Raw genomic sequence first — 72,089 nt, 5'->3', positions numbered from 1 at the left:
GTCTGCTTTACATCAGCACAATTTTGGAACCATTTTTTTGTTAGGAAGTTATAAGGGTTAACCCCTTCCCGACCTGTGACACAACGTATGCGTCATGGCGGGATTGCGTCCCTGCGGGTCGGGTGACCGGGGTTGCTGAAAGGCCACCCAACCTGCAGGTACAGGAGGACTTGTACTTGACCCTCATGACTACGATCGCTCTGATTTGGCTCTTGAAAGTGAAACAGCCAATCAGAGCAATTGTAATATTTCACCAATGAAACTTGGTGAAATATTACAATCCAGCCATGGCCGACGCTGCAGTATCATCGGACATGGCTGGAGACCACGATCTGCCGCCCCCACCGCCTGACGGCGGCGATCTGCCACCGCCGTCAGTTTTTCCTTTCCTCCGCTCCCCTCCGTCCTGTCCTCCGCTCCCCCGCCGTCCAATCCCACCCCCTCCCCCCCGGGACCTCTCCGTCTCCAGGCCTTTCCCCATGGGCGCTGCCATCTTGTCCTGAATAAAAAAAATTGTGGGCGCACTGCGCCCGCCGAGATCTGCCGGCCAGCACCCGGCAGATTCCATTCATTCGTTCCAGGTACATTTTGATCACTATGATATACTCTATCACAGTGATCAAAATAAAATTGTAAATAAACCCCCCCCCTTTATCACCCCCTTAGATAGGGAAAAATACAATTAAAAAAAGTATTTATTTTCATTTTTCTGTTAGGGTTAGGTTTGGGGTTAGGGTTGGAATTAGGGTTGGGGTTAGGATTAGGGTTGGTGTTAGGATTAGGGTTGGGTTTAGGCTTGTGGTTAGGGTTATGGCTAGGCTTGGGATTAGAGTTAGGGGTGCGTTGGGGTTAGGGTTGTGGTTATGGTTAAGGTTGGGATTAGGGTTAGGGGTGTGTTAGGGTTGGAGTTAGAATTGAGGGGTTTCCACAGTTTAGGCACATCAGGAGCTCTCCAAACGCAACATGGCACCACCATTGATTCCAGCCAATTTTGTGTTCAAAAAGTCAAACGGTGCTCCCTCCCTTCCGAGCCCCGACGTGTGCCTAAACAGTGGTTTACCCCAACATATGGGGCATCAGCGTACTCAGGACAGATTGGACAACAACTTTTGGGGTCCAATTTCTCCTGTTACCCTTGTGAAAATAAAACATTGCGGGTTAAAAATCATTTTTGTGGAAAAAAATTATTTTTTTATTTTCACGCCCGAGTGTTATAAACTTCTATGAAGCACTTAGGGGTTCAAAGTGCTCACCACACATCTAGATAAGCTCCTTGGGGGGTATATTTTCCAAAATGGTGTCGCTTGTCGGGGGTTTCTACTGTTGAGGCACATCAAGGGCCCTGCAAACGCAACATGACGGCCACAGACCATTCCATCACAGTCTGCATTCCAAAACGGCACTACTACCCTTTCGAGCCCCGACGTGTGCCTAAACAATGGTTTCCCCCCACATTTGGGGTACTAAGGTACTCAGGAAAAATTGGACCCCAAAAGTTGTTATTCAATTTGTCTTGTTACCCTTGTGAAAATAAAAAAATTGCGGGCTAAAAAATCATTTTTGTGGAAAAAAAAAGATTTTTTTTATTTTCACGGCTCTGCGCTATAAACTTTGGTGAAACATTTGGGGGTTCAAAGTTCTCACAACACATCTATATATAAGTTCCTTGGGGGGGGTCTAGTTTCCAAAATGGGGTCACTTGTGGGGAAGCTCCAAAGTTTAGGCACACAGGGGCTCTACATACGCGACATGGTGTCCGCTAATGATTGGAGCTAATTTTCCATTCAAAAAGTCAAATGGAGCGCCTTCCCTTCCAATCCCCGCCGTGCGCCCAAACAGTGGTTTATGACCACATATGAGGTATCGATGTACTCAGGAGAAATTGCCCATCAAATTTTAGGATCCATTTTATCCTGTTGCCCATGTGAAAATGAAAAAATGATGCTAAAAGAACATTTTTGTTGGAAAAATTAAAATGTCCATTTTTTCCTTCCACGTTGCTTTAGTTCCTGTGAAGCACCTGAAGGGTTAATCTTCTTGAATGTAGTTTTGAGTAGCTAGTTTTTAGAATGGTGTCACTTTTGGGTATTTTCTGCCATATAGACCCCTCAGTGACTTCAAATGTGAGGTGGTCCCTAAAAAAAATGGTTTTGTAAATTTTGTTGTAGAAATGAGAAATCGCTGGTCAACTTTTAACCCTTATAACTTCCTAACAAAAAAATTGTTTCCAAAATTGTGCTGATGTAAAGTAGACATGTGGGAAATGTTATTTATTAACTATTTTGTGTCACATAACTCTCTGGTTTAACAGAATAAAAACTAAAAATTTGAAAATTGCGAAATTTTCAAAATGTTTGCCAAATTTCTGAATTTTTTCACAAATAATCGACCTAAATTTACCACTAACGTGAAGTCCAATGTGTTACAAAAAAACACTCTCAGAATCGCTAGGATCCGTTGAAGCGTTCCTGAGTTATTACCTCATAAAAAGACACTGGTCAGAATTGCAAAAAATGGCCAGGTCATTAAGGTCAAAATAGGCTGGGTCATGAAGGAGTTAAAGTTGACCAGCAATTTCTCATTTTTCCAACAAAATTTACAAAACCATTTTATTAGGGACCACCTCACTTTTGATGTCACTTTGAGGGGTCTATGATAGATGATCCCCAAAAGTGACACCATTCTAAAAACTGCACTCCTCAAGGAGGTCAAAACCACATTCAAGAAGTTTATTAACCCTTCAGGTGCTTCATTGGAATTTTTTGAAAAAAAAAAATCATTTCCACAAACAATTGACATCAGATCCAATTTATTTTAATTTTGACAAGGGTAACAGGAAAAAAAAGGCCCCCCAAATTTGTTGTGTCTTTTCACCAGAGTATGGCGAGACCCATATGAGGGAGAAAACCACTGTTTGGGATCACGGAAGAGCTCGGAAGATAAGGAGCACCATTTGACTTTTTCAACGCAGAATTTGCTGGAACAATTGGCGGATGCCATGTCGCGTTTGGAGAGCCCCTGATGTGCCTAAACAGTGGAAATCCCCAATAAGTGACACCATTTTGGAAACTAGACCCCTCAGGAACTGATCCAGATCTGTGGTGAGCACATTGAACCCTCAGGTGCTTCACAGAAGTTTATAACGTTGAGCCGTGCAAATAATAAAATCACGTTTTCATCACAAAAATGTTTTAGCTCCAAGTTTTTAATTTTTCTAAGGGCTAATCGGAAAAATGGGACCATTTTTTGCTGGCTGATCGCTTCTACAGCGTAGAGATGCAACAGCATCCTCATGCTGTAGAAACTGTCAGCTCTGCACTGACAGACAAATGTGCTCATCATGCACTGTGCATGATCCGCATGTTTCCTAGCTCTGGTGACCCGGATGTTGTCATGACAACATCCAGTCACCATGGCAACGTGATTTAAAGATAATCTGCAAAGAGGAGTGGACCAAAATTCCTCCTGATGTGCACAAACCTCATCATCAACTACAAAAAACATCTGAATGCTGTGCTTGCCATCAAGGGTTTTGCCATCAAGTATTAAGTCTTGTTTGCCAGAGGGATCAAATACTTATTTCTCACTGCAGAATGCAAATAAATTTATATAATGTGATTTTCTGGATTTTATTTTTGATATTCTATCTCTCAATGTTAAAATTAACCTACCCTTAAAATTATAGACTGTTCATGTCTTTCAAAGTGGGCAAGCTTACAAAATCATCAAGGGATCAAATACTTATTTCCCCCACTGTAATTTGTATGTTGGTGTAGGGCAGGGCCCACCAACAGATCATGTTTTCAATATTTCCTTTGTATTGCACAGGTGATACAATTATCACCTGAGCAATACTAAAGAAATCCTGAAAACATGATCTGTTGGTGGGCCTTGAGGACTAGAGTTGGGGAACCCTGGTGTAGGGTGCTCGTCCAACCCTCCTTATTGAGGAAGAGACATGGGAGTCTTCATGAATCAGGAGCACCTGACCAGAACACAACGCCGGTCATGATGCATCAGGCGCAAGATGTCACGGAAAGAACATTCTAAGAATCACTTGTTTTATGTTGAAGCGCCCCCAGCGTCTGAATTTCTAGAGAACATGATTCTGGTCTTTTGCAAAAAAAAAAGTGATTTTACATTTAATTTCTCTCTCTGATGTGATCGCACATCAGAGGAGAGAGAAATAGGGTCCCCCCGATCACCCTCCCCCCTGCAGGCCCCCCTGAAGTCCCCGGGCTGCCGGCTTCTTCCGGCAGGTACCAATAGGAGATTTTTTTTGGTTGCAATTGAAGGAAACATGAATGCTGCCAAGAACAGATATTCTAGATGAAAACCTCTTCCAGAGTGCTCTGGACCTCAGACTTGGCCGAAGGTTCACCTTCCAACAAGACAATGACCCTAAGAACACAGCTAAAATAACAAAGGAGTGGGTTCAGAACAACTCTGTGACCATTCTTAACTGGCCCAGACAGAGCCGTGACCTAAACCCAATTGAACATTTCTGGATAGACCTGAAAATAGCTGTCCACCAACATTCACTATCCAACCTAACGGAACTGGAGAGGATCCCCAAATCCAGGAGTGAAAAACTTGTTGCATCATTCCTAAGAAGACTCATTGCTGTACTAGCGCAAAAGGGTGCTTGTACTCAATACTGAGCAAAGGGTCTGAATACTTATAACCATGTGATATTTCAGTTTTTCTTTTTTTAATAAATTTGCAAGCATTTCTACATTTGTTTGTTAGTTTTTTTTAGTCAAGATGGGATGCAGAGTGTACATTAATGAGAAAAAAATGAACTTTTTTGAATTTACCAAAGTGAGAGTGAAAAATTTAAAAGGGTCTGAATACTTTTCGTACCCACTGTAGATAAAAAAAAAAAAAAAAAAACGTACTATTTGTGTGCGGAATTTCCCTCATAAAATTACATTACAAATGTATGTGCGTTTTTAGTGCTTTTCCATTGTGAAAGTGCACTAAAAATGCATGTGATCCGCTTATGACTGTATCAAAGTTTTCAGTATGGGAGAGGCATGATATTTGGTTAGGGTCCCATCAAATAAGGGGCGCATTGTCAGGCATGTTGGTCACAAATGAATTGGCTGATTTATAAAAATGAAGATACTTCATGCATAAGTACAGTATATTCCATATAGGAGTAACGCAGTCCAAATGTCATGGTCAACATTATTCATACATCTTAGCACTTAGAGTGCTGCTGTATTTTTTTGTTTGTACATTATGCAGTATTGGCAGCATGCACCTGTTTACACTTGCTTTATTCTGTTCTGAGGTGCTGGTCAGGTTTTAGTGCCAAAGTTTTGTCATTGTCAAATACAAAGAAATATCAAAAACAAAGCAACTGTGTGCCATACCAAAAAGAGACAAAATACGCCAGAAAAAAAGCATAAAAGGCGTGCTCAAACACCATGAAAAACTGCAAGTAACCTAATTTACCTATTACATAAGTAGAGCGGATTGCAAGCAGCAGAGATATCATTTAAATAAAACCACATTTATTGAATATAATTTATACTCCATTCAGTTTTTACATACACATCAAAAGACAGATGAATTAAACCTACACGCATTGGCCGCAACTATGACCATTGACTCGGACCATTACCCTGTCCCTGTTTCTGAAAAACATCCCCACAGCACAATGCTGCCATCGCAAAGGTTTCACTGTGGGCATGGTGCTCTTGGGGTGATGAGCTGTGTTGGTTTGTTGCCAGACATAGCATTTACCTTGGTCAAAAAGCTCAATTTTGGTCTCATCTGATTACAACACCTCCCTTCATACATTTAAGGAGTCTTCCACATCTTTTGGGAAACTCAAAACAAGCCATACAATGTTTATGTACAAGTAAAGGCTTTTTTTTGCCCACTCTTCCATAATGGCCACCTCTATGGAGTGTACGACTTATTGTGGTTGTATGGACAGATACTCCAGTCTCTACTTGGGAACTTTGTAGCACCTTCTGGGTTCCCTTTGGTCTCTGTGCTGCCTCTCTGATTAATACCCTCCTTGCTTGGGGTGAGAGTTTTGGTGGTCGGCCCTCTTGACACGTTTGTTGTGGTACCATGTTCTTTCCATTTGATGATAATGGATTTGATGGTGCTCCAGGGGGTCATCAGGGATTCGGATATGTTTTTTTTTATACTTCAACTCTGACTTTTTGTTCTCAACAATTTTGTCCCGGAGTTGTTTGGAGATCTCCTTGGTCTTCATGGTGGTGTTTGGTTATTGGTGCCTCTTGTTAATGGTGTTCCAGCCTCTGTGACCTTTCAGAATAGGTGTGTATACACTGACAGGCCATGCAACACTTAGGTTGCACACAGGTGGACTTCCTTTCACTGGGTATGTGACTTATGAAGGTATTTGCTTGCATCAGAAATTTTTAGGAGCTTCATAGCAAAGGGGGGTGAATAAATATGCAGTTGCAAATTTTTAGTTATTCGATTCCATAAATTCAATTTATGCCTATATTTTTCTCACTTCAACTTACAGTGAAGAGCAAAAGGGTAACAATGTCTTGAACTTTTGACTTTCTGGCTCCACATCTCACTATCCACTGCTGCTTTGACCATGAGACTGCCATCATTTTACAGACAATCATCTTGGCTATCTCCTGCATAAATTTTACTTGCAACTATTTTGCATATGATTTGCCATGCAGATTCTTGTCATATCACTGCATTCTTGCTGTTTCGCTCCTGGTGGTGGGAAAAATATTTTTCTTCCTGAATACTACAAAACACAACCTGTTTTCATATGCCCTAATAGCTCAGTGTATTACTAGGTTGATTCCAAAGTGAAAGGTAACATGAAAAAATTTCCCAAGACAAGAGAAACCACATCATCCAGCTTATCAATAGTGGTCTCTTGACCAAGAAAATCGCCAAACTGCATCATGTGAGTGCCGTGACAGTTGCAAAATGAAGTCTGTCCATCCATTCTGAAGCCAAGAGGAGGACGTCCAGACAAAATATCGAAGTGAACAAGTCGTTTCATCCCAAGGTATATCAGTTCTGGAGCGACAAACACGGCTGTGGAGGTAGTTTATATGCTTCATAATAGTGAGATCACAGATGTCCATGCAAGCACCATGCGATGCACATTACACAAGTCTGGAATGGTGGACCCAAAAAAGGTGAAGATGTCTTAACTGCAATATTGTCATAATAAGCGTCTGTTTAAGTTAGCAAACAAGTATGAAAAGTGGACATTTAAAGATTTAAAAAGGGTGATATGGAGCTATGAGACGAAAGTCAATTGACTAGGCTATGATAGGTGCAAATGGTTCTGAAAGAAACAATGGAAAAAAGGTTTAACGGATTAAAAAAATTGAAGGAAATGTCAAGTTCAGTGGAGGAAGCCTGATGATATAGTTCTGCTCCGGCCATCTACTAACCTCCCTAAACCTGACGTTTCCCGCTCCATGGGTGGCACCATAAGAGCACCCCGGCAGCAGGCGCGCTGTCTGGGTGTTATGTTTGACACCAATCTCTCCTTCACATCCCATATACAATCTTTTGCCCGCTCTTGCCGCTTACACCTAAAGAACATCTCTATAATCCACCCTTTTCTCACCATGGAAACAACAAAAACCATTACTGTTGCCTTGATCCACTCCAGCCTGGGTCATCCATCTAGCTAATCAGTACGTTGGCTGTCCATTCATTATAGGATCCAATTCAACGTACTTGTTCTCACCCACAAAGTTCTCCACAGTGCGGCACCCTCCTACATCTCCCTCATTTCTATCAATCGGCCTAACTGACCGCTACGCTCTGCAAACGACTTTCGACTAACCTCCACACTAATCCGTACCTCCCGACTCCAAGACTTCTCCTGTGCTACGCCAATCCTCTGGAATGCTCTACCCCATGAAATTAGGACTATCCACAATTTGCAGTTTTAGGCGCTCCCTCAAAACACATTTGTTCAGAGTGGCCTATCATGTTCACTAATCAGTCATTTTATGTGAAAGTGTGCATGTGTAGCCCATTCACTATCACCAACTATCCCCCACTCCCTCAAGATAGCTGGACCATCATTGTAAATACATACCTATACTTTGTATCTCCCCCACCTCATTGTAGATTGTAAGCTCTCACGAGCAGGATTGTCTAATTTTGCTTTAATTATTGTATTGTTAACGTTGTTACTTATGACTTGTGTTTTGACACTGTTAAACTGTAAAGCGCTGCGGAATATGTTGGTGCTATATAAATAAATATTATTATGATATCTGATTGTTTCACAGCCAAAGGCATTGGATACTTGACCAGGATCGATGGTAGTCTCAATGCTGAACTGTATGTACTGTAAGTATCCTAAAAGTTAAGTTACTTTTGTAAACTCATGTACTATAGCTGTAAAAAGGATGACAGTGTTCCAACAGGACAACAACACGAAACATACGTCGAGATTGGCGAAGAAATGGTTCAATGACAATGAAGTAGAGGTGCTGGATTGACCCCCACAGTGTGCACACCTCAACCCAAACACTTGTGGGTAGGTTTGAAGAAAAAGCTGTATACATACCCTAGTGAATCAACCAGTATGCACCAACTTTGGGAACATGGAGAACAGACCTGAGATCAAATTTAGGTCGACACATGTTTGCATCTGATTGAGAGCATGTCCAGAAGAATTCAGGCAGCATTGAAAGCCAGTGGAGGATTTACAAAACACAAAATAATAAAAATTAAAATTTAGATCTTTAGGAGCAAAACAGTAACAATATAGTGACATGGCAAGAATCTGTCCTATGCTAAATAGTCAAATTTAAGTATGTGATAGCCAAGATGATTGTCTATAAAATAATGGCAGTCTCAAGTTCAAAGCAGAAGTGCATAATGAGATACGGAGCCTGAAAGTCAAAAGTTCAAGACATTGTTACCCTTTAGCTCTTCCCTGTAGGTCAGAACATGCTGAACCAAGTCAATACATATATTTGATACAAAAGTATGTGTTCATATATATCAGTAATAGTAGTAATATATATGTGCACACAACGGAATGGCAGACCATTCGGAATAAATACTATAATACCAAGAGAAAAAAAAGAATATAGGTTGAGGAGGAGTCAAAATAAAGGATGAAGAAAATAGATTGAAATAAAACACCGTTAAGACAAGTGGTGGCACAACTATCAGGAGTGCCTACACATACAAACAGCAACAAACCATAAAGGCAAATACAATAAAATTGCATGCAAAATATTACACCAAGGCAGAGGCTAATAGTGTAGGATTAGCAGTAAACACAGGCATAGTAGTGTCCAAGACATGCCAGAGAATGCAGCCAATAGTAAAGTATTAGAGTACATAGAGTAGATAGTCCAAAGTCATTATACTGAGATATATTGTTGGTGTAAAAAAGTGCAATGTGCTAGAGGAATATGAAAGAGGTAAGCACAGGAAAAAGTATATGCCAAAATTGGTAGACGGTACACTGGGAGTTAAATACTGTATATATGCGAAGACATGGATGCAAGTATTGTAGTAGCAGCATATCACATGTAATATAGTATTACACACAGGGCCAAGGTCAGTGAACCTATAATACAAGATGCAATGGTATAATTACCTGATGGTATGCTGTGTAGGTGCGTCGTGTACCCTGACGCATATTTCAAACCACGTCCTTCGTCAGGGGCCCTTCACTGTAGGCTATTTAATTCTGATGCATCACACACAAAGTGGATTACAAAAATATTTAAACACAGGTTGTAATGTAACAAAATAGGTAAAAAGCCAAGGGGGTGAACACTTTTTGCGACAGGTGCGGTGGTGGTGCGGCGGGGCTCCACCGGAATTATGCGACAGGTGCGGTGGTAATGATCTGTGGTGCGGCGGGGTTCCGCCGGCATTAGGTGAAAGCCCGCAGGCCCCCGCAGATTCATTTCTGCGATTCGGTGGCCGCAGGGTGCGGCGCATGCTCAGATTGAGATCTCGGCAATCAGATCTTGTCCCGCCGCAAAAGCCTGGGAAGGGAGGCTGCATCGCCCTGCAGCATCGGACCGGGACCGCCGCCACAGTATTTTGTAAGTATATTCTGATTAATAGATGCACCCCCATTTTCCCCAAAAATTTAGGAGGAAAAAATGTCTTATAGTCCGAAAAATACGGTAATACGTGACAATTTTTGACATCTCCCTTGACCATCAAATGTAATGGAGATGGATTGGTTGTAGTTCAGTCTTCGCACATTTGTGGTGGTGCCATTTTTCCTTAGCAGTACACCCACCATTTCATGTGGTAAGACCAGCATACAACTAATCCATCTTCAGTTTGATGTTTGGAGGTTAGATGAGTTGTCCGAATCATTACGGTATATCCTTCCGTTGTGTTACGCTAAACTGTAATTCACAAGTGATAATTGAGGGACAAGTTTTTTCTATTGAACAGTTGGGACCTGGTCGTGGTCGGCCTTTTAGTTTTACATCTACTGCCACAAGGTAAGGTGAACTACAAGAGCTAAGGAGAGTCCCCATTGGGTATACCTTCTCACGGTGAGATGGCTTTTTTGTTTTTTTAATCTAAACAGTGTTTATTAAGCAACCTGTTATTTATGTGCACTACTGTTTACTTAATAAAGGTTATTTGCTCATTTTGCTTTTATCTTAGGTACTATTGTATTGGAGGGATTGCACATTCCAAAATGTGCTCTATTTTCTAATGTATAAAATTAGAAGCTTTAGATGGTAGAGTCATAGGGGTTATGTCATGAACAAAGTACATTTTAATTTATAGATCTTGGAATAAAAATGTTTCACAATTGGATGTATTAAGAAAAAAAAATTCCTGCGCTGAGATAATCTTATAAATGGGCCCCCTGCTGTATACTGTGTAATGGCTGTCTGACCGAATCAGCTGTGATCCCATATTGTCCTGTCTATATACTCTTTTGCGTCCTCCCCTGCCCAGATGTGGTATGATCAGAACAGGTCACTCTATGGTGAGAAACAGCCATTACACAGTACATAAGTGCCCCTGCTAAGATTATTTCTGGACAAGAACATTTTTTTCTTAAAGAGGTTGTCCACAACTAGGACAACCCCTTCTTAAACTAAATGTTCTGCCCTGATAAAATAATAAAGCTTATAGGCACGTTCCCGGGACTGTGATGGAGTGGAATGATACGTAATGCCCAGCGCCCACTCAACGCTGGCTTCCCTGTCTACGGCTTTGGACAAATTGAACATGAAGGAAGTCTGGGATGAGCTGCAGCTGCTGTTCAGTTTGTCCGAAGGTGGAGACAGTGACGCCAATGCTGATTTGGCACTGGCGTGTCACAACACCACATCACAGCCCTGGGGAACGGCGCTGGCACGGGTGAGCATAGGCTTTATTATTTGATTGGGGCCGAACATTTAGTTTAAGAAGAGGTTGTCCAAATAGTGGACAACCCCTTTAACACATCCAATTGTGAAACTTATTTTTATTCCAAGATATGTTGATTAAAATATATATTGGTTGTGGGAAAATCCCTTTTAAGTGACTCAGTGTCTCTTACTTAGGTCTGGATCACACATGCTAGAAACTCGCACCTCAATACCCGGCACGGCCGCTGGCACTCGGTACCGGACTGTGCGGCTGCATAGAAATACATGCAGCTGCACACTCCGCTCCTGAGTGCCGGCGGCCGTGCCAGGTATTGAGATGAGACTTGTGAGAGTTTCTCGCATGTGTGACCCCGGCCTTAACCTGCAGGACTGAAGGATTAGGTTACCACACCAACCAAGCATTAATTGCTGATAGACTGTAACCAGTCAAAAGAGGGTTATTATGTTTCTTCTGGATCAAATGAAATGTGGCTATGTAATGTCACAACTACTATGAGACTGTTAAGCAGAATTTTCCCTTTTACAAGTGAGCATCACCTATAGCACCAGAGGGACAATTCTGATTATCAGCTTATAATGATGAATGGGTGTGAGTGCAGTTCATGTATTAGTATTGATTTTTAATTTAACAAAAAAAAAAACAACAAAAAAACAGATCAAAATTGAGAATCACCCTAAATTTATGACCAAAAATGTGAGATTTTATTTTCAGGCTGTATTCCCCAGCCTCAAGTTGGGTTTGCTCACATGGTGGATATTTTTTTTTTTTTTTTTTTTTTTTTTAGTTCACACAAATTAACAGAGAGTAGAGATGAGCAAACTTGTTGAGAAAACATTCACCTATCTCAAATTCGGCACGATTTGTAGCACATTTGGATTCGTGTTCAGATTCCAGAGCGTTTTTCCTCAAAGTCTGCAAAATTTGGGCACAGTTCGGTAAATGATTGCATTTCCACTAATGCTTTAATAAGACTTTGGCTAGGATAGTGGTGCTGTATGATGAGCGGGTGGGATGTGTTTCAGGGGAGGGGAGTAGTGGCGGACTGTGATTTATTTTTTTTTAACTTAATGGGTGGAGATTCCACCAGCCAATCAGGGTGCAGAAACCATCCACAACATCCAGACACAAGGGCTTCTGTCATTGGCTGCCAAAGTCACATGTCCCTCTCTCTATAAAAAGCAGACATGTTGTTTTGGCACCATTTTGTCAGTGTAACAGCACAGAGTAAAAAGAGAAAAAAAAGCCAGCTCACCTGAAGGCATGTGTAGTGGATAGCCCGGACCACGTGCAGTCTTCACGCAGTAACCAAGGAAAAAGAAAAAAGGTCCAGCTTTGCAAATTCAAGTCCAATTTATTGTTAAAAACAAGTCCAAAACAGAGCAAAAAATGGTGTGTTCACATGAGTAACAAGTAGTAGATTACGCGTTTCGAACAATAGCTTGTTCTTTCTCAAAACTACTTCCCTTGGGTGTTACTGCAATATATACTCTTTACACCCAGTAAATTACAAACACATGGTGTGAAGGGAGAAAAAAAAAAAAAAAAGGGGGAGAGGGAAACGTGTGAGATATAAAAAATAACATTACAAAGAAAAACACATTTTTTGTGAAAAGGGGGGGAGCCAAAAAAGAAAACAAAAAAGAAAAATGAAAAAAACAAACAATTTTTTTTTAAAGTTTTTTTGTGCATATATATATAAATACAATTATAATAACATCAATAATGAAACATAATTTCTCTTCTGGCATTCAATCCATTTGGAAAGCATGTATTTAGATAGAAAATCCAATATGCTTCGCGTGTTAGAAGACGTTTTTTCAGATCTCCACCTCTTATATGTGGTGTTATTCTCTCAATGCCCATGACACGAAAAAATTCAGTACTTCTTTGATGTTCATTAATGAAGTGTCTGGATGCAGATGAGATGGAGCGATTAATACTGGAAGGAGATAAGATGTCAGTTATATGTTCAGATATGCGAGTCTTGAGCATGCGAGATGTGCAGCCCACATATCTCAAGTTGCATTTGGAGCAGGCAATCACATATACTACATTTTTACTATTGCAATTGATATATTGTTTTATTTTATGTTCATTACACTTAGTACCATCAAAAAAGGAATGAACATTATTAGAATGTGCACATGTTCTGCATCTGGATGTACCGCAGCGGTAAAAACCGCAGCAGTGTAGCCATGTCCGAGATCCAGTTTTAGAGCTAAAAAAGCTAGGAGACACTATGTCTGATAAGGTGTTGGCTTTTTTAGCAACCACTCTGCAGCCGTTAGATAAAATGCTAGACAAAACCTCATCTTCAAACAGAATAGGTAGATGTTTCAAGAAGAGTGCTTTAATGGTGTTAAACTGAGAACTATATTGGATAGAGCAAACCATCTCATCTGGATTTATATCATTATTATATACCTTTGGCAATAACAAATCATGTCTTTTTTTCTTTTGTACAATTTTCTTTGCTCTATCAAGACACCAATTAGAGTAACCCCTCTTGCTCAGCTTGTTGCAGCATGACTCAATTTCTCCTTTCAGGGCATTGTCATCACTGCAATTTCTAGTGATTCTAGTGAGCTCCCCCACTGGTATAGATTTAATAGTGTGCCCGGGGTGGCTACTAGATGCATGTAAGATGGTGTTACCAGAAAGTGGCTTGCAGAATGTAGCAGTGCTGATGACAGCACCTGCAATACCTTTTAGTTTAAGATCCAGAAACGAAATTACATGTGGATCCGTCATAAATGTAAATTTGAGATTGAAATCATTAAAGTTGAAATATTCTATTAGTTCTGGTATGGCAGATACATCACCACTCCAAATAAGGAGTGTATCATCAATGAATCTGCCATACCAAAAAATGCTAGACAATAATGGATTATCAGAATACAAAATTACCTCCTCCCAGTGCGACATAACAAGATTAGCCACCGATGGCGAATGTTTGCCGCCCATTGATACTCCTCTGCATTGTAGAAAAAAATCTCCATCAAAAAAGAAATAATTGTGAAGCATTAGGACATAAATAACCTGCATGATATAATCACACTTCATTAGTATAGTTACTATATTTATGCAGGTGAAATTCCAATGCTCTGATTGCAACATCTTGAGGAATAGAGGTGTAAAGAGCTGTAACGTCACAGCTAATCCACTGAAAATCACTATTCCAAACTACATTAGAAAATTGATGCAATACGTCTTTTGAGTCCCTCAGGAACCCCGGCACTCGTGTAACCAGAGGCTGTAGCAAAGAATCTACCCACTGGCTGAGGTGTTCCGTGAGAGACCCAATGCCTGAAACAATTGGGCGCATAGGGGGTGGTGATATATTTTTATGAACCTTAGGAAGCCCATAGATTGTAGGAATAGTTGGAGAATCAATTTTTAAAAAATCTACCTGAGCCTTTGTCAGAACACCCAATGCTGCCCCCTCTTCAATTAGTTTGAAAATTTTTCTTTGAAAATCCTTTGTAGGATCATGAGGCAATTTTCTATATGTAGAACTGTCACTCAGTAGAACATTCATTTGGTCTCTATATTGCGCAGTGTCCATGATCACAATCAAGCCGCCCTTGTCTGCACTTTTGACTGTTATTTCAGTAGTTTTCTTAATTTCATCAATAGCTTTTCGTTGTTTGTAGCTCAAGTTGTTATTTTGTTGTTGAATTTTGATTGAAGCATCCAATTTTCTAAGTTCACGCTCCATAACGCTCTGAAACTTGTCCATGCATTCTGCTCTGGATTGGATGGGATAAAAACTCGGATTTTTTATGCATACATTTTCTGCTTGAAAAACATCCTTAGACACAATATTAGTAGAGTCTAGTTCATTCAAATTTTTCAATACCATTTGCTCAGAAAAATTAAGACCATTATATTCATTTTGTGCAGGGATTTTCATAGCAATAGAGTCAGATTCGTGTGCAAAAAAATGCTTTTTAACGGTTAGATTTCGTACAAATTTATTTATGTCCAAAAGTGTATTAAAAAGGTTGAAATGTTGATCTGGTGCAAAACTTAATCCCAATGTCAATACCTGAAGTTGTTCCGTTGTAAGATTGTAGCCAGAGATGTTTAAAATATTAGAAAAATCATTTTGAGAGGTTGAAGCTATTTTTTGTTGTTGCGGGTTGTCATCCGTGTATTTATTGCGGTGCTTCCGGCCCCCCCGCCTTTTGCGTTTTTTGAAAAATACCTTTTAGGTTTTCTATAGTAAGAATTGTTGTTACTCATGCCATTCATGCTGGTGTCACTCTGAATATCATTTGAGCTAATATCAGTGGATTCCACATCTGAGGAGCTAAAAGAAACCCGTCGTTCAGGTGTGTTAGAAAAAACATAGCTGCGTTTTAAAATTGACCTGGGAGTTTTTTGAGGTTTCTGCCATCTTCCCCATTCATAAACTTGATTCATCTGATAATCATCCAAGTCACGCTGGAACTTATTCCGCTTACGTTTTATAATAATTTCTTCCAACTTGGAGATAGATTTTTTTTTTTATGTTGGCAAGTTCTTCCTCAAACTTAGCATTATTATTCAACTCCAACTTTGACTTAATTTGGTCAATTTCAGTTTGAAAATCCTTTAGCTTGGTGGACTCATATTTCATGATTAATTGCATGAGCTGTATAGAGCAATTGCTGAGAATCCGATTCCATTCTTTGACAAAGTCTTGGGAGTACACAGTAGTTGGAACCTTTTTTATGCGTAAACCCCTTGGAATCATATTTTTATGGACATAGTTCTCAAGGGTTGTATAGTCCCACCATACTTTGGTTTCATTAATCATTGTTTTCTCTAACTTGCTAATATCTGTCACAAATGGATCAGATTCCAAGCAACCTGCAAATGTGGATCCATCTGAAGTAAATAATTGAGCCGCTTTGCGCACTCTTTCTGGACTTGTATTCATTATGATTTATTCAAAAAATAGGACTTTAACACATACACAATGACATATAGCTATTAATTATTATAGAGCATTCCTTAAAAATATAGCTATTGGTGTGCACGGCCAAAAAACTGTAAACATTCAAAAAGAGAAAAAAAAAGGCCCGCTCACCTGAAGGCATGTGTAGTGGATAGCCCGGACCACGTGCAGTCTTCACGCAGTAACCAAGGAAAAAGAAAAAAGGTCCAGCTTTGCAAATTCAAGTCCAATTTATTGTTAAAAACAAGTCCAAAACAGAGCAAAAAATGGTGTGTTCACATGAGTAACAAGTAGTAGATTACGCATTTCGAACAATAGCTTGTTCTTTCTCAAAACTACTTCCCTTGGGTGTTACTGCAATATATACTCTTTACACCCAGTAAATTACAAACACATGGTGTGAAGGGAGAAAAAAAAAAAAGGGGGAGAGGGAAACATGTGTGAGATATAAAAAATAACATTACAAAGAAAAACACATTTTTTGTGAAAAGAGGGGGGAGCCAAAAAAGAAAACAAAAAAGAAAAATGAAAAAAAACAAACAATTTTATTTAAAAGTTTTTTTTGTGCATATATATATAAATACAATTATAATAACATCAATAATGAAACATAATTTCTCTTCTGGCATTCAATCCATTTGGAAAGCATGTATTTAGATAGAAAATCCAATATGCTTCGCGTGTTAGAAGACGTTTTTTCAGATCTCCACCTCTTATATGTGGTGTTATTCTCTCAATGCCCATGACACGAAAAAATTCAGTACTTCTTTGATGTTCATTAATGAAGTGTCTGGATGCAGATGAGATGGAGCGATTGATACTGGAAGGAGATAAGATGTCAGTTATATGTTCAGATATGCGAGTCTTGAGCATGCGAGATGTGCAGCCCACATATCTCAAGTTGCATTTGGAGCAAGCAATCACATATACTACATTTTTACTATTGCAATTGATATATTGTTTTATTTTATGTTCATTACACTTAGTACCATCAAAAAAGGAATGAGCATTATTAGAATGTGCACATGTTCTGCATCTGGATGTACCGCAGCGGTAAAAACCGCAGCAGTGTAGCCATGTCCGAGATCCAGTTTTAGAGCTAAAAAAGCTAGGAGACACTATGTCTGATAAGGTGTTGGCTTTTTTAGCAACCACTCTGCAGCCGTTAGATAAAATGCTAGACAAAACCTTATCTTCAAACAGAATAGGTAGATGTTTCAAGAAGAGTGCTTTAATGGTGTTAAACTGAGAACTATATTGGATAGAGCAAACCATCTTATCTGGATTTTTATCATTATTATATACCTTTGGCAATAACAAATCATGTCTTTTTTTCTTTTGTACAATTTTCTTTGCTCTATCAAGACACCAATTAGAGTAACCCCTCTTGCTCAGCTTGTTGCAGCATGACTCAATTTCTCCTTTCAGGGCATTGTCATCACTGCAATTTCTAGTGATTCTAGTAAGCTCCCCCACTGGTATAGATTTAATAGTGTGCCCGGGATGGCTACTAGATGCAAGTCCAATTTATTGTTAAAAACAAGTCCAAAACAGAGCAAAAAATGGTGTGTTCACATGAGTAACAAGTAGTAGATTACGCATTTCGAACAATAGCTTGTTCTTTCTCAAAACTACTTCCCTTGGGTGTTACTGCAATATATACTCTTTACACCCAGTAAATTACAAACACATGGTGTGAAGGGAGAAAAAAAAAAAAAGGGGGAGAGGGAAACATGTGTGAGATATAAAAAATAACATTACAAAGAAAAACACATTTTTTGTGAAAAGAGGGGGGAGCCAAAAAAGAAAACAAAAAAGAAAAATGAAAAAAAACAAACAATTTTATTTAAGTTTTTTGTGCATATATATATAAATACAATTATAATATCAATAATGAAACAATTTCTCTTCTGGCATTCAATCCATTTGGAAAGCATGTATTTAGATAGAAAATCCAATATGCTTCGCGTGTTAGAAGACGTTTTTTCAGATCTCCACCTCTTATATGTGGTGTTATTCTCTCAATGCCCATGACACGAAAAAATTCAGTACTTCTTTGATGTTCATTAATGAAGTGTCTGGATGCAGATGAGATGGAGCGATTAATACTGGAAGGAGATAAGATGTCAGTTATATGTTCACTAAAAGGTATTGCAGGTGCTGTCATCAGCACTGCTACATTCTGCAAGCCACTTTCTGGTAACACCATCTTACATGCATCTAGTAGCCATCCCGGGCACACTATTAAATCTATACCAGTGGGGGAGCTCACTAGAATCACTAGAAATTGCAGTGATGACAATGCCCTGAAAGGAGAAATTGAGTCATGCTGCAACAAGCTGAGCAAGAGGGGTTACTCTAATTGGTGTCTTGATAGAGCAAAGAAAATTGTACAAAAGAAAAAAAGACATGATTTGTTATTGCCAAAGGTATATAATAATGATAAAAATCCAGATAAGATGGTTTGCTCTATCCAATATAGTTCTCAGTTTAACACCATTAAAGCACTCTTCTTGAAACATCTACCTATTCTGTTTGAAGATAAGGTTTTGTCTAGCATTTTATCTAACGGCTGCAGAGTGGTTGCTAAAAAAGCCAACACCTTATCAGACATAGTGTCTCCTAGCTTTTTTAGCTCTAAAACTGGATCTCGGACATGGCTACACTGCTGCGGTTTTTACCGCTGCGGTACATCCAGATGCAGAACATGTGCACATTCTAATAATGCTCATTCCTTTTTTGATGGTACTAAGTGTAATGAACATAAAATAAAACAATATATCAATTGCAATAGTAAAAATGTAGTATATGTGATTGCTTGCTCCAAATGCAACTTGAGATATGTGGGCTGCACATCTCGCATGCTCAAGACTCGCATATCTGAACATATAACTGACATCTTATCTCCTTCCAGTATCAATCGCTCCATCTCATCTGCATCCAGACACTTCATTAATGAACATCAAAGAAGTACTGAATTTTTTCGTGTCATGGGCATTGAGAGAATAACACCACATATAAGAGGTGGAGATCTGAAAAAACGTCTTCTAACACGCAAAGCATATTGGATTTTCTATCTAAATACATGCTTTCCAAATGGATTGAATGCCAGAAGAGAAATTATGTTTCATTATTGATGTTATTATAATTGTATTATATATATATATATATATATATATATATATATATATATATATATATATATATATATATATATATATATATACACAAAAAACTTTTAAAAAAAAATTTTTTTTTTCATTTTTTTTTTTTGTTTTCTTTTTTGGCTCCCCCCTCTTTTCACAAAAAATGTGTTTTTCTTTGTAATGTTATTTTTTATATCTCACACATGTTTCCCTCTCCCCCTTTTTTTTTTTCTCCCTTCACACCATGTGTTTGTAATTTACTGGCTGTAAAGAGTATATATTGCAGTAACACCCAAGGGAAGTAGTTTTGAGAAAGAACAAGCTATTGTTCGAAACGCGTAATCTACTACTTGTTACTCATGTGAACACACCATTTTTTGCTCTGTTTTGGACTTGTTTTTAACAATAAGTTGGACTTGAATTTGCAAAGCTGGACCTTTTTTCTTTTTCCTTAACAGCACAGAGTGGCTGCTCCTGACGCTGTAAGTAGTAGTTAGATGGTTTGATAGGCGGTTTATTGTCAGCTAGATAGGATCCTGTGTGAAATCAACCTTCCAACATCTAACTAGTTTGTGGCAATATTGTGGTGCAGGCAGGAGGACATATTTCCTAATCTAAATCGTTTGGGCAAATACTGTAGTGAAGGCACCAGGCCACATTTCATAATCTAAAGGCCCCGTGTCTCACATAGCAAGATCGCTAGCGAGATTGCTGAAGCATCACCGATTTTGTGACGCAACAGCGATCTCGCTACATGTGACACGCAGCGGCGACTGGCCCCCCGCTGGATATCGCTGATCATGCTCTAATGTCCTGTGCCATTTTTTTCATCGTTGGTGTCCCGCTGGCCAGCGCGCATCGCTGTTTAACGCCGACGAGCGACCTTGTTGGCGACGCAGAACTCAGGCTAGTTTCACACTAGCATTTCTGCCGTCTGCGCACAGCCGCCGATAATCCCCGCCCCCTCCTGACATCACCGCCTATTATCGCACATGAACGCATTCGATCTGCGCACCCTATTAGATTTTTTGAGTGCGCTGCGCACTTTTGTAGGTGTGCCGAACGCAGCATGTTTTCATTTTGGCGCACCTTCAAAAGTGCGCAGCGCACTCAAATCCTACTAGCGCACGGTCTGCGCACCCTGTATTAAAGATAGGGTGCGCAGATCGCATGCGGCCATGTGCGATAATAGGCGGTGATGTCAGGAGGGGGCGCGGCAGGGCTTATCGGCGGCCGTGTGCAGACGGCAGAAACGCTAGTGTGAAAGTAGCCTCAAGGACGCAGGTGTGAGTCGTCAGAAAAGCTGCTGTGTGACAAGGTACCAAGACTGCCGAGGTCGTTATACGGATCGCAGTAGGATTGCTGCATCGTTGAAGAGATCTGCCTGTTTGGCAACTTGCACGTGACCATGTAGCGACGCACCAGCGATCCTTACCAGGTTGTACTGTTGTTGAGATCGCTGGGGCGTCGCTATGTGAAACGGGACCCTAAGTTGTTTGTGCTAATGCTGTCATCCAGACATCAGGACACATTTAAGAATCTAAATCCTTTCTGCTTTCTACTAATAGTGTGCTTTTGCCTCCTATTAAATTCAATGGGATTCAGGTATGTTCTTTGAACATTGGGACGTTCACCGAACCTTTGAAAGGTTTGCTCATCTCTAACAGAGTGGCCACAAACCTAGCTAACCTTTTGTTAAAACCAAGGACATTGGGTCACATCTGCATTATGATGAGCAAACGCGCTCGGATAAGGTGTTATTAGAGTATGGATGTGTGCTAACAGAGTGTCTTCGGCGTGCTCGGAAAATATGTTCTAGTCTCCGCACCTGCATTTCTTGTGGCTGTTTGATATTCGCAACACATGCAGGGATTGCCTGCTCTCTGTGAGACATGCAGGCGTGGGAACTCAAACATATTATTCGAGCACGCCGAAGTGACTCGATTAACACCCAAGCATGCTCGGAAAACACCTTATCAGAGCACGTTCGCTCATCACCAATCTTCACCTAAAACTGTGTTGGTGGTCGATAGTTATTCAATCATAGATGTTGGGGGAGTTATATAATATAAAAAAAATATCCATTCACTTCTATCTTTCTCAATCAATTACACACTTTATTTTACAATTTAGACTACATTCCCATCATGAGCTTTTAGTCCATTTTTGATGTTGCAAGATTTCTGCAAGTATTAAATTGTTACTTCCACTTTTGTGTATGTTTAACATGCGTTTTTAGCACGTGTTTTGTCTGCCATCTCAGGATTTCAAGGGAACCTGCCAGCAGGAATGTGCTGAAAAAAACTACACATATTGCCAGGTCGACGCCGTTATACCGATTAAAATAACTGGGTTGATTAAATCCATCTTGTGGTTGTTTAATCTGTATTTAGTTATTGGCTAATGAGTCTCCTGCTCCAGGGCGGCCTGTGGGGGGTCTTCATGTGGTGCTCTGATTACATATTCATCTGTATGGGCGGCTTATGACCGGTAACTGGGTAGTGACAATGCTCTTTAGAGCGCCGAGTCTTGCTGCACTCAGTGAGACTCAGCGCCGCTGAGCACTGACATCAGTATCCGCATCTCATGCTAGTCTATGGGGAAAATTCCACACAGAAGACTGAACATTCCTGCAACAGAAATTGACATTCTGTGGCTTAGAAACACACAACAGGTGAGTTTACACGTTAAAAAAAAATAAAAAAGCACAGTGGGCATAAGATTTCTATTAATCCCATCCACTGTGCATGTATTGTACAACGCAGCAAACGTGTGCTGCTTCCAGAATGTTAGTATTACTTATCGTGGGCACGCAACATCAAAAATGCGATACAAGCTCATTGTGGGAACAGAGCCTTAAGATTTTTTTTCAAATCATGACATTTTCCATTCTTCTTGTGTCAGGGCATGCCAGAGTCTTTACTGAGTACTGCTTCTTTGCTGACTTGTAACCAGAACACCCAAGTCTTTCTCCTTCGTAAATTTCCATTTAAAGAATGTCAAAGATTTGGCACAGAGAGAGTTGTCACCGTGTTGAGATTCTCTGATGCTGGCAGTCATCTGAGCGCAAGCATGTGATCTGCATTCTCCCAGGTACATTCCTAATTGACAGCCTCATACAATTCATTTGCGTGCAGTCTCGATCAATACATGACCGCCAGCCCCCAGTGATAGCGAATCCTGACATTGCACACTGTGAGGATTCACAAGTATGCAGACACAGAACACTTTCGGTACCCATCTAAACCAAGTGGCTAATGCCAAAAATGACGTCCGAGTACAAAGCGCCTCCATCTACATCATTAAAATCAATGGCCCAACCAGGGTACATGTCCGAACGACGTGTTTCAGAATTAATCAACGGAGCCATTGACAAGTGAATAATATGATGTGAACAAGGACAAATGAGATGAAAGATTTTAAAAAGGGAATCTGTCAGCAGTTTTTTGCCATTTAATCAGAGCAGCAAAAAGTAGAGGCTGAGAGCCTGTTTCTAGGGATGTGTCACTTGTTGTTTGTATTGAACTTAAAGCAATCTGCCAGTCATCAGTCCAGGACTAGGTGGCACATGCAAAACAATCCAGCTAATCTGTGTAAGGCAGCCCCAACAATGATTGGCAGCTTGCTGAGAATGCAGTGTACACAGGAAGCCGCCACTCAAGGGTTGGGCAGGGTTATTCACCACTCACCTCCATGAAAACTGCACCAAACAGTCCAGCAATTGGAATCAAGCTTTCCTGCTGTATACTATGAGTTATTTTTATATGGTTTCAATCAGTTTAATATAATATACACAGATATGAGGTAAGCAAAAGGTCACTGAAACTTACTTAAGATAAAGGAATGTAAATTACTGGTCATTTGTTTATCCATCAACAAAGGACCACTGATATTTCAAGGCAACTACCCTAATTAGATTGGGTGTTTAAACATTCCCAAGGATGTTACCTTGTGCTACGAAGCCCCTCCTCCAGCTTGCTGTATTTCTGCCATGTGGCACACAGGAGGCCCCCTCCTCTAGCTTCCTGTATTAAATACTGGTTAAAACAGGTATTGAGGGGATGTGTTTATAGCCAATGGACAATAGACTTGTGACATCATTTCCCACATGGTGGGGCTGGACTTTTAAAAGAACTAAGACATGTGCTCACTCTCTTTTGGCTCATGGAGGATGACTGGTCGACGTATATCTGAATAATGTAACGTATGAATGCTTGTTTCTGATTAATGCATATGTACTTATAGTTTTATATTGTTAATAAGTGATAAGATCAAATAAGTAAATCAATTTAGTAAATTCAGTTCTTGTGTGAGCATTTTCTTATTCATTACAATCCATTGGAACCCTTACAATACACCTGCCTTTATGGCATGCTACTCTCAGATGAAGATGCCAGATTTCCTTTTGAGTTTGTCAGCACAAAATGACTGTTCATTTCAACCACAGGCACAAAGTGCACCTTCTCTCCTCCACAGGCAAAGCGGTCAGTCAAGGAGAAGGGAAACTGCACCGAACCATTTAGCAATAGTAGGGAATAGGTTTGTGTTCAACTGTTCACAATAGATGGTGCTCTGAAGTAAGACGTCCATCTCAACTATATCCAAAAAAATACTTTGCCACACAAAAATAGCAAGTCAAATAAGTATATGAGATGGATCAGAAGGATCTCCTGTTACTGGAGTCTTGCACATGGATTCTTGACTTCTGATTCAGAGATCTACCTCGATAAAGGCCCAAATTAGTTTTTTTTTTTTTAAATAAATCAGTGGTTAGCATGGCAGCCTTGCAGCACTGAGGTCCTGGGTTCAAATCCCACCAAGGACAACATCTGCAAGGAGTTTGTATGTTCTCCCCGTGTTTGCATGGGTTTCCTCCGGGTACTCTTGATTTCCTCCCATATTGCAAAGACATAGGGTATTTAGATTGTGAGCCCCATCGGGAACAGTGCCAATAATACAAAAAAAACTGACCGTCAACATCCAAACACAAATGAGGTGTGAACAGGTGCTTACCTAGAGTAGCCAACTCCAATGCAATCAAACAAATAAGGCAGCACTCTGTAGCGCTATAGCATGCAAACATGAAATATGAAAATTGCATTATTGCACTAGAAATATGAAAAATTGAGACTGCTTAGCTCATTAATTGGCCAATTCATGTGTACCTGGCAGCCACGATAAGGCCATTCTCATTTGCCAGGACCTAATGCCAATACTCTTAGTCTACATCTCTCTGGGAACCTAATATGAATCCTCTCTAGGACTAAAGTCTATATCTCTGTGGAGGGGTACGGTCCTATTGCCAATAATGTCTGTAAAGCGCTGTGGAATTAATGGCGCTACATAAATGAGTAAAATAAATAAAATATAATTATTTGACTTGCTATTTTTGTGTGCCAAAGTATTTTTTGGCTATAAACAAACACTTTGGCCACAACAACTTTATACTTATTCTTGATGTAATATACGATTTTACACTGACTGATTACCATTACAATGAATTTGTCTCACTGCAGATCCTTGTCATATTCCACTGGTGACATTCTCATTGACTCTTTTTTTTTTTCCTGTTTCTTCATTCGGGTATTCCATTTGGATCCCTGAAGAACAGAAATCAAAGTGAACCTCCAAAGAGGCAGTGCCTTTTCAGGCGAGCATAAGAACATAGTAGAAATGTAGAGGCTGGACAGACATCTGACTGGGATGATTTAGCGAATCCTGCTTTGAGCAGGGGGTTGGACCAGATGGCCCAGGAGGTCCCTTCCAACTCTACGATTCTAAATATGTGTACTAGATTTTTCTATGCGAAATTTCACAGCTTAGTCTGATAAAATAAATGTTCCGTTTCTGTGAACAAAGCAGACCTTTGCAATATACAGATCGTTTTACTCTTGACATTTAAAAAACAGCAATGTGGTATTTGTTAACATGACAAAACCCAACATGCGAGCAATACGTGTTAGACTGCACACATTACCTTGCAACACTCTCTGCTTATAGAATATTTTGGTAATATTGTGAATGGAGTTTGATAAAGAGCACGAGAGTCATGTATATTTACATTACATCTCCCCAAGAATATAACTCTTGCCATATCCATGGTGAAATATTGCCTTTATAGAACATCACTGTCCATTAGTTTAATCCACAGTAATCAAAGTCTATGGTATCCTGCTAACAGTACAACCTGGCTTCAGGAATCTAATGTGTTCACAAGCTTCATTGTTAATATAACAATGCGATGGCAAATGTGTCCAAAACATCTACAGGCTGACATTTGTATCAGAGCAAAAAATATGGTTACTCATGCACATTTAAAATATGTACAATGTGGTGGGAGCCGTCTTTTAACTACATACCGCCTGTCGATTATTACATTATCTATTTTCCTGAACTAAAGTAATAAAATCCCTTCTTGTATAGCTGAGTTGTAGTATGTATAAAGGCGCAGATTCTAGTTCATGGAGACAGGTGGCAGAAGGAACAAATTGTGATGTCAGCCAATATCCTGGTGCCACCTGCTGGGAAAGTATCTGAATGGTCATACACTTCAAGGGCAAAGTGCTAGGATTTGTGCTATAAAGAGAAATGGGAGCAATGTACAAGAAAGGATCAGTTCAGTGGCAGACATGTTGGCTTATTTAGCAGGTTTTGCTTCTGTAGGATTTTCTCCGGTATCCAAAGTTTTCAAGAGCCTGAACAGGCCAGCTGCTTCCCGAATCCTACTGAACTCTATGCAGAACGCCTGAACCTCTATGAACAAGTCCTGGACATTAATTATCTTGTTCCTTATTAAAGACTGGAGGAAAACACATACTAGTCTCACCAACCGATTCTGGAGAGGGAAAAAAAAAAAAAAAAAGAAATCTGTAAATATGAAACAAGACAACAAAGTACAGGATTTATGGGGCCTGTTTCACACATCCGTTTTTCCCCATTAGTCAAAATCCGCCATTTTGCAAAAAAAAAAACGTATCCACCATTTTTCTTGGCAGATCCGTTTTTTTTCCCCATTGACTTGTATTAACGGCAGATCTTGACGGATGGTCATCCGTTCGATCCGTTTTTTTACGGATCATCCAAGATTTTGCCGTCTGCTGAGCGGACAGGACGGACAATGAAACGCTTTTTTTCCCCGGCCGGATCCGCATTTTCTATTGCGCATGCCCGGGAGAAATGCCTGTGTCGGAAATTTAACCCTAAACTCAGTTCTGGCGTCTGAAAAAAATTCTCTCAGCGGTTCCTTTAAAATTCTTCCTTCGCCAGATCCGTTAAAACAACGGTCCGGTAGCAAACGTTGTGGTCAGTACAGGAACGGATCCGTTGTCCGCCATTTTAGCGGATTTTAACTGACGGAAAAAACTGATGTGTGAAACAGGCCTTAGGAGTCACTTCACAATTTACTCACGCGTATGGAGATCAGTCACCAGATGTCGCATACAATATAACGTAAACCTCATTTAAAATCCATATTAGTATGACAAAATAATCCTTTTGAAAATATAAACTCAATCTCAGCCCATTGAAATTAAATTCCTCAACGTCCTTCCGCTCTGCTGCCGCCATTGCAGAGATCTCACATTGGCAAGTACAAGATGCGTCAGTCACACTGGGTGGTTGGAAACTGAATACACTTCAGGTCTAAAGGCCCTTTTACATTTAGCGATGCACCAGCGATCCGACGAGCGATATGACCCGGTCAGGATCGCTGGTGCATCGCTAAATGATCGCTTGTGAGCTTTCATACAGAAAGATCTCACAACGATGCAGCAGCGACGCAGCGGACGATACTTACCTTTCACACACAGCGATCCGGACGTCCTCCCGCCCGCCTCCAGCGTCGCTCGTCTCACAAAGCAGGAAGCCCAGCAGGAAGCAGACGACGAGAAATGGAGCCGGTCGGAGGCAAGTATCACACATAGCGATATCGCTAGCAATATCGCTATAACGTCACAAACCAGTGACGTTTTAGCGATATCGCTATGTGTAAAACCCCCTTAAGCCATCAAAGTAAAAGTAGTGGACAACCTCTTTGCGTTGATCTTATCTGTAGGATAGGTCATCAACGTCTGATCGGCTTGAATTCACGACCCGGGAACCCCGCCAATCAGCTGCTATCATTGTTGACAGATGCCAGCTAGAGTTACTTCTAGTGGCTGCTGCAGCTCACTACACATACGCCTCATATTGAATTCAATGGGAGGCGGATGTGTGGTACCCTGCAGCAGCCACTACAAGTAGACTACCAGTTCCGCAAGTACTTCCAGCTGGTGACACTGATAAGAGCTGATTGGCGGGGGTACCGGACCACGGCCGATCAGACGTTGTTAGGATAGGCTATCAATGTAAAAGTAGTGGACAACTTTTTTAATATAATTTATGCAATGTATTGTGAAAATTTGTCAACAGATCACCTTTAAGAAACTGAAGTTTTTTTTAAAAGGTGTTGTCCACCACTTGACAATCTCAGCTTAATCCATTCAGGACCAGAATTTAAATAAAATAAAAACCATGTACTGAACTCCTGCCGTGGTGCTGTTAAGGCAATAAAGTCGGCAACGGTGTTCCAGCAATGACATAACATTGTTGTGTTACATTCCGGCTGCAGCTCATCAATATTTCAACAGGGCTCAATCCGCTCTGATGAAATAGTAAAGGATGTGGCTATCAATTATAACATGTCACTCAGGGCTGTGGAGTCGGTAAGCCAAACCTGCGACTCCGACTCCTCAATTTCCCTTACACCGACTCCACGACTCCGACTCCCACACATATTGCTTATATTTAAGCGAAAAATTTATTGTAGTACAATGTGAACCTCAGACATTTAATCATTTTTATGATCAATAATCAAGATATTTAGATAGAACAGAATATATATTGGTGTACTACCCGGTTTTCATTCTTTTTGGTACAGATACGATATGGATAGACAGATATGGATAAATGGATAGATAGAGCAGATTTCTAATCTGCTTTTGCTATTGAAAACATTATCTATGAGCTCAAAAACCTTTCAGGTGATGCAGTTTTTTAAAAAGATGATCAACTTTTGCAGCTGAAAAACGTATCCTCAAAAAAACACAGGAAAAACGCTGTGTGTGAATGTAGCCTTAGATCAGGAATAGAACAGCCATTTATAGGACATTTCATAACTTTCCCAAACTCCTATGAAAAAATATTCAGCACATCCTGCATTGAACTACTGTACCCAATTTATTATATATTTTAGGAGTCGGAATCGGTCCATTTTATACCGACTCCAACTCCACCAAAATGAGCTCCGACTCCACGACTCCGACTCCACAGCCCTGATGTCACTACCGGGAACAGTGGTGCTGGCACAGCTCTCTTCCAGGAGGGGAGGAAACAAGGTCTTCATTTTCATTCGGGTCCTGAATAGACTAAGCTATAATGGACATCACCTTCCCCTTTAAAGTAAGAAATGACGTCACATCTAAGCTGAACTGCTGCTTAATACAATTAAACATACTAGCATAGGCAAGGAGAGCTATTTAAAATAAGGGGAAACAAAAATAAAAAACACAAACCGGGATTACACAAAATGTAATTACATGCTCATGTAAAGCACATTTCCACCGACTCAAATTAATTTTCCTTCCAGACTAGTAGACATGAATACTGGGTCCTTTCAGTGGATCACTATGCATCAAGAATGGTTGCTCTACAAGTAGAAAAAAAACCAGTGCCTCCTTCAGGCAGCTATAATGCAGCTGTCCTGCGGAGTCATTAACCACATACCATCAGCTCACTGGCTTCTCACTTCCTAATGGACGTGTCACTTTCCATTAGGATGTGAATCTTCAGCCGAGAATTATGATCCTAGGGCTACCACTTCCTAACTGCCTTCAATTCTCCGTTTTCAGAAATATAGAAGAAAAAAAATTGGTCAATAGCGACCAATTCAAACAATACATATATAATGTCATGTCTGTATACTCTTAGGCCTTTTACACGTAGCGAGATCGCTAGTGATCTCGCTACATGTGACACGTACCTGCGACTGGCTCCCCCCGCTGGATATCGCTGATTGCACTCGAATGTCCTAGGCCATTTTTTCCTTGTTGGCGTCCCGCTGGCGCCAACTAGCTACGCATGGACACAGGCGGAAGTCGTCATCATCGCTGCGGTGTGACTGGTAAGGGCGGCCACCTATCGATCGCTTATCGCTGCTGCGTCGCTGGTGAGATCTGCCTGTTTGGCAACTCACTAGCGACCATTTAGCGATGCACCAGCGATCCTGACCGGGTCATATCGTTGTCAGGATCGCTGGTGCATCGCTAAATGTAACGGGACCCTTACTCCCCCCCCCCCCCTGCCCAGGAGATGTGGTATGATCAGACCATGTTCCCGTACGGTCAAACACAGCCATTACACAGTACACAGCAGGGACACATTTATGAGATTATCTCAGCACAGGAACATTGAATTTCAATCACATCCAATTGTGGAAATTATTATCCCAAGATCTATTGATTAAAGTGTACTTTGGTTGTGGGACAACACCTTTAAGTGGTTAAAGCCATAAGTTCAGAGTCGATGGTAGCTGTAATAATCTTGATCCTAACTCAATGCATTAAAGGGATCTACGATGATAACAGTTTAGGTCACAAGTCCCATCGTACTATTGGCTTCAAGTTGAGGCTTCAATAAAAGGCACAGCTGGATTATGGTTCTGTTTCTCTGTGTAAACATAAGGTGTCCGCTGTGACCTACAGATGTCAGCGGCCTTTTTTTTTTTTTTTTTTTTTCCGACAATCGCCGAAGATGCGAAGTGCCGTAAAATGGTGGGGGGGGGGATTTTTTCTTTGCACGGCTATCCCAGAGCGCTGCTCAGGGGTTAAAATTCCTGCCACAGCGATTCTGCCGGGCATGCACAGTATAAATTAGCGGATCGTCGCTCGGAAAAAACGTTGCAGAGTCCGTCTCATCCGCCCGGAAGATGCTAAAATTTTGACGATACGTCAAAAAACGGGTGGGACGGACGACCGTCAGTCAAGATCCGCCGCTAATGTACTGTATTTTTCGGACTATAAGACGCACCGGACCATAAGACGCACCGCAATTTTCAGAAGTAAAATAGGGAAAAAAATAATAATGTGTCAAATGGGGGTCCGTCTTACAGTCCGAATTCAGCTTACCTGGGAAGGGATCCGGCACAGGTGGAGGATTAGTCACAGGGGTCATTCAGTGGTCCAGGCTCGTGCGGTGGCGGCTCTGTGCTGGGGCAGGTTGGTTGTGCTGGGGCAGCTGGGCTCTGCAGGGCGAGGGTGGCGGCGGGCTGTGCTCCGGTGCAGGGGTAGAAGCTCTCTGTGCTCCGGTGCAGGGGCGGCAGTTCTGCCGGCATTTCCTCGCAGCCCGGAGGCCCCCGCACATCCCTTGCTGGCCGCCATGTTGCGGTGGCCTCCGGGAACATGGACGCCGGAAGATGGACGCCGGTCCGGGGACGGCGCATGCGCAGGTTCAGATCTTGTCCCGGACCGGCGGCCATCTTCCCGGCGTCCATGTTCCCGGAGGCCACCGCAACATGGCGGCGGCCAGCAAGGGATGTGCGGGGGCCTCTGGGCTGCGAGGAAATGCCGGCGGAGCCGCCGCCCCTGCACCGGAGCACAGCCCACCACCGCACCGCAGAGCCCCGCCCGCTGCCACCACCGCACCGCAGAGCCCCGGAGGTTAGTATATTGCGACGATAAGACGCACCCCCCCACTTTCCCCCAAAATTTTGGGGGAAAAAAGTGCGTCTTATGGTCGGAAAAATACGGTAAGTCTATGGGGGAAAAAACGGATCCGCCCCTTTTTTGGCTGATCCGTTTTTTCGAAAATTGGCGGATTTTGACTGACGTCAAAAAACGGAAGTGTGAAACAGGCCTTAGCATTTGTCAATCAATTTCCACAAAATTCACAACAGAAAAAAAATGACATGCAGCACTTATTTTTTACTATATAGGAAAGTGCAGCAGACTAAGAGTGTATGTCAAAAGGACTGGCATATGTTGGACCTATGAATAAGCTTGGCACATGCACCGGGAGCAAATCCTGGTCACCTAGGATGATTCTGTAGTCAATTAAACCCTTCACCTCGGGGCCATTTTTCACTTTTGTCCCCCCCCCTTTCTTCCAAGAGCCATTATTTTCTTATTTTTCCGTCTATACTGCAATGAGGGCTTGGTTTGTGTGGGAAGAGTTGGCATTTTTAGCCATTTTTCAGTACACTATATGGTAAAATCATTGGTGTCATTAAAAAGTACAAGTGCTGTGAAATTGCAAAAGAAAAAAAGAATTTTTTTGAGGTGGGATTGTTATAACTTTGTTTTATTGTCACCATATTCCGACACCCAGAAAGTTTTCATTTTTTGGGAGGTAGGGCTGGGTGAGGGTTAATATTTTGAACTTTAAGAGATAAAATGATTGAACTGTGGATAATCAATTGTAATGACATCTGAAGTCTTTGAAAATCACCAAATATAGGTTTTAAATTCACAAAAAAAAAACAAAAATTCATTAGCTCAACAATGAGTAATGGGTTAGGCCTGTTTCACATTTCAGTTTTTTAACGTCAGACAAAATCCGCCAGAGTGTGAAAAAACGGATCCGTTTCCGTTTTGCCACAAACGGATGACACAGAATCCGTTTTTTTGACAGATCCGTTTCAGCTGATCGTTCATGAAATTTAAAGTGACATGACTCTGGAAAAGGAGAGAAGAGACAGATTTCCGTCAATTCCAGAACGGCATTTAGGGTTAAAATGCATCGCTGACACATTCTCCCGGGCAGGCGCAGTCAGAAAAAGCGGTCCGCCAATGTAAAAAAAGTTTTATTGTCCGTCTGCTCCGCCCGGGAACCTCTAAAATTTTAGCGGATCCACCCAAAAACGGATGCAACGTGTGACCATCAGTCAAAATCCGCTGCTAATATAAGTCTATGGGGAAAAAAAAAACAGATCCGCCAAAAAAAGGGGCAGATTTGTTTTTTTTCTAAAAGTGGCGGATTTTGACTGACGTCAAAAAACTGAAGTGTGAAAGACGCCTTAGTGTGTGCGGTGCACAGACATATTGTGGGTCAGTTCCCCAGTAGTGGATAAAGTAGAGAGTAAAAGGCTCCAATGTCTACAGACATCTTTGTTAAAAATCAGAGCACTATAATCCAGTGTGGATGAAACGCTTAAACAATTGGTTTAGAGGTCATACAAGTCATGAGTGCCACCTATACCCAAACCAACTAGGAGATAATTGGCCATCAATAGGCGATTAAACCCTGGTACGTGTCTTCAGTCAGCCTAAATAAAGTGATGCATACAGCATGATAATGAAGTAAAGTAGCAATATAATAGATCACTTTTATAATTCAAACCTATCGTTAGCACAAATTTCCATACATCGAATCTAATATGCCTCACGAGTCAGTAAACACTTCTGGCTTAACCACTAAACCAGCTATTTACACTTTTGTTTTACACTGTAATAGTGCTAGGATTAAAAGGAGACCTGCCTAGCCCCCCATCCCACCAGGATTTCTACATTCCTTATAAGTACCCAGCCTAAAGCCCCCGTTACACATAGCGATATCGCTAGCAATATCGCTGTAACGTCACTGATTTTGTGACGCAGCAGCGATATTGCTAGCGACATCGCTATGTCTGATACTTACCTCCGACCGGCTCCCCCGCTGCTCATCGCTGATCGCGCGAGAACGTCCTGGATCATTTCTCGTCGGGCGCTTCCTGCTGGGCTTCCTGTGGCGCCGACGAGCGACGCATGGACGCGGGCGGGAGGATGTCAGGATCGCCTCGTCTGACAGGTAAGTAGCGACCGCCGACCGCTGCTATGTCGCTGGTGAGATCTGCCTGTGTGGCAGCTCACTAGTGACCACTTAGCGATGCACCAGCGATCCATATCGTTATCGGGATCGCTCGTGCATCGCTTAGTGTAACAGCACCCTTACAGTGCCTTTATCCTGGAAGACACTAAGAGGCTTTAAAAAAAGATTTTTAAAGTCAGTTTTATATGTGAATATCTTTCTGACTAGTTGATGGGGCGTTTGTTTTCCCAGACTACTTTACCCACTCAGAACGTTATCACTCCCCTGTGATAACATGATTTGCAAATGCTGGCGTCTCGACATGCGTGCGACTTTCTTTACTACAAGGTCACTGCACCTCTGACGTCCGGTGTACGCTTCCTGGCTTCACAGGAGCACTGCGCATGTCCGGGAGTGGGGAAGATGGCTGATGTGCATTGAGGAACCGAAGACAAGCTGAAGATTCGCTGTAAGCTCTGCTCTTCTGACGCCAGGTTTCTTCTTTGCTTCCGAACATGCAGTGCGCCAGGAAGCGTACCCCCAGCTTCAGAGGCGCCATGACGTGTAGTAAAGAAAGTCGTGAAAATGCGTCGGGGCGTGATAACATGCCGAGTGGGGCGACTAGTCTGGGAAAGCAGAAGTCCTATCAACTAGTCAAAGAGGATATTTGCATATTAAAAAGACTTTAAAAAATACTTTATTGCTTGTTAGGCAGGGCATTTAGAAAGAAACATACAAATGCTGGAGAGCATGGGGACTAGGAAGGTTCCCTTTAAGGGTACTATATGGGCTTGAAATGCATAGGCCGAGTGTTTCCTTTTTAAAGCAATTGATTTTTTGTTAAAGAAAACATTAAATTTTGAAAGTTTCTCTCATGTCTGCAGAAGCAGGAGCCATTTACTTTCTACTGACAAATGGTCAAGATATGATTGCAGCCCCCCTATAATATTATTTGTATGGGATGGTCTTATTCAAATTCACTTACCTGCATATACTTGTCCTTAATTTGCTCACATGTGGATATACAATTGGAGATATAAAGATGGATGAATTCTGGAGGTAGATCGACTGCTGTTGTAAGTCTGCAGATTAACACAAACAATAAGTAAGTATACAACCTACAACTGCAGGGTATATGCATACATTAAAGGGAACCTGTCGCCAGGCTTTTCCCTTAGAAAGTGTGGCCAACAGAATTCTGTACACAAGTCCCCAATGCGCTCTGCATAAAAAAAAATAGCTTTTATTACTCACCTATGGGGCGTCCTTCACCAGCCACACAAGGTCCCCCATTGCACTACTGCACAGGAGTAAGAGTAAAGTATTGTGGTGCACAGGCGCTGGCGCCATTTGCCCCTGTAACGCATGCGCAGGGCAGACAGAAGTACACCTGTGCAGGAGAACGATACTGGGGACATTGTGTGGATGACACAGGACGCGCCATCCTCACGAAGCGGGATAGGAGGATGGCGATTGCAAGAAGAGAGATGACGCCAAATCAAGACCAACAATGCCAAATCTGCAAATCAAAAATAAGCAACATGTGATTGAGACTTCAGGATTCTCGTTCATTTTGCTGGTATCAAGAAACCACTCAGATTTTCTGATAACTCTGCAGAGAGGGGAAAAAAAAAAAAAAAAAAAAGCGTAAAACCTGCAATATGTACACACCTCCTTGGATTTTGCAGATTTTTTACTTTTCCACAGATTTGTCACAAGATGCCAGCAAAATGAATGAGAATCCCGACGTCTCATACACTCGTTTCCCATTTGTGACTTGGGAGATTTGCAGCAGACTTAAATCTGCAATGTCAATTTGTTCAGCGTTTTTGCTGCAGATTTCACTTGAAGTAATGAATAGGGAAAATCTGCAACAAAGACTCCTGTATAATAATATAAAAAAAGACCCATTTTACTGCCAAGGGATGTAGAAATTTTGTGTGCACATGCCCTTAGGGTTACCGTTTTCCAAACAGCGGCTCTAGCCAAGATAAGCTATGGATGGCCAGAGGTTTCCACTGCAGGGGAAATATTACACAGACGCTGTTTAACCCCTTATGGACGGAGCTAATTTTCACCTTAATGACCATGTCAAATTGTTTGACTTGTTTAACTGACCCCTGTCCCTTTAGGAGGTAATAACTCTGGAACGCTTCAACGTATCCCACTAACTCAGATTGTTTTTTCATGACACATTGTACTTCATGTCACTGGTGCATGTTGGTCACTATGATTTGCACATATTTATTAAAATATCAAAAATTTGACAAAATGTGCAAATTTTGCAATTGTTAAATGTTTAGGCCTTTAAATCAGACAGTTATACCACACAATTTTTTTTATAGGGACCACACCACATTTGAAGTGACTTTGGGATTCAGAAAATACCTGAAAGTGACACCACTCTAAAAACTGCACCCGTCAAAACCACATTCAACCCTTCAGGTGCTTCCCAGGAATTAATTTAATGTGGAAGGAAAAGAGAAAAAAAAAAAAAAATATAATATATATATATATTTTACCGTTTTGTTTTTCTTCTTCCAAAAATTTTTTACTTTAGCCCCAATTTTTTTTTTTTTCTTTCAGGATAACAGTAGAAAATGTACTCCAAAATGTGTCGTGCAATTTCTTTTGGAGTATGACAATGCCATATGTAGGAGAAAACTACTTTTTAGACGCATGGCAGGGCTCAGAAAGGAAGGACCACCACGTCAAATTGGCAGAGCCCCTGAGGTGCCGAGAACAGCTGAACCCCTCCATAAAATGACCCCCATTTTAAAAACTACACTCCCCAATGAATTCATCTAGGGGGGCACAGTGAGCATATTAACACCACATGTGCCTCACAGAATTTTATACCACTGAGCGGTGAAGAATAAACTAAATTTTTACCACTAAAATGGTTGTTTTAGCCCCAAGTTTTTAATTTTTCTAAGGACTAATAGGACTTTATTTATTTTTTAGAACACACTGAGGTCCATTTTTTTCCTGAATGTGCCAATACTCAACATGTAAATCGCTCAGAAGGGAAGGGTCGCATACTTTAGTGGAGATTTTACTGTTATGGTTTGCGGGTGCCATGACCCACTGGGAGAGTTGACATAAAATTGCACCCCTCAACTACTTTAATACCATTGACAGGAAATTGTTTTAACCCTTCAGTTGCTACACAGGAATTGAAGCAAAGTGGAATGAAAAAAAAAAATTACCTCTTAAATCTTGCTTTAGAGCAAAATTTCTCACTTTTGCACGAGACATCTGCAAAAAGTGGACCCACACAGTATGTTACCCACTTTAGGAGCGCGGTGATACCCCACATGTAATCAAAGTTTAATATCTTCACTTTTGCAAATGGAAAGCCGCATTGCAAAGCTAAGGCTTGTTTCTGTAAATCACTTTTGGTTAGACCCATTGGCAAGTGGCAATCATCGGGACACTGATGGAGGGAGGGCGCCTCCTCTGATAGGGGGTTACCAGATGGATAAAAGAACTGCTCTTCCCTACAGTAAGCATGCGATCACAAGAATCTGCAGTGCCACACGGTGTCGGGATAGAGGTAATGCAGCCACATGTACAGTGCTCTGCCACAACAGACAGAGCTATGACTGATGTAGAAGTTAACCCCTTCCTGTAGTAAGCCCTAAATTAACTTCCTCTGACAGGGTCCGCATTTGTAGAGGGGGCTCAGGAACTCATCTCCATCCATGCTCGGCTTATTCCGGTTATATTAGATAGATGCCATCTGTCTCCAACAGCCATAGCTGAAGCTCAGCTCTGGTCGTTAATCATTTCGATACTGCTGTCAATCACTGACAATAGCATTTAAAAGGAACGTGTATAGCCTTCCATCGGGACACAGATGGGTTATCATGGCAGCCATGGGCCTGATGCTGTCATCTTGATACGCTCTGTGGGAGATGGTATTTTCACTATAACCTGCTATATTATCATATTACAGTTTACAATGTAAGTGACTTGACAACTGCAGGTTCAATGTAATTGAACATAAAATTAAAAAAAAAAAAAAATCCCAATTTCCCCGTAAAAAAAAACCAAAAAAAAAAAACCAGAACACACACACAGATGTTACAGGTTTTAGAAAATGGCGAAACAAAGGAATAAATATGGTTTGCAATCGCTGTAACAACAATGACCTGGATGATCATGTTTCCAGGTTATTTTTACTACTGTTAGAAGAAAAATGAAAAACCACACAATTGCAGAATTTTTTTTTTATGATTTCATGCAATTCAGAATGATTTTTTACCCACTTTTAAGTACTTTTTATGGCATAATGAATGATGTCATTGTGAACTATAGCTTGTCTTGCAAAGAGCACAAACCTTCAAATTACATTTTTTTTTCCTTCTTCTCACCTACTCTGAGCTATGATATAGATAGAGCTATCCATCTCATTCTGGCTCAGAGTAGGTGAGGGAAAGTTACTAAGCAGCTCACACTTACCTATTCACCACTTCCATTGAATGCAGGGACATATCCATGTTGACCAGAACAGAAAAATACTCTGTAATTTGGCTTGACTGCATTAATTTTAACAACATTTCAATGGCAACCAAAGGATTATTCTCCACCAAATCTGGAAGTTTAGCAGGTGTGAGGCCGATGTGGTAAACCAGTTTGGGGTCTTTCTCCAACTCCCCGAGTAGCTGTAAGCAATAAAAAGAGGGAAATGTTAGCTCCAACTCCCGACTGAGTGGACTACACAGAGACGCTAAATAACAAGAATCCTGACACTAGGATAAGTCTATGAGGCAGTGACTCAAAGTTCAAAACACCAGAGGCGTCAAAACAGTCCGTATCCGAAACCGGTTGCAGTGGGTGACTGCACCACCGTGTCACGCAGAGGGGTGACAGGCGTTCGCCTCTCTTGGCTCAGCGTTACCTCACACAAGCCGGCTGTTGCAGAGTCACCTGCTTTGCCGCTTGCTTAAAAAAAAAAAAAAAAAAAAAAAAAAATCACTGGCACACCCAACTATTTACTGCAGGATTTTTAAAAGCGGGATCTGTGGCCATGGGCAACTTGTAAGACCCGGCTGGAGGGAGCAAATTGCCCCACTAACATCCTGGTGTTCGCAGGGCTGTGGAGTCGGTGAGCTAAACCTCCGACTCCCTCATACCAGGGCTGTGGAGTCGGTAAGCCAAACCTCTGAATCTGACACCATCTCCTCAATTTCCATGATGCCGACTCCACAACCCTGGACTAGTTCGCACAAAAATAAGAGCCCATGCTGGGCTTTCTTAAATCTGCCTTGGACAAATAGCTTGCCCAAGACCACACTTACCTTTATTCTGCATTGCAACCACAGCTATACCCGTGACTGCAATGCACTACAGCAGTCTTAATATGCTTCTATGAGCATCCTGGGGACACATAGCAACCCTCGCATATAATACCCATCACTGCCTCACGGGGCTACTTTATATTCTATGAAGGGGCTACCCCAACATCATAAGACGTGTACTACCTTATATTATACACTGATATTAGCGCGTTTTACCGCACAATTGTTGGTCTTATATTTATTTCGATGTAACTATATAGTGTGCCCCAAGAATAATTTTTTTTCTGGTGGGCTCAAGGTGCTCCAGTCCGACGCTGGTTAAATACCTTCTCTTTAATATTGCATTTCCAATTGCAATATATTGAGAGTATAAAAGATTTGAAGGGAGAGCTTCTTTAATACCACAGCACTTTACAGACATAATCATCGCTGTCCCTAAAAGGGCCTCACAATTTAAATTCACTACCAGTAGGTCTTTGGAAACCCATGCAATAAGGGGAGAACATTCAAACTCCTTGTAGAAGTTGTCCTCGGTGGAATTTGAACTCAAGATCTCAGCACTGCAAGGCTACAGAGTGCTAACCACACCAAAAATAGATATATATATATATATATATATATATATATCTATTTTTGGTGTGGTTAGCACTCTGTAGCCTTGCAGTGCTGAGATCTTGAGTTCAAATTCCACCGAGGACAACTTCTACAAGGAGTTTGAATGTTCTCCCCTTATTGCATGGGTTTCCAAAGACCTACTGGTAGTGAATTTAAATTGTGAGGCCTTTTAGGGACAGCGATGATATATATATTATATATTTTTAAAAAAAAAAAAAAAAAAAGGTGTAAGCAGCAAGTCACATATAAGTACCAACTATGGCAAAGCAAAACTACATATATTCAAGTTGGAATTTGCAACATGTAAAATCGCAAGTTGATTAGAGTTTTCCAGCAATTAATAACACACAGTTGTAAGTCTATGTAGGAACAACAAACATGGGAAAACATGGATTTTTGTGATAAACTCACCGTAAAATCCTTTTCTCAGAGATGCTCATTGGGGGACACATACTGTGGGTGTATGCTTCTGCCGCTAGGAGGCTGACACACAGTGAAAAAAAAGAGGTTAATTCCTCCTCCGCCGTATACACCCTCGCCCCTATTGCGGGCGGAAATCAGTTTGGTGCCAAAGCAGTAGGAGGACAACAAAATCAGCCTTACTACAGGTACAACATGTCCAGAAAAGGACCACCCTTATATCACATAAATAAATGCGCATTAATTAAACAAAACAAGAGCCAACTGGCTAATAGGGTGGGTGCTGTGTCCCCCAATGAGCGTCTCAGAGAAAAGAATTTTATGGTGAATCACAAAAAACCATGTTCCTCCTTCGCCTCATTGGGGGACACAGATACTGTGGGACGTCCTAAAGCAGTCCCTGGGTGGGAGACTCACCGATCCAAGCAACATGCACCTCTTGTTTAAGGGTGCGCCACCGCTGCTTGGAGAATCCTTCTACCTAGGCTCGCATCCACCGAGGCCTGAGCATGGATATTATGTTTGGCAAACGTGTGCAGGCTGGACCAGGTTGCTGCTTTGCAAACCTGTTCCGCCGCAGCGCCCAAGAGGCGCCCACTGCCCGAGTATAGTGCGCTCTGATCCCTGCTGGAATAGGCGTGCCTCTAATGCGGTAGGACTCCTGAATAGTCAAACGAATCCATCTGGCTATGGTCAATTTTGAGGCAGCGAGTCCCTTCCTGCGCCCTTCGGGGAGCACGAACAGCGTGTCCGTCTGACGAAAGGGTGCCGTCCTTGACACGTACCTCCGGAGGGCTCTTACCAGGTCTAACGTGTGAAGAGCCATTTCCACACGGTGCACGACAAAATGAAGGCAAAACAACATCTTCATTAATGTGAAAAGAGGACACGACTTTCGGCAGAAAAGGAGGGGCTGGCACGAGCACCACCTTATCCTTATGGAAAGTGAGGAACGGAGCTTGGCAGGATAGGGCCGACAGCTCTGAAACCCGCCTGATGGAAGAGATGGCCACTAGGAACACCACTTTCCAGGAAAGGTACCTCAGAGATATCCTGTAGTGGTTCAAATGGAGCTTCCTGCAGAACACTTAGGACCAGGTTAAGGTCCCAGGCGTCCATAGGCACCTTATAGGGAGGTACTAAGTGGGAGACTCCCTGGATGAAAGTCTTCACCTGCAAATTGGTAGCAATTCTGCGCTGGAACAGGACGGATAAAGCCGATATTTGTCTCCTGAGGGGGCTTGGGGCTAACCCTAAGTCTAGGCCCGACTGGAGAAAAGCCAAGATGTTGGGGATCGAGACTCTCAGTGGAGAGACACCCTGGCACCTTCCAGGTGTGGTGGTAAATTCGTGCTGAAGCCAGCTTCCGGGCGCTAACCATTGAAGTGACCACCTTGCTCCCAAACCCTGCCTGGGTTATAATCCAAGATTCAATGGCCATGTCGTCAAACACAGGGCCCCTGAGTTCAGGTGGCAAATCGGCCCTTGAGAAAGTAGATCTGGGCACTCCGGCAGTCGCCAAGGAACGTCAGCGAGCAGCTGCATTAGATCTGGGTACCACGTTCGACGGGGCCAGTCTGGGGCAAGCAGAATCGCCGGAACCCCTTCCGTCTTGATCTTTTTGATGACCCTCGGAAGAAGTGGCAGTGGGGGAAATAGATATGGGAGGTGAAACTGGTTCCATGGCAGAACTAACGCGTCCACAGCGATTGCCTGCGGGTCCCTGGCCCGAGCGACATATGTGGGCACCTTGGCGTTCATTCTGGAAGCCATCAGATCCACATCCGAAGTTCCCCACAGATGACAAATCTGCTGGAAGACCTCGGGATGTAGAGACCATTCTCCGGACGCAAGACCCTGCCGGCTGAGAGTCTGCTGCCCAGTTTTCCACTCCCGGGATGTGGACTGCCGAAATCACCCAGTAGTTTGCTTCGGCCCACTGAAGAACGTGCCCCACCTCACGCATGGTTGCTCTGCTGTGGGTGCCCCCTTGGTGATTTATGTAAGCCACCGCCGTGGCGTTGTCTGATTGAATTTGGACAAGGCGGCCTGCTAGAAAGTGACGAAACTGCTGCAGAGCCAGCCGAATTGCTCGTATCTCCAATAAGTTGATCGGGAGGCAGGCCTCCTGCGGAGACCACCGCCCCTGGGTCGTGTGGTGGTGAAACACCGCTCCCCAGCCGAGGAGACTGGCGTCGGTTGTCATCACCAACCAATGGTCTGGGGGAAAGGGTTTCCCCTGGGTCAGGGAGGAACTGGTTATCCACCATTCGAGCGACTGCCTGACTTGAGAAGACAGTCGGTACCGCCGATCGAGCGTGAAAGGATTCTTGTCCCAGGCTGACAAGAGGGCGTGCTGCAGGGGGCGAAGGTGGAACTGGGCGAATGGTATCGCTTCCATTGCTGCCACCATTTTCCCTAGAATCCTCATCCCGAACCGGATGGTATGAGGGACTGGTTGGCGAAGTGTCCGGACTCCCTGCCGGAGAGCTAGCGCTTTTTCTTGAGGGAGAATAACCAACCCTCGGCAAGTATCGAACATCATTCCTAAGAAGGAAATCCTCTGAGCTGGCACAAGGGATGACTTCTTCGCCTTGACCAACCACACTAAGCGGCAAGAGTATCTAGCGTGATGTTAACATTTTCCTCGCATGCCCGTATTGAAAGGCCCTTGACCAAGAGGTCATCCAAGTAGGGCAAGATGGCTATGCCTTGAGAATGCAGTATGGCCATGACAACTGCCATAACCTTTGTGAACACTCTGGGAGCCGTGGCTAGCCCAAAAGGTAGCGCTACGAACTGAAAATGTCGACCGTTGATGGCGAAGCACAGAAACCTCTGATGAGGAGGAAAAAATGGGAATATGCAGACATGCATCCTGGATGTCGATCGAGGCCAAGTATTCTCCCTGCTCCATGGCCGATATGATTGAACGGAGAGACTCCATCCGGAAATGTCTGATCCCGATGAATCTGTTCAGAAGCTTCAGGTCCAAAACAGGTTTGACAGACCCGTCCTTTTTGGGAACCGCAAACAGGTTGGAATAGAAGCCCTGAGCTCTTTTGTGTTCTGGCACGGGAACAATGACCCCGTTGTGCTGGAGCGATTTGATGGCTCCTAACAGAGCCCATGCCTGGGTATCCACCCTGGGAGACTAGAAAAAAAACCCGTCTTGGAGGGTACCTGACAAATTCTATTTTGTAACCTGAGGCCACCAACTCCTTTACCCATGCGTCGCGTGCAACACTGAACCAGACGTGGCGAAACCAGAGTAGACGGCCGCCCACCTTGCTGGTGTCGTCTGGCAAACGCCTCGAGTCATTTGGCTGATGATCTTTGGGATCTGGATCCCCTCGATCTGGGCTGCTGAGCTTGCATTCTCCCCAATGGGTTGGTTCTATACCAGACCTGCCGCTCCCTATCCTGGTTGAGGCGGCCTGAGGCAGAATTGGCCGCTGTGGTCCACCCGGGGTAGCAAAAGGCACGAAAACGTGCCTGAAAAGGGTGGCGAAAAGGCGGTTTGACCTTTTGTTGAGGGAGAAAACCGCTCTTTCCTCCTGTGTAGTCGGAGATAAGTTTATCCAACTTCTCCCCAAATAGACGGCCGCACTGATAAGGCAGGGAAGTCAAGGACTCCTTGGACTTAGAATCGGCCCGCCATGTCCTTAACCATAGAGCTCTTCTGATAGAAATTGCGTTAGCGGCAGCAAGTGCCGAGCAATTGGCCGCATCCAAAGACGCATTGATTACATAGTCTCCGGCCATCGCCATCTGACTCGCGATCTCCGATATCTCTGCAGGTAGCTCTTGCTCCTGTGCGACCTTGTTTAATGATTCTGACCATGAGATCATGGCCTTGGCTACCCAAGTTGCTGCGAACGAGGGAGCGAGCGCGAGCTGATCCTGACGCCTCATATATTGAGCGAGCTAAGCTCTCTCTGAGGCGATCCGTGGGATCCTTAATAGAGGAAACACTAGGAACGGATAACAGGGTTTTAGTGGCTAGGCACGACACCAAAGGCCATCTGGCCGAAACGTGCGTTGGGGGGGGGGGGGTACAACCAGGTAGGACCTTTACTATCGACCAGTCTGAGGTAATATTATGTAGTTTAAATTCTTTCTCTGGATGTTGACATGTTCAGTGCATAGTATGTGTGGTGGTAGGTTCCACCACAGGGGGTAATGATACCTATGGGCCTCAATATATATTATGACTGGCTGTTTGTATTACTAAGGGATGATGTAGGATTCTCTAATTTTGTGCTGTTTATTGTTGTAATCACTATTATCCCTGTGGTCACATACCTGCATGTGCCCCATTTTTGCCCATGTGCTTTTTATGGTCATATTGACTCTTATCTAACTGCTTCTTGTACCTTGGATTTATGCTAATAAAGTTATTTTTGTATTTTTGTATACATTTCTTGTATTGGCCTTTTTTTCGCCTTTTTTCCTTTATATATTTGATTAATTTTTGCGATAGTCCTATTGTGTCCAATTATATACCCATCTTCTATGGTAATTCATAGTTGTGTAACTGTTTAAATCTGTGTAAATGGGGTTATTTTCCATGAAACTATTATATTATATGTTTTAATTACCGTCAATAAAGTATGGACTTCTGAGACCTATAAATCATTCTGCTCAGTTTTTCCTTCTCTATACTGTGCTGGCCACACAACACAGACCGGCCTGCATGTACAGTGTGATAGGGTGCCATGAAACAAGAAAAAAAACTCTGCTTCATAAATGGTTAAAAAAAAAAAATCTCTTTTGTACAACATCCTTTTAGCATGAAACCACAGCAGCTATCCTCTGATGGCTGCACACTCGACTTCTGGATCCTGCTCCAAAACATTTCTAGGCACTAATATAGCACATGGAAGAGACAACCCTAGTACCATAGTAATGCCATCTTAGAAGAAAAGTGACTAAACAGAATACAATATTAGGATATGAATACCTGTGTCTGCTGAGCAGAGGACAATGGACTCTTAAATGCTTTGGCCATTACACGTTTGATTTCAACGCCGGTGCTGTTCTTCACGCACATTGATTTATCCCATTTGATGGCATGATCAGGTTCCACTGGATTCAACCAAGCAAGCTCATCTTCACAGATATGCAGAGGTGGTGGTGGACGAATAAACTCTGGGCGAAAATGGCCTGGAAAGGACAATCGAGAAAACCACAAATAAAATACTGTACAAGGCAACACATTTTGCTTTTTCTACCGAGTAAAATATTTATTTCACCACATCCATACTTACTCTATAATCTGAAAATTTACACAAAATGCAAATGTCTAGACAAAAGAAAAAGCAGTAACAAAGGGCATCTGCCATTACACCTTAATGATACACTTTTAGAATGACACATACTTTCTATTGGTGGCTTTGGGCCACTAACTAAAGCTTCTGTAATTTGTGATGCCACCGAACTGTCAAATCCAGAATTAGAAGAATCAGGATCAGGGTCACTTAGGATGCTCGGGAAACTGGCTTTGCTCTGTGTCGGGAGTTCAGACTGTCGCTCTAAAGAGAAAATAAAAAACAATATCAATTAATGTAATTAAAAGCATTTACCTTCATTTTCATTAGGTACAGTAGGGCAAGTAGACAGTAAGAAAAAAAAAAAAAAACAAGACTTCAGACTTTTAACACCTTTTCATCTAACATATTTTCTATCTAGCTACTATGTTTTTAATAGAGATGTTGATTACTCTTTTGCCTGCACTGTCTATGACAGGGGCGGGGGAACTTCGGACCCCCCAGGCAGAATCCCGGGGACTGCAGTGCTCGGGCATCAGCTGCATTTGGACAGCTGCTGGCCATTTAATTTCTTACTCTGCAAGCACAAGCATGCGGCATACACCAAAGAACGCTGAAAGATGGCGTCCTCACACTGGATGTACTTTTATGCGGAGTTAATGACTGATGCACTCCCGTCCCACAGTAGAAGACAGCAGCCCCAGTGTCTCTTGTGATGTCTATGCCGCAAGCCCCAAAGCATTTCCTGTGATGCCCCTGACTCGGCGTCTCCTATGTGATGTCTATGCCCCTGCATCTCCTATGTGATGTACACTGCAGATCTCTCACTGCTTTGAGTTCTATACATGCAAGATGAGCAATGATGGATTTCCCCCTGTGAGGAGACATGCAGTGTAATATACATGTGTTCGGTATGACTTACTGCTGCGAGTTCTTTACAAAAATCATTATAGCAAAGAGTCGCCTGAGCTTAAGACTAATGCAAATCTGAAAAGCAGTCACGGGAAACATTATCCATACCACCCAACATTACAGCTGCAAAAAATGAAGCAGTTTCAGCCTTCACATTATGAGATGAGTTAATTAACCCCTTTCTGCTATGAGACGTACTATCCCGTCCATGTGCCCTGGGACTTAATTCCCAGGGACGGGATAGTACGTCATAGCGATCAGCGGCGCCCACGTGGTGAGCGCCGCTAATCGCGGCCGGGTGTCAGCTGATTATCACTGTTGACACCCGGCACAATGTGTCAGGGGAGGTCACGGACCGCCCCAACACATTAACCCCTTGTACACCACGATCAAACGCGGTGTACTGGGGGGTTAAAGGGAAGCATCGGCAGGGAGGGGGCTCCCTCCGTGCTTCCCTGAGCCCCCCACGGCAGCGCAATGTGCAGCGCTGCTGCGGGGGGCTCCTTCCCTGCCATCTTGGATTCGGGGGCCTGCAGGGAGCCGGCTTCCTCAGTGCCTGCAAAGCGCAGGCACGAGGAAGCCTGCTGCACTGCCTGTGACAGATCGCTGATCTGTCACAGTGATCTGTGATGTGACAGATCAGCGATCTGTCACAGGACAGTGATGTCCCACCTGGGACAATGTAATAAAGAAGAAAAAAAAAAAAAAAATTCCCCCAATAAATTCATTTTTTGGAAATAAAAAAATAAAAACAAATAAATGTACACATATTTGGTATCGCCGCGCCCGTAACGACCTGCCCTATAAAACTGTCCCATTAGTTAACCCCTTTAGCGAACCCCTTAAAAAAATAAAAAACGAAGCAAAAAATAATGATTTATCATACCGCCGAATAAAAAGTGCAATAACGCGCGATCAAAAAGACGCATATAAATATCCATGGTACCGCTGAAAACGTCATCTTGTCCCGCAAAAAACGAGCCGCCATACAGAATCATCAGCGAAAAAATAAAAAAGTTATAGCTCGCAGAATAAAGCGATGCAAAAATAATTATTTTTTATATAAAATAGTTTTCATTGCATAAGACTGGTAAAACATAAAAAAAAAAAACTTAAATGAGGCATCGCTGTAACCGTACTGACCCGAAGAATAAAGCCGCTTTATTAATTTTATCGCACGCGGAACGGTGTAAACACACCCCCCAAAAGAAATTCATGAAACGCTGGTTTTTGTTCATTCTGCGTCCCAAAAAACTGGAATAAAAAGCGATCAAAAAATGTCACGTGCCCGAAAATGGTACCAATAAAAACATCAACTCATCCCGCAAAAAATAAGACCTCACATGACTCGGTGGATCAAAATACGGAAAAATTATAGCTCTCAATATGTGGTGATGCAAAAACTATTTTTACAATAAAAAGCATCTTTTAGCGTGTGACAGCTGCCAAATATAAAAACCGCCATAAATAGTAAATCAAACCCCCCGTTATCACCCCCTTAGCTAGGGAAAAATAATAAAATTAAAAGAAAATGCATTTATTTCCATTTTCCCATTAGGGCTAGGGTTAGGGCCAGGGCTAGGGCTGAGATTAGGGTTAGGGGTGTTGGGGTTAGGGTTGGAGTTAGAATTGGGGGTTTCCACTGTTTGGGCACATCAGGGGCTCTCCAAATGCAACATGGCGTCTGATCTCAATTCCAGCCAATTCTGAGTTGAAAAAGTCAAATGGGGCTCCTTCCCTTCCAAGCTCTGACATGCGCCCAAACAGTATTTTTCCCCCACATATGGGGTATCAGCCTACTCAGGACAAATTGCAAAACAACTTTTGGGGTCCAATTTCTCCTGTTACCCTTAGGAAAATAAAAAATTGGGGGCAAAAATATCGTTTTTATAAACGTCTGTGAAGCACTTGGGGGTTCAAAGTGCTCACCACACATCTAGATAAGTTCCGTGGGGGGGGGGTCTAGTTTCCAAAATGGGGTCACTTGTGGGGGGGTTTCAATAGTTTAGGTACATCAGGGGCTCTGCAAACGCACATGACACCTGCAGACCATTCCATCAAAGTCTGCATTCCAAAACGTCACTACTTCCCTTCCGAGACCCGACGTGTGCCCATACAGTAGTTTTCTCCCACATATGGGGTATCAGCGTACTCAGGACAAATTGGACAACAACTTTTGGGGTCCAATTTCTCCTGTTACCCTTGGCAAAATAAAAAAAATTGGGGACTAATTGATCATGTTTGTGGAAAAAATACGATTGTTTTTATTTTCATGCCCGGGCATTCTAAACTTCTGTGAAGCCCTTGGGGGTTCAAAGTTCTCACCACACATCTAGAAAGACACCCCAAGGAACTTAGTTTCCAAAATGGGGTCATTTGTGGGGGGTTTCCACTGTTTGGTACATCAGGGGTTTTCCAATCGAGACATGGTGTCCGATCTCAATTCCAGCCAAAAACGTGTCAAAAGGCGCCGCTTCCCTTCTGAGCTCTGCCATGCGCCCAAATAGTGGTTTGTGGGGTATCAGCGTACTCAGGACAAATTGCTCAATAACTTTTAGGGTCCTGATACGCTTGGGAAAATAAGAATTGGGGGTGAAAAGATCATTTTTGTGGAAAAAATATGATTTTTTAATTGTACCGCTGTACGTTATAAACTTCTGTGAAGCCCTTGTGGGTTCAAAGTTCTCACCACATATCTAGATAAGTTCCTTGGGGGGGGGTCTAGTTTCCAAAATGGGGTCACTTGTAGGGGGTTTCCACTGTTTAGGTACATCAGGGGCTCTCCAAACGTGACATGGTGTCCGATCAGAATTCCAGCCAATTTTGCATTGAAAAAGTCAAATGGCACTCTTTCCCTTCTAAGCTCAGCCATGCGCCGAAACAGTGGTTCCCCCCCACTTATCAGGTATCAGCGTACTCAGGACAAATTGCACAATAACTTTTCCATTCCAATTTCTCCTGTTACCCTTGGTAAAATAAAAAAAATTGAACCTGAAGTATTTTTTTTGTGAAAAAAAGTTAAGTGTTCATTTTTTTTTTTTAAATATTCAAAAAAATTCCTGTGACGCACCTAAAGGGTTAATAAGCTTCTTGAATGTGGTTTTGAGCACCTTAAGGGGTGCAGTTTTTAGAATGGTGTCACTTTTGCGTATTTTCTATCATATAGACCCATCAAAATGGCTTCAAATGTGATGTGGTCCGTAAAAATAAAATGGTGTTGCAAAAATGAGATATCGCTGTGGTCAATTTTTAACCCTTATAACTTCCTAAAAAAAAAAAAAAAAAATGTAGTTCCAAAATTGTGCTGATGTAAAGTAAACATATGTGAAATGTTACTTAAGTTTTTTGTGTGCCATATCTCTGTGATTTAAAGGCATAAAAATTCAAAGTTGGAAAATTGCGAAACTTTTCCACATTTTTGCCAAATTTCCGTTTTTTTTTTTCACAAATAAAACGCAAGTTATTTGAATGAAATTTTACCATTAACATGAAGTACAATATGTCACGAGAAAATGTCAGAATGAGTGGGATCCACGGAAGCGTTTCAGAGTTATTACCTCATAAAGGGACAGTGGTCAGAATTGTAAAAATTGGCACGGTCATGAACGTGCAAACCACCCTTGGGGGTGAAGGGGTTAAATAACATACTCCTGCAGAGGTTTTTTTAGCCTGTCCTCAGGTAGCAGAGATACTAGGAAGTATGTGCTGGGGCTTCCATTTGGCCACCACTATTTTATATATAGAATGTAAAAAAAAAGCCCAGCTGGTGGGCTAGGTCCAAAAAGATGCAAAATCTATGTGGTTACGCCAGCATCAAAGGGTGCGACATACCCTCACAATTTACAGCGTACGCTGGGAGATTCGGTACTGCATGTGTTACCTGCAAGTGCTAACTGAAGTCCACTGATGTCCACAGCTTGGGCCAAATTGGTCACGTCCATAACAGCAATTTGTCTAGGAGTCTTTTTAAATAACTCACGGGGCGGCGCAAGCATCAACTGCGAGAGGAAGAACTTTTCAGGTGCAGTGATTGGTGGCAGAAATCCTGCAAAAATAAGACGTTTGCTGGAATAAAGTCAAGAATTTTCAAATCATAATTCCAATGGGGATGGTTCAGATTGGTTAGATTACTTTCCATAACCAGTCTACAATTAGAATTATGCTACACAAGTCGCACATAATTGCCATGTCTGGAACTAAAACAGGACCGGCCATCGGAACGGGTATGAATTGGTGCCAGTCAACAGCACTTCATAGCAATTCCCATGAAATCTCGTTTCTCATGAAACTGCATCCTGTTCCTCCATTATTCCTCCTAGAAATGGATCTATACAAGTGTAGAGACACAGACGTGGCAGGAAGGCCGACCGCTCAGCTACACAGTGGCCCGCAAGAAAAAGATGACGCTTTTCTCTGGGTTTTGTAATCCTGAAGCATCTTCTTTATTAAAATGACTAGTGAATACCCACTGAGCCGGATGACTATAATGTGGGAAGACACAGCACTCTAAAACGGGCACTTCCACCGATCACACATACCGACACTGCCAGCAGGAATCCTGCCAGACCTCTAGACTGCCGGGGTGAATACAGCGTAAGGTTTACAGACACGCACAACATACAGAAACTGGGATACAAGATGCGAGAGCAGCCACTTAGTGTTTCCTAATCAGAAAGTAACATTCGCACCCCATCATAACGTGCCTCAACTACAGGCCCCTCCTGGCTCATCACATCACTGTACCGCCAACCCGCCCCCCCTAAGGGACGACATGCTGTATTGCCAGGTAGACACCAGAACTTTGGTCATGCAAACTGGTCTGTAGTTAGTCCCAAAAATCGCATGTTCCCCCCTGTCCATAAGTTAGGAGACAATTATCTGATTGCTAGTGCCCCGACCAAGCACTTGGTTTCCCAGAGATCCTGAGAATGAATCCGGCAGAAAAGGTGCAGTCTATGATAAAATGAAAACCTGGCACTTAATGCTTGGGGAGGCAGTCTATCGTAAGACCAGAAAACGTTTCGGTCAATATAGACCTTCATCAGTTACTACAGTGTGAGAAAAATAAGGTACAAAAATCACATAGAATGCAATTCGGTCGTGGATATATACAATATTATACAAGAAATACTACAACAGAGACCAAAAAATATATCAGGGTGCTCAGATTGAAGGAGAAAAGGATAAGACATACTGGAGGAGGAGGACCAGGCTGCGCTGATATCTTCAACTATTAAGGTAACTACCTCACCATTTATAGCGAGACTCAGCTCTGATCTACAGCATACTTTACCGCTGTCTTATGTCATCCTACATGACGTTTCCCTTACAGATTATCCTGTGTTCGATTACTGGTATGTACCATTCTGTAACTCCACCTAATTGACCTTATGCATACACTTTGACAGCGCCAATCACTTCTTTGTAGGCGTGATCAGTGAATAACATAAAAAGCGCCCTCCTTCAGACATACTAGCACGGTATGTCTTATCCTTTTCTCCTTCAACCTGAGCACCCCGATATATTTTTTGGTCACTGTTGTAGTATTTCTTGTATAATATTGTATATAGCCACGACCGAATTGCATTTTGAGATTTTTACATACTTTATTTTCTCACACTGTAGTAACTGATGAAGGTCTATATTGACCGAAACGTTTTCTGGTACTACAATAAACTGCCTCCCCAAGCATTAAGTGCCAGGTTTTCATTTTATCATACATGGCTTGGCACCACTACAGTAGTGCACACGGTGTTTTCTACCAAGAAAAGGTGTAGTCGACCTCAGCGCCATTCATTGTCTATGGGACCGTTGTCCCTGGCTGCATCTGGGCCGTCTCATAGACAATGTGGTATTTTGGGCGATCCCCTCTCCCGCTAGTGTGGTAGGGAGTGATGGGAGATTACAGCTCTGAGCTGTAATTCCGATCTCACGAGCTATGGGGTCCTGCACCGATGTGTGGTGGGCACTCATCCCACGCAGGGGCTCTGGGCCGGAGACCCCATCTATGACGGCCAGCCGCAGGAGTCAGCGCACACAGCCAAGCACTACAAGTCCCATCCAACAATGGCGGCCGCTCACCTGACAGCGGCCTCTCGGCTTCCTCCGCGGGTGGGGGGTTCAGGAGGTGGGCAAAGATCGCGGCGAAGGGGTTGGCGGCCAGCGGCTCCGTGCGGTACATCTCCCACAGCAGGTAGAGGGCGGTGAGCCGCTGCGGGGACGTGGGCAGGAGGTCGGGCTGCTGCAGGAGCATCACCAGCACGGAGCCAACCCGAAAATGGTCGGCCTTGGTGAAGTAATGGTGGAAGGCAGTGGAGAGGCCCTCGAACGTATTGCTGCAGGCCTCCTCCGTCATGATGCCCAGCAGGTTGGACAGCTCCTTCCCACACAGATTCATGGCGAGGCCGGCCGCGTCCCACGATCACTGCTCCGGCTGCTCTTCCGGCATTTGCCTCCTCGTCCTAGTGAAGGTTTGCGCTGCTGTTGCTGCCGGGCTGCTGTTCTTGTTTTCGCTTGCAATAAAGCTGTAATAAAAAAAAGGCCGCAAACGTTTCGATAGGCCGGTGCTGCGAAATGACGTCACCTGCGTGAGAGCCTACGTGCGCATTCCCGTTACGTGTGTACAGTGCACGTGAATCTGACGGTCTGTGCCAACCAAATGCATTGTGTAAGAGTGCGCATGTGCAGGACATTTGCCAGCGACTCAGCTAATGTGGGGTTAATGTTACAGCTGGTGAGGGTACAGTTCATCACCTTCTACAGCTGTAATGTGAGTTGTGTCATGTCACACACTGAGGGTCTATCATGTCACACACAGGGTCTATATCATGTTACACACTGAGGGTCTATCATGTCACACACAGGGTCTCTATCATGTTACACACTGAGGGTCTATCATGTCACACACAGGGTCTATATCATGTCACACACTGAGGGTCTATGTCATGTCACACACAGGGTCTATATCATGTCACACACTGAGGGTCTATGTCATGTCACACACAGGGTCTATATCATGTCACACACTGAGGGTCTATGTCATGTCACACGCTGAGGGTCTATGTCATGTCACACGCTGAGGGTCTATATCATGTCACATATAGGGTCTATGTCATGTCACACACAGAGGTTATATGTCATGTCACACACAGAGCGTCTACTGTATGTCATGTCACACACTGAGGTTATGTCATGTCACACATAGGGTCTATGTCATGTCACACACTGAGGGTCTATCATGTCACACACGGTCTATATCATGTCACACACTGAGGGTCTATGTCATGTCACACACAGGGTCTATATCATGTCACACACTGAGGGTCTATGTCATGTCACACGCTGAGGGTCTATGTCATGTCACACGCTGAGGGTCTATATCATGTCACACATAGGGTCTATGTCATGTCACACACAGAGGTTATATGTCATGTCACACACAGAGCGTCTACTGTATGTCATGTCACACACTGAGGTTATGTCATGTCACACATAGGGTCTATGTCATGTCACACACAGAGGTTATATGTCATGTCACACACAGAGCGTCTACTGTATGTCATGTCACACACTGAGGTTATGTCATGTCACACATAGGGTCTATGTCATGTCACACACTGAGGGTCTATCATGTCACACACAGGGTCTATATCATGTCACACACTGAGGGTCTATGTCATGTCACACACAGGGTCTATATCATGTCACACACTGAGGGTCTATGTCATGTCACACGCTGAGGGTCTATGTCATTTCACACGCTGAGGGTCTATATCATGTCACACATAGGGTCTATGTCATGTCACACACAGAGGTTATATGTCATGTCACACACAGAGCATCTACTGTATGTCATGTCACACACTGAGGTTATGTCATGTCACACATAGGGTCTATGTCATGTCACACACTGAGGGTCTATCATGTCACACACAGGGTCTATATCATGTCACACACTGAGGGTCTATGTCATGTCACACACAGGGTCTATATCATGTCACACACTGAGGGTCTATGTCATGTCACACGCTGAGGGTCTATGTCATGTCACACGCTGAGGGTCTATATCATGTCACACATAGGGTCTATGTCATGTCACACACAGAGGTTATATGTCATGTCACACACAGAGCGTCTACTGTATGTCATGTCACACACTGAGGTTATGTCATGTCACACATAGGGTCTATGTCATGTCACACACTGAGGGTCTATCATGTCACACACAGGGTCTATATCATGTCACACACTGAGGGTCTATGTCATGTCACACACAGGGTCTATATCATGTCACACACTGAGGGTCTATGTCATGTCACACGCTGAGGGTCTATGTCATGTCACACACTGAGGGTCTATATCATGTCACACATAGGGTCTATGTCATGTCACACACAGAGGTTATATGTCATGTCACACACAGAGCGTCTACTGTATGTCATGTCACACACTGAGGTTATGTCATGTCACACATAGGGTCTATGTCATGTCACACACTGAGGGTCTATCATGTCACACACGGTCTATATCATGTCACACACTGAGGGTCTATGTCATGTCACACACAGGGTCTATATCATGTCACACACTGAGGGTCTATGTCATGTCACACGCTGAGGGTCTATGTCATGTCACACGCTGAGGGTCTATATCATGTCACACATAGGGTCTATGTCATGTCACACACAGAGGTTATATGTCATGTCACACACAGAGCGTCTACTGTATGTCATGTCACACACTGAGGTTATGTCATGTCACACATAGGGTCTATGTCATGTCACACACAGAGGTTATATGTCATGTCACACACAGAGCGTCTACTGTATGTCATGTCACACACTGAGGTTATGTCATGTCACACATAGGGTCTATGTCATGTCACACACTGAGGGTCTATCATGTCACACACAGGGTCTATATCATGTCACACACTGAGGGTCTATGTCATGTCACACACAGGGTCTATATCATGTCACACACTGAGGGTCTATGTCATGTCACACGCTGAGGGTCTATGTCATTTCACACGCTGAGGGTCTATATCATGTCACACATAGGGTCTATGTCATGTCACACACAGAGGTTATATGTCATGTCACACACAGAGCATCTACTGTATGTCATGTCACACACTGAGGTTATGTCATGTCACACATAGGGTCTATGTCATGTCACACACTGAGGGTCTATCATGTCACACACAGGGTCTATATCATGTCACACACTGAGGGTCTATGTCATGTCACACACAGGGTCTATATCATGTCACACACTGAGGGTCTATGTCATGTCACACGCTGAGGGTCTATGTCATGTCACACGCTGAGGGTCTATATCATGTCACACATAGGGTCTATGTCATGTCACACACAGAGGTTATATGTCATGTCACACACAGAGCGTCTACTGTATGTCATGTCACACACTGAGGTTATGTCATGTCACACATAGGGTCTATGTCATGTCACACACTGAGGGTCTATCATGTCACACACAGGGTCTATATCATGTCACACACTGAGGGTCTATGTCATGTCACACACAGGGTCTATATCATGTCACACACTGAGGGTCTATGTCATGTCACACGCTGAGGGTCTATGTCATGTCACACACTGAGGGTCTATATCATGTCACACATAGGGTCTATGTCATGTCACACACAGAGGTTATATGTCATGTCACACACAGAGCGTCTACTGTATGTCATGTCACACACTGAGGTTATGTCATGTCACACATAGGGTCTATGTCATGTCACACACTGAGGGTCTATCATGTCACACACAGGGTCTATATCATGTCACACACTGAGGGTCTATGTCATGTCACACACAGGGTCTATATCATGTCACACACTGAGGGTCTATGTCATGTCACACGCTGAGGGTCTATGTCATTTCACACGCTGAGGGTCTATATCATGTCACACATAGGGTCTATGTCATGTCACACACAGAGGTTATATGTCATGTCACACACAGAGCATCTACTGTATGTCATGTCACACACTGAGGTTATGTCATGTCACACATAGGGTCTATGTCATGTCACACACTGAGGGTCTATCATGTCACACACAGGGTCTATATCATGTCACACACTGAGGGTCTATGTCATGTCACACACAGGGTCTATATCATGTCACACACTGAGGGTCTATGTCATGTCACACGCTGAGGGTCTATGTCATGTCACACGCTGAGGGTCTATATCATGTCACACATAGGGTCTATGTCATGTCACACACAGAGGTTATATGTCATGTCACACACAGAGCGTCTACTGTATGTCATGTCACACACTGAGGTTATGTCATGTCACACATAGGGTCTATGTCATGTCACACACTGAGGGTCTATCATGTCACACACAGGGTCTATATCATGTCACACACTGAGGGTCTATGTCATGTCACACACAGGGTCTATATCATGTCACACACTGAGGGTCTATGTCATGTCACACGCTGAGGGTCTATGTCATGTCACACACTGAGGGTCTATATCATGTCACACATAGGGTCTATGTCATGTCACACACAGAGGTTATATGTCATGTCACACACAGAGCGTCTACTGTATGTCATGTCACACACTGAGGTTATGTCATGTCACACATAGGGTCTATGTCATGTCACACACAGAGGTTATATGTCATGTCACACACAGAGCGTCTACTGTATGTCATGTCACACACTGAGGTTATGTCATGTCACACATAGGGTCTATGTCATGTCACACACTGAGGGTCACTCACAGGTGTGAGTGCCTGTTCAAAGCAGTTAAAACTGGTTTGAATCACTGACTGGTAACCAACTTACGATTTTACTTAAAAAAATGCTTTGCCCCAATTAATTTGCACAGCACTGTATCTATAGATATATCCATATGGATCCGTCGCTGTCCGATTTTTCAACAATAAATGTTCCTATGTCCGTTGTCTCCGGCCGACGGACAAAGAATTTCCGACAATATCCATGGCCCCTTCCTAGGCTATGAATATCAGCCTGCAGCTGTCTGCGTAGCCTTTCTGGCTATAAAATATAGGGGGACCCCACGTCATTTTTTGGGGGGGTCCCCCAATTTTAATAGCCAGTAAAGGCTATGCAGACAGCTGCGGGCTGATATTCATAGCCTGGGAAGGGGCCATGGGTATTACCCCCTTCCCAGGCTACAAATATTTGCCCCCGGCCGTCGGCTTTCCCCCTCTGGCGCAGACAATTGCCATTTTTTTCCCATTTTTTTTTTTAAAGTTAAACATATTGTTCATTAATAAACATCTGTCTTGCTATTATTTATCTATCTATATCTATCTGTAGATATATCAAAAGATAGATATATCTATGGAAAGATATGTTTATATCTATAGAAAAATATGGATATATCTATAGATAGATATGGATATATCTATAGATATATATATATCTATGTAACGGGGTCTTCCAAGCTGGGGTACCTCTTTCATTACCACCCCGTATTTTCAGAGGTCCGCTCTGCGTTGGATAGAGTCTGAATGAATGACGCTGGCTGGAATTCCTTGGTTACATGGGCGCATATAAAAGATCACTGCTTCTCCACGTATTTCCAGTCTGACAACACTTTACTCACAGGACACAGAATATATCACACAGATACAGAGGGCAGGCCAATAGAAAAGCGGCAGGCCAGACATGCATTACAAAAGCCGCAGGTGGCCGGAGCCTGCGTATGTTTACTGTGGGAATTACAAAGGTGGGAGGAGGGCGGACACTGCTGATACATTAGGGACATGCATCTCACATGGAACTATTATATATACATATAACTGCACAACATATTCTGGGTGCTGAGTGGTTATGTAACAATCTATACATAGATATATATCTATCTATAGATATATCTGTCTATCTGTCTATCCCATATCTATTTAACTATCTATATATCCCATATCTATCTATCTATCTATCTATCTATCTATCTATCTATCTATCCCATATCTATCTATATCTATCTGTGTGTGTAATGGAGTGCGGGTTGGACAAATGTAAAAAAGGAGGTAGGACAGAAATGACATCGCAAATTTTTTTTTTTTTTGTTAAATAACATTTTTTTTAGCTTACAAAAACGCATACAAATCCGCATGAAAAACCGCATCAAAAACGTGCGGATTTTTACCTGCGTTTTCTGCCAAGAGATGCAGATTCTATGCAGAAAATTCTGCAGGCAAATCGGCAATGTGTGCACATACCTTTACTAATACTCAGGGTAATCTGGAAGACCCCTCACCCCACCTGTATCCCCCATTTACTGTCAGTGTGATGAGCTCTTCAGTAACGGCTCCTCTGCCCCAAATGTGGGGAATGGATTCTCTCCTCCTCATTCTGGGCTTCTGACATTATCCGTATCTGTAATCTCTGTAGTATAGGCAGTGAGGGGATGTGTGCTATTCATGGGGAAATATAGGTTTCTTATAAAGATCTGTTTATTGACCCGAGTCATGGAGCAAGATCGCTCATACAAGTGTGTGGGTCTGTGAGAATCCCGGACAGCGGTGCCGTCACTTTGTGTGGGATCCATGTATACTGGAATGCAGCTATGAAAAAACAACTGATAAGTCTCCCGAGCAAATGCATAGGACTGAAGGGGTTCCGTCAGAATAACGAAGTCTGGGAGGCTTCAATAGTTCTCCCCCCGTGTGTGTGAAATCAGAGGCTGATTTTCATGTGTTTGGATCAGTTATCGCCATTAGCAATTTTCTGTTTTGTTTAAAAAAAATAAAAACATAAAGTCACTGATAGTGAAAACTCTCACAAAACACTGATGACATCGGTCCCTCTTTTTCTCTTACAGGGGGGGATGAAATCTTAATAATGACGCCATTATTCAATTACTCTGATCTCTATGTCCTTATGTATTTGCTGTGCTCAATTACATTAGGGAGACTATTATTTGCTGAGGGGATTTTTGTTTGTTTTTTTTTGCTGATGGTGTGATTTCCCAAAGTTTTTAAAACTGTTGCACGTTGTGTAATTTGCACAATTTTATGGCCCTTGATAAGTAGCAATTACTGCATTTGATGGAGTGATCGATTTTTCCACTACCTATGTAAGAGAGTTCTCTTTTGTATCAAACTTACAATCTTTATAGCATACTCCGTCTGAACTGGGCCCTTTACTCTTACAATATTAAAATAATGTCTGTGGCACACAAGCAATATAAATATTCTGCACTTTGAGAATAGGAGACATGGTAAAGAAAACCCCGCCAAAATACACTGTTGGTTCTCAAACTGGGACCCTCCTGTAATTCTCTATCAGCTAGGTTGTGGGCTGGGGCCCTTAGTAGGACCTGGCATGACACAGATGGCAATAGAAACTGCAATGCTTAATTTGTCCTGCAGGGGTGCTACAGGTGAAATGAACATACATGTTGCAATCCCCCTACCCCACCAATTTTTTTAAGGCTGATTGCTCAAGGTTACTGCACTTGGTAATTGACTACAGTGGGAAATGTTTCAGTTACTAAATATGGATGTTGTGATGAGAAAAAGTGTTTGCCCCCTTCCTGATTTCCTATTCTTTTGCATGTTTGTCATACTTTAATGTTTCAGACCAAACAATCGTAAATATTAGACAAAGATAACCCAAGTAAGCATAAAATGCAGTTTCAAAGGGAAAAAGAAATCCAAACCTACAGGACAAACACAATTTCACACCACTGTATATAGACTGGGTAGACTGGGTCAGCGTAGGGAACCACTCTGATAGCCTTCTAGTGCTGCTGTGACTTTTCAGCATCTTCTAGATATCTTCTTATTTCCTACAAGGCTGTGACTTATCTCAAATGCCTTTTTAGGTATTTCCTTATTTTTTTTTTACTTCTCACCTCTATTTCTTTTGGAGCTCTTAGTATTTCAGATTTCTTGGAAATTCGGCTATCATTTCTCATTGTTTTTGTGAAAACCACAAAGTTCAGTCTATATCAGTCTTTGAGGTTGGGTTTCTGCCATAACTTTCAATGATGTTGAGTTCTGGGGTGGCCAGGCCACTCTTCTGGCTGCCAGCCATGTCTGGATACAACAATGTCTTGATCTTCACAGCAGTGATGTTGTTATACTAATTATTTTTGATTCCCAATCAAATGAATTTCTAAAGGTCGTTCTTGAGCCACATGAACATCCTTGTGTGCTGTCTTTGGAAGAAACTGTACTGGATTTAACGTGACTCTAAATAGTCTTGTCTGCAATATCGATCAACTTGTGTGACATTTGATCAAATTCATACTGGTCATGCATAGTGTACTGCTCATGTCTATCTTTATGAACTTCGGTGCTACTTTGTATCTACTATTAAATCACAGAGAAAAACAAGCGATCAAAAAAATCCGAACAACTGAAGATGTATGAAACATATAAAAGTTTATTCAGAAAGAAACAGGGAAACAGGGCAGGAAATGGAGTCATGAGTTGACCATGGCAGCGTGCAAGCGACCAATTGGGGTAAGCATGGAGTGAAAGGACCTAATAGAAACATCAATACAAGGCATGTAGCTAGATGACAAAATTAAACACAACAAATGCCAGTTCCTAGAAAAATAGTGCAGCCAAACAGGACAAGTACATAAATATAAATTATAAACAAATGTCCAATGACAAACTTAATACCTGTTATGGTTATATGTAGCGGTCCTCTCCAGCATACCCCCCCAACGCACGTTTCGGCAGATTGCCTTTCTCAAGGGGTACAAGGGAAAGAGGAAGTAAGGGGTATTTAAGACAGAATCAACCAATCAGTCCAAAGGTCATACCCATGTGATCAATCACCAATAGTGCAAGTGTATCAAGGTTCCACCCAACCATAGCGTCCGTTGTCATGGCTACAAGCCGTAGAGCAGACTATTCATATGGGTGTTAGTAGACAGGCTATCTAGAATAGGGAGCCAACAAATAGGTAAGCACCTCCAAATTGGATCTCTTTAATAAAAATCGCTGCTGACATAAATAGAAACCACCGTTATTGTATTAATCAGCGCATCATAATCTGTGCATCGTCCAATGAAGATGACATCATCATTGGTGGAATCACGTGAGTCGCCTTGACTCACTACTTGCACCCAATACGGTGCAGGTAACGATGACAGCAGCGCTGGTCACGTGAGCATCATCTCGCTGCCGGGGCTCCTCCCCTATTGACATCACTGCGCCGACGCGTCCACCAATGATGACGCAAGTTGCCCCGACAACCAAAACAATAGGCGGCGGCAACTACGGCGTCATAGTTGTAACTGCCCACAATGGGGAGGTGTCAAAGGACGCAAAGGACTCCTACCTGGCTACATCAGCCATAGCGACACGTCCACTCATGATGACGCAGGCGTCACCCCGACAACCAAGACAGCGGGCGGCGGCGGCATCAATGTGACGTCACCATGGTGACTAGCCACAATAGGAGATGCCGAGAGGCGTCCGATGTGAAGGAGACAGCGGTGCGCATGCGTGCAGAGAGAGCGTCAATCAATGGCATAAAGGTATAGCAGACATAATCCTAACCGGGGGCAATATAGGAAATACACAGATTGTTAGCCTACAACAATGATCCTGACCAAAAATAGAAAAAGGTAATAAATAAAAAAACAGTTTAAAGCCAATAGCATAGCTGTAGCCGAGCAACATATAATATCGAGATTAACTAACAAAGGAGGTATTAAAGCATGGACCCAAGGCATAAAAAATATATATATGTATATGATGAAGATAACTCCTCAAAACACAAGTCACTTAGGGAAGCAGGAGCAGAACATATATATATAAATTTCATAAGAGTAGTCCTGCAATCATTATCTTCATATAATAATGTGCCAACGAAGAGATCCAAACACCCAGGAAGATGAGACAATGGAGATATTCAGCCGAAGGAACACCGATACACGAGTATGGCAAAGGAAGACTCTGAAAAGATAAAACCAAAGTTAAACAAAGAACTTTAAAAACAATAAGATACGCCACAAGCTACCCATGATCAGGAAGAGATGTATATGTAGCCAGACCACCATATATTTATATATACAAACGTTTAAATGAAGGGAGCAAAACTAATAGCCTCGTTCAATCCCTTCGGATGTACTGTATCCAACAACCATATCCATCTTGTTTCACGTTGCAACAGTCTCTGAGTTAGATTGCCACCACGAACACCTGGATTGATAATGTCAATCCCACGAATCCGTAGTAGCGACCCATCGCAACCATGTTTAAGTTTAAAGTGTCGAGGTATTGTCCTGAGTGTGGTAGGATCCTCATGGCCGGCAGCCGCCTGTATGCCTAACACGTGCTTACGAACCCGTGTCTTCAATTGCCGCGTAGTCATACCAATATAAATCAGGTTACATGGACATAACGCAAAATAGATGACGTACCGTTCATTCTCAACGTTGGGACAGGCGACACAGCGGCCACAAGGAGCACAGCCACACACAGGACGAACCGAACTGAGAAAATTCTGTTTAGGTTCAGGCTGATAATGACTATGGACGAGATAATCCTTAAGATTCCTTGATCGGCGGATAGTAACACTTGGTTTTGATGGAATAAATTTGTTAAGAATAGGGTCTGTCTGAAGAATGGGCCAGGCTTTTTGGAGACACCCTCTCATTCTTGCAAATTGTGCATGATAGTTTGTAATAAATCTGATCTTATTGTCAGTTTTAATTTCCCTCTTCTTATATAATAATGACTGACGTGTAGACCATCTTGCACGGTTAAAGGCTCTCTTGATAGATCTCCTACTGTAGCCTCTCTCAAGGAACCTCTCCGAGAGGTCTTGAGCTTGGACTGAAAAATCCTGATCATTAGAGCAGATCCTGCGTAACCGCAGGAACTGCCCTATGGGAATAGAATTAATCAATGGTTTAGGGTGAGCAGAGGAGGCATGAAGTAACACATTGGAAGAAGTTTCCTTCCTAAATATTCCTGTCTGCAGCGTATTGTCAGAGTCTCTCCAGACATTGACATCTAAGAAACTGACCCTGGTCAAATCATGTTGGTATGTAATATGAATATTCATATTGTTCGAGTTGATTCCCTCCATAAAGGTTGATAACTGAAGCTCATTCCCCTGCCAGACCAGAAAAATGTCGTCGATGTACCGCACCCAAAAGGGGATGCGGTCCATCGACTGACACTGGTCAGACAGGGGGAGGTCCCTCTCCCACAGCCCCAGGAACAGGTTAGCATACGATGGGGCGAAAGATGCCCCCATTGCTGTCCCCTGGAGCTGTAGGTAGAAGGACCCCATGAACGTAAAGAAATTATGAGTCAGGGAAAACTCGAGCAATTCAATGACCAGGGAAATGATTTCTATAGGTAAGTTTGACATGTTTAGGAAATATCGGGTGGCAGCCAACCCATCGGTATGCCTTATGCTGGTGTAGAGGGACTCAATGTCACCTGTCACCAGCATAATGTCACTCCCAATATGGAGGCCATCAACTCTCCTAAGAAATTCACCGGTATCAAGTAGAAAGGAGGGCAGACTTTCAACGAGGGGCTGTAATTTAGAGTCAATCCACCGATTGACTCTTTCTAAATAATTACCAGAGCCAGAAATAATTGGACGACCGGGGGGGGCCTCGAGACACTTGTGTATTTTAGGTAATAAATAAAATGTTGCAATGGTAGGTTCCTGTACCTGCATCATAAGGGCCAGTTCCTTGGTGATAGCACCATTTTGTACAGCTGTATTGAGAATTTTATTCAACTGTAACACAAATGATGCAAGGGGGTTAAACGTCAAACGCTTGTAGCATGTCTTGTTGTTTAATTGTCTAAATGCCTCCTTCTCATAGAGGGACTTAGGCCATATTACCACGTTGCCCCCTTTATCGGCTGGCTTTAACACAATATCAGGGAGCCCCCTCAGGACGTCCAATCTCGTGCGTTCTTCACAGCTAAGATTATCCCTGCATACACCCCCAGGAATTTTCATGAAGTCCTTAGTAACAACCTGAACAAAAAGGTCAATAGCTGCACATGTCGCTAGTGGAGGAAATTTTTTAGATTTCGTTCTGATGGATTGGTAATTATTTAGAAAGAGTCAATCGGTGGATTGACTCTAAATTACAGCCCCTCGTTGAAAGTCTGCCCTCCTTTCTACTTGATACCGGTGAATTTCTTAGGAGAGTTGATGGCCTCCATATTGGGAGTGACAATATGCTGGTGACAGGTGACATTGAGTCCCTCTACACCAGCATAAGGCATACCAATGGGTTGGCTGCCACCCGATATTTCCTAAACATGTCAAACTTACCTATAGAAATCATTTCCCTGGTCATTGAATTGCTCGAGTTTTCCCTGACTCATAATTTCTTCACGTTCATGGGGTCCTTCTACCTACAGCTCCAGGGGACAGCAATGGGGGCATCTTTCGCCCCATCGTATGCTAACCTGTTCCTGAGGCTGTGGGAGAGGGACCTCCCCCTGTCTGACCAGTGTCAGTCGATGGACCGCATCCCCTTTTGGGTGCGGTACATCGACGACATTTTTCTGGTCTGGCAGGGGAATGAGCTTCAGTTATCAACCTTTATGGAGGGAATCAACTCGAACAATATGAATATTCATATTACATACCAACATGATTTGACCAGGGTCAGTTTCTTAGATGTCAATGTCTGGAGAGACTCTGACAATATGCTGCAGACAGGAATATTTAGGAAGGAAACTTCTTCCAATGTGTTACTTCATGCCTCCTCTGCTCACCCTAAACCATTGATTAATTCTATTCCCATAGGGCAGTTCCTGCGGTTACGCAGGATCTGCTCTAATGATCAGGATTTTTCAGTCCAAGCTCAAGACCTCTCGGAGAGGTTCCTTGAGAGGCTACAGTAGGAGATCTATCAAGAGAGCCTTTAACCGTGCAAGATGGTCTACACGTCAGTCATTATTATATAAGAAGAGGGAAATTAAAACTGACAATAAGATCAGATTTATTACAAACTATCATGCACAATTTGCAAGAATGAGAGGGTGTCTCCAAAAAGCCTGGCCCATTCTTCAGACAGACCCTATTCTTAACAAATTTATTCCATCAAAACCAAGTGTTACTATCCGCCGATCAAGGAATCTTAAGGATTATCTCGTCCATAGTCATTATCAACCTGAACCTAAACAGAATTTTCTCAGTTCGGTTCGTCCTGTGTGTGGCTGTGCTCCTTGTGGCCGCTGTGTCGCCTGTCCCAACGTTGAGCGAACGGACACGCTCTTCAATTCCTCAGGGACTCGGACATTTAATATTCGCAACCGTATTCTATGTACCTCACGGTACGTCATCTATTTTGCATTATGTCCATGTAACCTGATTTGTATTGGTATGACTACGCGGCAATTGAAGACACGGGTTCGTGAGCACGTGTTGGGCATACAGGCGGCAGCCGGCCATGAGGATCCTACCACACTCAGGACAATACCTCGACACTTTAAACTTAAACATGGTTGCGATGGGTCGCTACTACGGATTCGTGGGATTGACATTATCAATCCAGGTGTTCGTGGCGGCAATCTAACTCAGAGACTGTTGCAACGTGAAACAAGATGGATATGGTTGTTGGATACAGTACAGCCGAAGGGATTGAACGAGGCTATTAGTTTTGCTCCCTTCATTTAAACGTTTGTATATATAAATATATGGTGGTCTGGCTACATATACATCTCTTCCTGATTATGGGTAGCTTGTGGCGTATCTTATTGTTTTTAAAGTTCTTGGTTTAACTTTGGTTTTATCTTTTCAGAGTCTTCCTTTGCCATACTCGTGTATCGGTGTTCCTTCGGCTGAATATCTCCATTGTCTCATCTTCCTGGGTGTTTGGATCTCTTCGTTGGCACATTATTATATGAAGATAATGATTGCAGGACTACTCTTATGAAATTTATATATATATGTTCTGCTCCTGCTTCCCTAAGTGACTTGTGTTTTGAGGAGTTATCTTCATCATATACATATATATATTTTTTATGCCTTGGGTCCATGCTTTAATACCTCCTTTGTTAGTTAATCTCGATATTATATGTTGCTCGGCTACAGCTATGCTATTGGCTTTAAACTGTTTTTTTATTTATTACCTTTTTCTATTTTTGGTCAGGATCATTGTTGTAGGCTAACAATCTGTGTATTTCCTATATTGCCCCCGGTTAGGATTATGTCTGCTATACCTTTATGCCATTGATTGACGCTCTCTCTGCACGCATGCGCACCGCTGTCTCCTTCACATCGGACACCTCTCGGCATCTCCTATTGTGGCTAGTCACCATGGTGACGTCACATTGATGCCGCCGCCGCCCGCTGTCTTGGTTGTCGGGGTGACGCCTGCGTCATCATGAGTGGACGCGTCGCTATGGCTGATGTAGCCAGGTAGGAGTCCTTTGCGTCCTTTGACACCTCCCCATTGTGAACAGTTACAACTATGACGCCGTAGTTGCCGCCGCCGCCTATTGTTTTGGTTGTCGGGGCAACTTGCGTCATCATTGGTGGACGCGTCGGCGCAGTGATGTCAATAGGGGAGGAGCCCCGGCAGCGAGATGATGGTCACGTGACCAGCGCTGCTGTCATCGTTACCTGCACCGTATTGGGTGCAAGTAGTGAGTCAAGGCGACTCACGTGATTCCACCAACGAAGATGTCATCTTCATTGGACGATGCACAGATTATGATGCGCTGATTAATACAATAACGGTGGTTTCTATTTATGTCAGCAGCGATTTTTATTAAAGAGATCCAATTTGGAGGTGCTTACCTATTTGTTGGCTCCCTATTCTAGATAGCCTGTCTACTAACACCCATATGAATAGTCTGCTCTACGGCTTGTAGCCATGACAACGGACGCTATGGTTGGGTGGAACCTTGATACACTTGCACTATTGGTGATTGATCACATGGGTATGACCTTTGGACTGATTGGTTGATTCTGTCTTAAATACCCCTTACTTCCTCTTTCCCTTGTACCCCTTGAGAAAGGCCATCTGCCGAAACGTGCGTTGGGGGGGTATGCTGGAGAGGACCGCTACATATAACCATAACAGGTATTAAGTTTGTCATTGGACATTTGTTTATAATTTATATTTATGTACTTGTCCTGTTTGGCTGCACTATTTTTCTAGGAACTGGCATTTGTTGTGTTTAATTATGTCATCTAGCTACATGCCTTGTATTGATGTTTCTATTAGGTCCTTTCACTCCATGCTTACCCCAATTGGTCGCTTGCACGCTGCCATGGTCAACTCATGACTCCATTTCCTGCCCTGTTTCCCTGTTTCTTTCTGAATAAACTTTTATATGTTTCATACATCTTCAGTTGTTCGGATTTTTTTGATCGCTTGTTTTTCTCTGTGATTTAATCCATTTTGCGATTATCCTTGTATAGATATCCTTTATTTTAATCCCATTTTTTCACATTTTTAGTAAAGGATTGTTATATTTATATTTATTTGAATGGGATTGTTATCCTTACTATGGTTTTGTATCTACTATGTGTAATTTTTTGTAGATTGACTTATGATGAAATATGTCTGATACGTATCTGATGATACGATTCATTTCTGCTTTTTTTGTAACATGCAGTGGATATTCATATGTTACCATCGTTATTCTTGCAGCATATATCACAAAATCTTAATGTCCCATTTAAAATTCGATTTTTGCGCTAATGCACTCTACTCATGCCTCATATGATCTACATGGTGTCTCACGAAGTGAGCGCATGCGTGCCTTCTCCGGGCGTCCAGCACTGGGCCTCTTCTTGTCTCTGTAGTCCGATGCAACTGCATGGTTTGTGGGCAGGCGCTGGCCACCCCATGTGATTGCATCGGGCTGACAAACAACTTTGGGACGTTGCGGTACTGTCGCGCATGCGCTGCACTCAACATCGTTAATGGCTCCTGCCGACAACATGATTGAAGGAGCCGGATATATATGGAGGAGCACATGAGACATTATGCAAGCCCCCTCAAGAAGCAATAGTCAGCGAAACTTGCATTGGGGACAGCGGGCTGGTGCGCTACTACAACCATACGAATGAATGCAAAAAACCACAAATTGAAAATACCAATGCCACAATACTACCAAATAGGTAACAGGTATACTCCTGTAACAATAATTGAAAACACCAAAGAAAGAAGGAGCAATAAAAACCTCTGTTTAATAAAAATAAAGCATTTTTATTAATTCGATTATTAAAAATCTTTTTATAAAAATTACATCTTATAGACAAATTGTAGGACATAGACCGAAACAAATCTGAGGCTACAATATAATGTGTATAGGGACCTGGTAAAAAGGCCTCCCAATTTTTATATCCAAGCCATAAATTTTATTTTTATTTACTAAGATATATACACTCACTGGCCACTTTATTAGGTACACCATGCTAGTAAGGGGTTGGACCCCCTTTTGCCTTCAGAACTGCCTCAATTCTTCGTGGCAGAGATTCAACAAGGTGCTGGAAGCATTCCTTAGAGATTTTGGACCATATTGACATGATGGCATCACACAGTTGGCGCAGATTTGTCGGCTGCACATCCCTGATGCGAATCTCCCGTTCCACCACATCCCAAAGATGCTCTATTGGATTGAGATCTGGTGACTGAGGAGGCCATTTGAGTACAGTAAACTCATTGTCATGTTCAAGAAACCAATCTGAGATGATTCGAGCTTTATGACATGGCGCATTATCCTGCTGAAAGTAGCCATCAGATGTTGGGTACATTGTGGTCATAAAGGGATGGACATGGTCAGCAACAATACTCAGGTAGGCTGTGGCGTTGCAACGATGCTCAATTGGTACCAAGGGGCCCAAAGAGTGCCCAGAAAAAATTCCCCACACCATGACACCACCACCACCAGCCTGAACCGTTGATACAAGGCAGGATGGATCCATGCTTTCATGTTGTTTACGCCAAATTCTGACCCTACCATCCGAATGTCGCAGCAGAAATCGAGACTCATCAGACCAGGCAACGTTTTTCCAATCTTCTACTGTCCAATTTCGATGAGCTTGTGCAAATTGTAGCCTCAGTTTCCTGTTCTTAGCTGAGAGGAGTGGTACCCAGTGTGGTCTTCTGCTGCTGTAGCCCATCTGCCTCAAAGTTCGACGCACTGTGCGTTCAGAGATGCTCTTCTGCCTACTTTGGTTGTAACGGGTGGCAATTTGAGTCACTGTTGCCTTTCTATCAGCTCGAACCAGTCTGCCCATTCTCCTCTGACCTCTGGCATCAACATGGCATTTCCGGCCACAGAACTGCCGCTCACTGGATTTTTTTTCTTTTTCGGACCATTCTCTGTAAACCCTAGAGATGGTTGTGCGTGAAAATCCCAGTAGATCAGCAGTTTCTGAAATTCTCAGACCAGCCCTTCTGGCACCAACAATCATGCCACGTTCAAAGGCACTCAAATCACCTTTCTTCCCCATACTGATGCTCGGTTTGAACTGCAGGAGATTGTCTTGACCATGTCTACATGCCTAAATGCACTGAGTTGCCGCCATGTGATTGGCTGATTAGAAATTAAGTCTTAACACACAGTTGGACAGGTGTACCTAATAAAGTGGCCAGTGAGTGTATATCTATGACTATAGCACCAAGTATACTCTCAAATATATTATGTCCTGCACAAATAGAGTAGCAAACAAGAGTATATACTCATCAAAGCGTCAATAGATTGAAGCCAGGATATACTGTATATAAAAAAGTGTAAAGGGGTCATACCACAATAAGTCCGCTGTGCCGTCAGATAACGCAGCCTCAACGCGCGTTTCGCATGGGCTTCCTCACGGTGGCTCAGTGGTTAGGACAACATCTGCAACATCTGCAAGGAGTTTGTATGTTCTCCCCGTGTTTGCGTGGGTTTCCTCCAGGTACTCCGGTTTCCTCCCACATTATAAAGACAAACAGTGATTATAATGTGTGCAAACTGTAAAGCGCTGCGGAATATGTTAGCGCTATATAAAAAAATAAAGATTTATATATAATCCATGCTGTGCCCTCCCAAGGAAAGCTCATCACAACTTATTGGAAACATTTACATGGATTTTCCTTTATAAATGTTTTTTATTATGTATACCTCTTGTGACATGTAAAGCACCATGGAATAAATGGGGCTATAATAATAATAATTGGGTACAATTGCAAAGTGCACATAAAAGCAAGCAACTTTGTAATTTACCTTTTTATTAAAATTGCAATAACCTAATTAAGGAGCAGTAGTCCATCAAAGGTGTTAGGATCCTCGGCAAGTAGCGCAGGTCTTTTATGGCTTTTGCAATAGAGCTTGCAAGCGCTGCTCTGAAGATAACCAGATCACTGGATTCAGCCAGCTTCATTGTCCCTGCGCTCACAATGCTTCAGAGCCAAAGCTAGCTCTGCTGGCAACAGTGGACAGTTTGGGCCAACTGTGCGGCTATGTTGCTGGTCTGTCTTGTCGGTCATTCAGGAACGCCCCCTGGCAAGCAAGAAGCCATTAGGTTGGTTAGTGGTAGCCCTACAAAACTCATAATGAAAATAACCCTGTAATGTGATGCTGGGGACAGAAGTAGTGGTAGGGAAATGCATACTTATTTGTGTAGGGTGTTATTTTGCCAAACAAAAAAGTCAAATTTTTACTGGAAGAAAATATGGTCTCTAAACTGTTTCTCTTGTTGGCAGGAAGGTGTGGAGGTCAGAGTGGCTCGGATATTTAATACATTTGGGCCACGTATGCACATGAATGATGGAAGAGTTGTCAGTAACTTCGTACTGCAAGCACTACAGGGAGAGCCGTTAACTGTAAGTACCACATGGCATATAGTACTGGTCTAAATGACCTCTAATGGGTTTCTTGTAATTGAAGGATGGTGTAAATCTCCTGTCCGTTACCCACCTACACACGTTCTATTTTCTGCATCAAACCTTTTAGTGGTATTATAGGAAAGAAACTGGTCTCTATACCGAACTTAATGGAATGAATGAAGATGAATCAACTTCATTAAAGAACTTTTAATATGGTAAGAGAATTTGCATCACTAGCAAATAAAATTGACCAATGTTATAATGCCATGTTTTATGTAAGGCATCTGAAACTTTAAGGCTGTGTGCACACACTGCGGATTCTGCTGCGGTACCGCAGAGGATTTGGCCGCTGCGGACCCGCAGCAGTTTTAGCTGCGGTGTACAGTACCATTCAAATGAATGGAAAAAAAAAAACGCTGTGTAGACGGTGCGGATTTTTCCGCGCGGTTTTCCTGCAGTTTTGAAACCGCAGAAAGAATTGACATGTCAATTCTTTCTGTTGAATCCGCGGCGGTTTCCTATCTCCACCATTGTGGAGATGGTGAAACCGCAGGGCAAAACCGCAGGCTAATCCGCAGATATCTGCAGATTTTGCAAAATCCGGATTCTGCAGCGTGTGCACACAGCCTTAGGGTCCAGGAGTATGACATAATGGCTTCCTCATGATATTTGTATGATTATTGTACACATTATGAGCCGTCCGCGACCTCGTCCTCCTTGGCTTCCACTCTGTGACCTCTGCGACCTCTAGCTCCTCATCCGCTGCGTGACCTCTAGCTCCTCGTCTGCTCCGCAACCTCTAGCTCCTCGTCTGCTCCGCGACCTCCTGCTCCTCATCCGCTCCTCCACCTCATGCTCCTTGTCCGCTCCTCCACCTCATCCTCCTTGTCCGCTCCGCCACCTCGTCTTCATCTGCTCCGCCACCTCGTCTTTAGCCGCTCCGTCACCTCGTCCTCATCCGCTCTGCCACCTCATCCTTCTCATCCGCTCCTCCACCTCATCCTCCTCTGCCTTGTCCGCCTGGTCCGCTCCTCTACCTTATCCGCCTGGTCCGCTCTGCCACCTCATCCTCCTAGTCTTCCCCGCCAACTTGTACTCGCACTCTTCGTTGTCTGCTCTGCCACCTTGTCCACCTCGTCCTCACGCTCCGCCACCTCGTCCTCACACTCTGCCACCTTGTCCACCTGGTCCGCTCTGACACTTCGTCCTCGTGCTCCGTCATCTCATCCTTGCGCTCCTAGTCCTCGTCCATTCCACCACCTCGTCCTCGCTCTCAGGCACCTTGTCCTCGCACTCAGTCACCTTATCCTCCATCACCTGATCCTCGCGCTCTGCCACTTTGTCCTCGTGTTCTGCAACCTTGTCCTCACGCTCCGCCAATTTGTCTGCTCCGCCACCTTGTCCTCACGCTCCTTCATTGTCCTCGTGCTAGGTCACCTCATCCAGCATCACCTCGTCCTTGCGCTTCGCCACCTGGTCCTCACGTTCCGCCACCTGGGCCTCATGTTCCGCCA

General features: G+C 42.9%; 2 protein-coding genes across 2 annotated transcripts in view; one reads left to right on the top strand and one right to left on the bottom strand.

Moving 5' to 3' along the window:
• Window positions 1–25,314: 25,314 nt before the first annotated feature.
• On the bottom strand, window positions 25,315–52,424 carry CNOT11 (CCR4-NOT transcription complex subunit 11). Its single transcript, XM_073564227.1, has 7 exons — window positions 51,869–52,424; window positions 49,668–49,832; window positions 44,987–45,139; window positions 44,569–44,771; window positions 37,732–37,934; window positions 34,253–34,349; window positions 25,315–26,284 (listed from the first exon to the last, which is right to left on the bottom strand). Exons 1-7 carry the CDS (start codon window positions 52,182–52,184, stop codon window positions 26,087–26,089), a joined length of 1,335 nt encoding a protein of 444 aa, XP_073420328.1. The 5' UTR covers window positions 52,185–52,424; the 3' UTR covers window positions 25,315–26,086.
• Window positions 52,425–67,473: 15,049 nt separating this feature from the next.
• The window catches only part of LOC141077344 (uncharacterized), a 5,760-nt gene continuing 1,144 nt past the window's right edge, over window positions 67,474–72,089 (top strand). Inside the window, exons 1-3 of the mRNA XM_073564226.1 lie at window positions 67,474–67,506; window positions 70,453–70,572; window positions 71,817–72,089. The exon at window positions 71,817–72,089 is cut by the window's right edge and continues 1,144 nt beyond it. Of these exons, the coding sequence (XP_073420327.1) occupies window positions 67,474–67,506; window positions 70,453–70,572; window positions 71,817–72,089 (426 nt within the window). The remainder of the gene's footprint in view (window positions 67,507–70,452; window positions 70,573–71,816) is intronic.

Source organism: Dendrobates tinctorius, unplaced genomic scaffold, assembly GCF_039654945.1.
Source record: "Dendrobates tinctorius isolate UK_male_01 unplaced genomic scaffold, ASM3965494v1 ptg000437l, whole genome shotgun sequence".
Lineage (NCBI taxonomy): Eukaryota > Metazoa > Chordata > Amphibia > Anura > Dendrobatidae > Dendrobates > Dendrobates tinctorius.
This window is presented reverse-complemented; position numbering and strand designations above follow the sequence as displayed.

Coding starts and splice junctions, on each gene's coding strand:
- CNOT11 (XM_073564227.1), bottom strand. CDS start 52,184: ATGAATCTGTGTGGGAAGGAGCTGTCCAACCTGCTGGGCATCATGACG. Junction 44,772..44,986: donor CCCAAAGCCACCAATAGAAA/GTATGTGTCATT, acceptor TGTCCTTTCCAG/GCCATTTTCGCCCAGAGTTT. Junction 37,935..44,568: donor CCTCTGCTCAGCAGACACAG/GTATTCATATCC, acceptor TATTGCTTACAG/CTACTCGGGGAGTTGGAGAA.